We start from the raw sequence: 72,089 nt of genomic DNA on the forward strand, positions 1-72,089 counted from the left end.
GTCTTTTGAAACTTGACTTTTCAGTTGTTTGCCAAATTTCTTCTTCCCATAAATAAGATTGAACCAGTCAATCTTCATTTTGCATTATGACAAAATAAATTTCTGTATAGCTTATAAAATGGCATACCGTTTCAGCTACATTTGCCAATTCAGCATTTTTTTTAATTCAATTATTTCACATCCCCTAAGATGAAAGTTTAGCAAAATGTGTAAATTGAGACTCATAGCAATTCACACTCACTAAAGCTATATGGTCATTACCTTTCTAGTCTAGCTTATTATATCAATGTTACTATACATTTGCACTAAAATGCAAAATTATACTTAACATGAAAATGTTTTCTAGTAGTGATCGGGAGAGTGTAGTTTGTAGGGGGCATGTGTGTAGCGGAGTATGGCACCTGAGATGATACTTTTCTACATTATTATTTTAGAATTCTATTTCAGAAATGAGGCTTCAGGAATTAATAAATAACAGAAAGGCAATACAGGTAAAGTAGTGTTATTGGCTTGATTCCTGTTTATTAGTATCTAACTCAAGAACAGGATTTACTGTGTGGAAAATATGCAAGTGAAATATGCAGGAAATGCTTAGCTGTCAACACATTTGCTTTCATGTACTTCTAGTCCATTCTAAAAATTCCCATAAAAGGTATTAGCACCAAAGTATGTTCACCTTTGATTATGTATATCACATATATTAAAAGTGCAGACTGCATCGATGTGCAACTTCCTCAATTATAGCTTCTTTTAGACAAAATGGGATGCTCTGACAGTCAAACAATAACATATGCTGTCAAAGTGACATAAAATAAAATCACTTGGTCTTCTACTATTTTTTCACAAAATCAGTTACAGAATATTTATAGACTGGAGCTGACATTGATCTGTGCAACCCAAATATTCTAGAATCAGAAAGAACATTTCATGTCATTTGTCTTAACAAATGGCACAATAAATGTTTTAGCTGAAGCATGAGTAAACATTTAAAATAGTTGTTTTTCTATAATTCTTTGATAGATTTTTCAAAATGATGGCCAAAGATGGTAAGTTATGTAGATGCCTCCTTAAATAAGTAGGGTCAGAAAAGATGTGCCCTCTAAATGCTATAGCATGTGAGTACAGAAATAATAGAGCTTGCTACTTACAGTAGCTTAGGACTTACTTTGCATATTAGTTTTGCTTAATTAAATAAGCACTAAACCCATTCTTCTCAGCTCCTTTGTTCAACAAGAATTCTGAACAAAGCAAAAAAATAACGGAATGGAGGAGGGCAAAGACCCCAAATCAGGAACAATTTTAAATATTACTCTAACTAAAACAAAGTTAATATAATGGCAGGCTTTGTATCAAAATAAAAACAAGCTTCCAACAAAATAAAAACAAGCTTCTGGTCATTTTATTATTTTATTGATTTAGGCTTTGGATCAACATGTATTTTCTGTAAAATAACAAGAATGAACCTCTAATGTCTGGCATTATTCATACAATGTAATCCTATAAGACATCAGAAAATCCAAAAATTGTACATGGCAGATGGCAATTAAATGACACAAAATCAGGGACAGTGTGCAAAATTCATTTTTCTCTAAGGATATATTCATTCAATTGCCTGTGTTCTTGCCTATGGTTATGTTGTTGAGTGTCATACTGTAGGTGATTGCTTATAGCTGTTTTTTTTTTTCCTAGCTTTCATCTGGACTTTTAGTAACTTGCTACAAGATATATTTTAATACCAGGTGTTTTGTAAGATAAGTTTCTTACTTAGACATACCCAAAGGGTTAGATACTGGGCTGTCTTACCATGGACATATTCTTTAGGCTTCTGTTTCCATCAGACACTAAGAAGTTTACATATATGCTTGAACTGATACAGCAATGACATTTCAACTATCTGACTGTGCATCATCTGTTTTCTTCAGCTAGATGTCCTTTTTCATCTAATTCCTGCATTAACAGACAGGAGCCCAAGATAATTTTACTGTCTTTGCTTTGTTCTAATTACCCATACAGGTTGTTGCAATCTACTATAGTTGAAGTCAGAGGAATAAGGTTTATGATTATGTCCAAAAAGTGACAGACTAGGAGGCTACTGGATTGTTTGTTATCCAAACTTTTCTGTCTGTGTTAAATTTTGGCAGGCGTTTTCTTTCCCCTAAAGCCTGCTTGAACTTTCTTAGTGCTTATAAATACATTTAAAAATATTAATTAACATACTTCAGAGTGCTGTAATAATGTCTCATACCTGGCAATATACTGTTATTTATACCCTATATTTTGTTTAGTCATTTTTTTATTAATCTTGTTATCCAGGGAGATCTGAGGTGGTATTTATTCTACAAGGTAAAATTTAGCCAGGGTATCAGGAAACTTCCCTTACTCAAACGAGCAGGGAAAGTATTGCACAATTGCATGTCCTGCTTCCGGTCTGGGTACGGTAGTGGCCCAGAAAAGCAGTAGGAATCATGTAGGAGGTGCAAGAAAGCAGCAATAATTCAGCAGAGTTGTTTCTGTTTTTGCAAAATAATGATGTAGTGATTTATAAGGGCAAAATGGTGAATGAGGAGACTGTATATAGTACAAATGCCAAAGAGGTGTGTATGAAGGAGAGTGAACATTTAGACAATTAGAATGGAGATGTGATGGTACTTGCAGAAATGAAGGTGGTCAAACTTTCACAAGACACAGAAGTGCTGTTTCAGCAAGTTATTTGAAAGTGGAACTGAGAGTCAGACTGGATGTGTTATAACAACCCTCCAGTTGGAAGGCTTGAAAAAGGTTTTATTACAATATTTATCGTTGTAGAGTGAACCAGAAAGTGAGAAAGCAACATCATGAGGAGACATCATGGACAGACTCTAGGAAGAATGAGCAAAAGCAATAGGAAAACAGAAGTTGTATGCAGATAAAGTGTAAGCAGGAGAGAAGAAAGAAGTAAAGAAAATGGAAACAAGAAAAAAAATATCTAGTCAGAATAAGGAGCAAAGAAGAGAAAGAACCATATAAGTATGTTATTTGGGACAACGTAATAACACCATTGGGTGCTTCCCCACAAGAGGTAAGAACTTTTATACATATTAATAAAGACTCTTTCTGTGACATTAAACAGGACAGTACATAGAAACATTTTTAGGACAATATGAATTAAAGAAAAACAACCAATGGAATTCATATGTTTTTCAATTATTCAGTAGAGAAATGAAAAAAGTATTCAATCAATTTAGAACTGAAGAGGAGAAAGAGACATTAAAAAATATAGACTGTGTGCTAAGATGTGACAGACATTATTAAAATTGATGATAGTAGAGGTTTATAGACTGAGGGATGGGAATGCAATGTGGTATTAAAGATGGTAAATTAAATGATTGTGCACATTCCAAGTACGATAATTGTGGATGGTAATAGGGTTACATTAAAATATTGAGGGCAACAAGAAACATGTTTTTTTGTGGAAAGTGTAATCATTTCATTAATAACTGTGAGAAAAGAAAATGTTACATTTGTGGTAAAGTGGGTCATGATGCAAAAAATGTGAACTGAAATATTTTATATGTGAGAAGACTTGGCAAATATGGATGGATAGTAAAGAAATGATAGAACTAAGAAAAGAAAAAGCAAATGAGGAAGAAGATATTGAGCAAGAAATAGAACAAGAAGAAAATATGGTACAAGAGCAAGAAAAAAGTAGGATAAGCAAACAATAATAAATATTGAGAAAAAAGGGAAAATTAAGTTAAAGAAAAAGAAGAAATAATGAGGAATGAAGGAATATCAGAAATTAATAAAGAAGAAGAGACAAATTGGAGAGTAGTGAAATGAAGAAATAAATCCATTGGAAAAAGGGTGAAAGATAGGAAAAAAATAAAGGTGTAGGAATAAAAGAGAACAAGAAAGGAAAAGGTTATATAAGAAAAGGCATTAGAGGCAGTGATATAGGAAGAAAAAATAGAGAAAAAGCTGAGAATTTTATCAATTAATGTGAGTAGTTTAAAAAATGTAAAATGAAGAATAGGAGTATTAGAATGGTGTGCAACACTGGATCTGGATTTGGTCATTTTAGAGGGCATAAAAATATTAATAGAAATAGAGAAACTACAAACAGAAGGTTTATGGGGGAATAAAATGTTTTGCAAAATAGGAGCAGAAGCACATTAAGGTATAGGAATACTTTGCAAGCAATCAGTAAAAATCTTATACTTGATTATCATGGTTAGAATAACAATAGTAGTATGAGGTGGAAAGAACAAGTCTATAGAGTTATAGCAATGTATGAATATGTTATAAAGAAAGGAAGACAGGGTATGTTTAAAAAGATACTACATTCGTTTAAATATCAGCATAATACTAGTTGGTGATTTAAATTGTGATTAATAAAAAGGAGTGAGGATATAAAAGTAATGTACAAAATCATTAAAAGCAGTAAGTAAAACATTTGGAATAATAAACAATGGGTGTATAAAAGAAAAAAATTAAGGACAAAAATAGACTATTTTATTATTTCTGAAAGTTTAGGAATGTACTAGAAGAAATTAAGTGTACAGTTTTTTCAGACAATTTGGCTATTTGGATAGAAGTTTAAGAAATAAATGGTTATATAAAAATAGGTAAAGGAATTAAGAGAAGAAATGGAAAACAGATAAAAAAGAAAACCCCAGGATTCAATAAAGTCAATGTAGGCTCCATGTAGAGCCTACATAGAATGTATCCATATACATGGCCACGATTCGCCCTCAGCAGTGCACTATGCATATTTACTGTGTGGCATGCCTAAGGAAGGTCAGAACAATATGGATACTGAATCCGTGTAAGAATGACGACACACCCACATACCTTTCAGCCTGTTAAACTTGACCAGGAGGTGTACAAGACATTTTATTTCACTAAGTTAGATTAATTTAATTTTTTTTTTTACATTTATGTGCTTGTTTGAGTGATGCACCCATTATTTAGCCATGTTTAGCTTTGCACAGCCATACATCAGACATGTGCTAGACATCTAAAAATAGAAATCGGATGCATTCAATTTGTATTTTTTTTATGTGTTTGCTCGATGCACAACATTATTTAACTATGCTCAGTGCTGGGTACTTATGCATTAGACATATGCTAGATAGCTAAAAATAGAAATTGGATGCATTTAATTGGCAGAGTTCTGTGGTACTTAATAATGCACAAACCTTTGCAGTATATCTGAAGATATATAAGCTCCCTTCTCTATCCTCATGGCTAGATAGTTTGAGTCATGACCTACAGTATAGTAGGTCCTGGGCAGTAATACCTTTACATATACTAGTGTGAAACTGTGTCAGGTGACTGAAACATTGGTTGCCTTTAAATTAAGTGATTTTTACATTTAGAAAAGGTGCAGAATACTAAGCATCACTTAAACATGGGTTGTGCAAGTTTGTGTGATGCTAAGCAATACGACATGTTTTGGAAAGTTACAGAATGATGTGCAATGGCATTAATGTAGTCTATTTACAGGGCAGTAGGCAGGAATCTCACATTATTCCCTGGAGCCTGACCCTGACTGTGGGTATGGCTGCTGCTGTGCGGGAAGGTGTGCACTTTAGGGCACAATGGTTGAGTGTGCTATAGTCCATGGTTTCTATTGGACTCCTGGTAGACCACTGGCAACCCCTGCTGCTGCAGGGAGACCATCAGGGCTCAGAGTGTAAGTCTGAGATCTGGGATAGTTTGGCCAGGGTCCTGACCAGTGCAACTGGTATCCCCCACTCTGGAGAGCAGTGTCATCACCACTATTATGACATGTGTCAAAGGAAGAGGGGGAACCTTGGATACCTGGATCCAAGAAGCACAGGATGGGCACACCCCACAGATATGTAAGTATGTTTTCTAGTGATTTATAAATATGCAGGCTGAATCTGTGCAAAACTGGTATGGATAATGGTTTCCTTCTCTTGCCACAGCTGCAGAAGGCTTGCAATGTCCAGTCCCATGCAAGGTGTTGGCCATGATGAGGCAAGCATGTGGTATGTACGAAAATCAATAAAATAATAAGTTAATGCATAACTTAATAATAAAATAAAATAAATACAGATATTGCAGTCTTAACAGTTATTTATGAAATACCTAGGATGTCATAAATGTTTATTAATGTGTCAGTGCATATCTGAACTGTTAAAGCAAGTTAAAGCAAGTAAGCATGTAGTACTGTGTAGCATAGTTTCCAACCATTAGTTAATGTTGTGGTTTACCCAGATTAAGGGTCAATGTTGCAATCTGCCCATTGTCTGAAATATGCTGTAGATTGCACTCAATAAATGAATAGGGTAAACATGTAAGTTAACAGAAGGCCTAAACAGCTATCCATGAGTGTAAATGCAAGATTTGAAACAGCATGAATCAATAAAGTGTAAAAGGAGACAGTGCTCTGATAATTTATTGTTTCAAATAAAATGTTTAGCATTACTGTAGTCACTGTTTGTGAGTTCTAATCCCACACCAGCCAACTGAGAAATTTTTCAGTATTAAATACTGTATTGGCATGTCATAAATGAAACATAAACATGCTTGCATGTGAAGTGTACACCCATAGATCTGTGCCATGACTGTCCAGCTAAGTGTAATCAGTGTACATGAACATACCTCTCAGCTGTCTCAATTTTTGTAGAATGTACTGAATATTGCCCCATATGTCTGGTCTGCTTGGTATATGATCTGGTTTTACTGGCCAGCTTCTGCCACATCGCTGGGGCTCAATGTCAGACAAAAAATGTCAGTTGTAACTTAATGGATTTCCAAAGCTTGAAAACGCATTTACAACTCCAAAATATATGTACTAGGTCTGCAATCTGGTCTTTACAGTGTGGACAGTATGGCAAAAACTGGGGTACCAAGCATCAACACTAACCTGGGAATTTACTCTTTTACACATCCTCCCAGCCAACATCTCAGGAAAACAAGCTAAGCCACTTATAATGATTTTCTTATTAATGAAGCTATATATAGCTTGCAGATGGTTAGATCCTGTAAATATCTCTTGGGAGGAATTCAAGAAATCTGCTATTAAACATCTATTAGCACATAAAATAGTATTGGACAAAAGAAACAAAAATATGAAAGCCTGAGCAATCTGGAAACAGTCCTATAACATCTTATTAGCATAAAGCATCAGGTACACCATATCTTAAGTGAACTGGAAGTATTCCCACGAGTACACAGCTTAACTATGGACGTAGAATCATTTTTGTATGTGCTGTTTTTAGAATAACAAAATTAATTGGGAAAGCATCTTTGTATATATTGCAATTAGGTATGTTGTATGACCTACATGTTTCTACTTTATCCTCAATGTATAACATGCAAATATGGTCATTTTGTAAATAAGGAATGGTTATGGTTTTTGCAAATGTAAAACGAAAATAAAAATTATTGAAAAAAAAAGAGAAAAAATTGTCAGTACTTTGATTTGCAGATATATGACATCACTTGAAATGCAATTTAAAGGCAAATCTGTTCTCAAAACACCCTCTTACTATTGTATGAGCACACTATATAAGAATGTTCCCTATCGCTCTGCCTGTGTACCACTATTATGTATGGCTTGGCCCATAATGTCCCATGCTAAGAGGTTGAGAGGCATGTATGTGGAACATCATATATACAATATAAGCAACATTAAATGATTTCTGGATGCATTATGATCTGTACTCTAGTGTGTGTGTAATGAACAGGGTAGTATTTCAAATAATGAACAGATGGCATAGCAGTCAGTGGTCTCACAAGTAAACTGTAACATATCTAGAAGCATGCAGTTGTAGTCTGTTTAGTTATATTATCTGCGAAGCTACTAATGTTCTTTTTTTCTCTCACCCCACTCATTCTCTTCCTTTATTTATTTAATCAAATATATTTATTATTATCATTTTATATTATCATATTATTTGTTATTACCCCTTATGTTGGCCTTATGTATAATTTATTATTGCTTTGCTGTTAAAAAACTTTCATTTCCATTATTTATTGCTGCGTTCATTATATTATTTTCAATTTGTTTCCATTACTCGTTACTATTTTATCTTATGTTATTAATTACATTTTTTGGATTATATTTATTTTTCCATTAGGTTTATATTTTATTTACCATAGTACGAGAAGGTAGTCCAGTTCCTGGTGATCCACCTACCTTAGCTCCCCCAGCCAAGGCACCAAGGCCCAGCCCATCTGGGCTGCAGCATGGTGGCACCCCCTCTTCTACCCCTGCAATACCTGCTCCATCATGTAGTTCCACCCCACAGGCTGGGGCTGTGGTCCCCTCTGGGATTGGAGGTGGAGGGGATGCTTTTGTCACAAAAGAGCAACTGCCAGGCATGGTACATAGGCTTGTGCTCCAAATCGCTGGTGCATACCTATACCAGATGGAGAGCATGCTGTACATTCTGGTGGGGCAGTCTGTCTCCAGGCACCGGTGTTGACCACTGGGCAATCTGTCCCTAGGTACCGATGTTGACCACTGCCTCCACAGGAGCAGTGAAGGTGCAGTGCTGACAGTCCCATGGTTGAGGAGTTGAGTTACACTGCTACCATGTCTGACGTCCATGGGACTGAGATCCCACAACACCCTGCCCAAAGTGTTCACCCCCTCTTGTGTCCCACACCATCCCTGTCTGCTGTCTTGTCTGTCTGAAAATGCTTCCTCACCTTCCCAACTTACCTTCCCCACACATACCTATATCCCTTCCCCAGCATTCCACTCTCACCTTAAAAACAGGGGGGGTACCTATCCTACAAAAAGAATATTGTCCCATCCCTAGCTCTCCATTTCAAACACATGTTCATGGGACACACATAATTTGGTCCGATTGGCTTGACAATGCACTTATGTTGTCATCACCCCTCCCCCTGGGGTGACAGTCCAAATTCAGCTAAAAATGTTTTCAAGTGCACAGTTGTTGCTATTGAAGAATTGGATAACTATACTTCTTTCCTACACCCTACTGCACATACTTACCTGCCTTTCACTATGTTTTCCCCCTGCTTCCACCTCATTTCACCACTGTCCTATCTCCCCAATTTTCTTTTCTTTAAAGAATTATTGTGCGATGCTGCACATCATGCAGCATCGTTCAGCTATGCTAAATGGTGGTATTTTACTACATATATTTGAATGCATAATAATCACATTCAAGAAGTACACCTGCTCCCTATTTTGAAGCCAGTACCATTTTACTTGAACAACAGTACATCAACCCATCAAGCCATACAGCCAGTTAATTAGCATAGGTGTTTTAAGCAAAACAATAGTAATTGTCATTTTCTTGTTATTAAGCCTCATTATGCAATGCTGCATATTGCGCCACATTGCACAGCCATCTGCTAAAATATTAATGAAAAAATAGAAATTTAACTGGGACTCTGGTAGAGAAATATATTGCTATAAAGCCACACATAATAATAGATGTACGTGAGGTATGTAACAGCAGGTAACTGTGTAATTATATGTACAACATGTAAAAACACACCTACTATAATGGTGACTCTGCAGCTCAATCTGTTAAATGCTGTGAAAACATTAATTTTTGGTCCACATGATCCTGGGTTAAAATACAGCAGTGTCTAGCATTTAAGATACATATATGTGTACATCACCATTATAAACTGTGATATGTATGACTGTCTCATCACCTGTTTATCCACCAAAAGCAGTACAGATGGAATGTCTGCTTCTAAACAATGAAAATGAGAGGCCTACAGATAGGACCACATTTTAACTATTCCTATTACACCCCTAGAAATTGCATGTAATGTCAGGTTATGCATTAGCATGAATCCCCAGAAGATTTTGAAGTATGCAATTCAGATGTAGTAGAGTAATATCAGACTGCAGCCCACAATGATATGCTAGTGATATTACAGTCTACCACAGCTGCACAAGTAACATACATATATGGAGGTCATGCTAGAAGCAAGGGTTGCCAGCACAGACACTCCAGATGACTACAATGACATAACACATGACATTGCAGTTGTCTACCAGGCAAGATTGCTCTTCCATGTGGATCTTCTTTTAGTCCTATGAGGTATGGCCGAGGCACTTCAGTTAAACAGGTGTTTGTATAAAGCACTGATGTAGAACTCGGCATAATTGCCAGTTCCATCTGAGGGGGATGCAGTACACCTGTTTATACCATCCCATAGCAGGTAATAATGTGCTTTGGAAAAGTGTTTTAGTTTCCTTGCTATTGGGGAGATGGTGTAATAGTTACTTCGAATGAGACTGATTTGTGGTCAGATATCACTAGGGAAGACCTCACAGTGGGCATGCTAGAGTGGCCCCCGTATTGGTAGGCACCAGATCCAGGATGTTAATGCCCCTTGTGGGGTGCCAACTAGCAGTTCCAGCGCATTGGAAAGTGGGCTACAGCACGAGTAATTTACCCGATCAATAGGTGGCTAGTTAAAGTCACCTAAAGAAAAGGTCTTCGCATATATCTTGATAAACTCAAGTAGATCCAAATAGGCAGAGTGGGTGTCCTGATTCACAGATGGGGTCCTGTATCTGACAATGACTTGAATTGATGCCTTAACAACAATTAATTGCACCTGAAGTATCTCGAGGGAATCCTACTGTGTAACCAATCTGGGGGTGTATTTATCTGTAATGAATATCGATGCACTGCTTCCTTTAGTTTTTCATGCCTTCAGTTTGAGGTATGAACATATGGAAGGAGGTGTTACCCAGTATGACTTGGGTGCTGTCCACAGCTTTGAACCAGATCTCTGCGACTGCACAAATGTTTGCATCTTCCAAGGCGAGGACAGCTTTCAGTGAGTGAAGTTTCATGTTGAGACTCCTAGCATTTAGCAGCATAACCTTGAGGTTGTTTTTAGATGTGGTTTATAAATTGGTTATTTTATCCTTGGGACACTGCTTAAAAAGGGTACTATGGGAAGTGGCAAGAGCCTTGGCCAGTAGCCAAAATCCCACGGGTGACAGATGAAGACCATTTCTGGCAAAGCATCGAGGTCTGTTGATCATGTCATGCCAGGCTAACAAATACTGTGCCCCCTTAGAATGACACCAGAAACTAAGGTAATTATGGAGGTTAATAATTTTCTGTTTGTACTGAGACATCATCCTAGGTGAAGGTGAAATGCTGCTTAAGGCTAGGGACATGCCTGCCTGAGACACACAGTCCAAGAGTTCAGTTATGTCTATCTGCATATAGTCCAGAGAGATACATTTCAAGTAATTCACGCCAACATGGGCTATGTCAGAGACATAACAGTACGTGCTGTTGAGAGACTTCAGTGCATATATGATATGGCGTATCCTGGCACCTGACAGACAGATGACTGTGACCTTTTCCTTATCCAGTCTGGTGAGAAGGACATTACTGTGTCTCACGATGGAATCACTTATGTCTAATATGTTTGATTTTGTGTTTTGCATTAGGAGTTTGACCGGGGAGACACTGGTGTGTGAGCTATTATGTGTAATGCATTGTGCAAATGAAGTGTTAGGTGTAGTGTGCTAGCATTTGTGTTTTGGAGGTCTCTGGTGTTTAGGTATTTTTCTGGTAATGACCTCTGCATATGATATGGGTTTGGGTGGAGTAGGAGGTGAGGTCTGCATGTTAGCAACCAGCTCATTGTCATATGTACTGACTGGTGTGTGAGAGAGCATGGATTCTAGGCTTTTAATATAGTTGCATCTCTCTGTGTTTGTGTGGAGCAGGAGTAGAGGGATGGGGAGGCTGTCAACATCTATTTAACAGACACTGCTAATGCTATTAGCAATAGATTATTCCTTGTGCATATGTCACAACAGGCCATGGTTAGGCAGTGGCCTATCAGATTCTTACATGTAAGATGTTATTACCTTTATACTGTCATTCTAAAGTAAAACAGAAACTGATAGTGTAGGATAACATGGTGGATTGTGTATGCTGCTTCGCCAGGCATATAGCACTTTCCTGAACTCTAATCCTGTTATTAGGCAGGGTCACAATAGCATACTTAGAAATGTGACAATGCACAACTCCAGCAAAGTAAGGGTCATGATACTACATCATTGAGGTTCACAGCCTCAGACACATTCTCTGTAGGCACTCTTTGCAGTGAAGATGTGGATGTCTGTGTATGCACAGAAAACTTGTTCAACTTTGCAGTAAATACTTTGGCCTTGCAGTCTCAAAACACTTTACTGTACTCAGTTTGTATTTGTCAAAGGGAGAGCATGCCTGTTAAACCTAGTGGACTTCTTCAAGTCAGTCATAATGTCTGTGTATGAGGGATAATCTGTGCATACAGCCTACCTGGACTTAGCCAAGGAGTTTGACACTATCCCCCACTCAGACATCATTGAAAAACTCAACCAACTACGCATCAACCATTATATCATTAGATGGGCCACTAACTGTCTCATTGATATAACTCATATAGTCAAAATAGAGGAATCAACCTCCAACAGCAGACCTGTAACCAGTAGTGTTCCAAAGGGTTCAGTCCTGGGACATGTACTGTTTATAATCTATTTCTCTGAAGTAGAAGCAAAAATTAAAGGTCTGTGGATGACAAAGTTTGCTGATGACTGCGAACTGTGAGCATAGAATCTCCAAATGATATCAACATCCTAGAAGAGGGTCCTACACAAACAAATGACTGCTACCAAAGTCATGCTCTTAAACTCAATGCAAAAAAGTATTATCTTTCCTTTCAGTAAAAGTGAAGTTCCTGCTAATTACCACATCAGTAGCAACACATTCAGTACACACTCAGTGGTGAGAGATCTTTGCCACAGGTTGACAGTTACCTTAGCTTTGATCACCATGTCTCCACAATGGTAAGATGGCCATTCTATATTTCTCCTCTCATATGTTAGGGCATTGCCTCCAGAAAATAAGAAATTATAACCTCTCTGTACTCTTCCCTCATCGGGCCAATACTAAAGTGCAACACTCCTTTTGGTATGTACCTTCCAAAGCACTTGCAGCAATTGGAGAGATCACAAAGGTTCCTCACAAGGGAAATTCAAGGTCTTTAGCATCTGTCCTGTGGGTATCATCTGAAATCATTGTTACTTTATACTGTCTCATACAGACCACTCAGAGGTGATCTCTGCCTTGCATACAAAGCAATCTTTGACCCTGTTTTATTGGAAATGCTGTAACTCAAATGGTACATGGCTACTCACTCTAAATGCCTTAACCTGGTATGTGACATTAATAACACCTGCTGGAGGGACAGATTTGTCTCCCAGAGGTTACCACACCTTTGGAACAGACTCCTACTTCATGTCAAACAGAGCACCTCATTGGCCATCTTCAAACACAATGTGGATGACTGAATAGGTAACTATAAATTCATCTCAGGAGTTCCATCTGTGCCCTTCATGCACAGGTGCAATAGGTGCTGATTGTTGAAATAAGGGTAAGGACTTGGCTAGGCTTGTAAGGGTCCAAGGGCCATTAGCTGAGTGACTTCATATGATCCTATGATCACATAGGCTGATTTAAAATGCTCAGACAAATATCCACACACACCAAGTTGGCTACAGTGAGAATAGTACCACTACCTATCTATATTTCAGAACACTGCACAGCACAACACACATCACATTACTTGCACTCTGAATGGAACCCCTATCTATTTGTTTACCGGCTACAAAACACACACCTTTTCAGATTTGCCACTACTCAAGTCTGACATTAACTTGGCATTAGGTAAAGTTATAGTAGATGACATCAGCAGGCCTTGTGGAGGAGAAGAGTTTGGAGGCCTGCATCACCTACAAGGCCTAAAACAATGCAAACCCATGCCAGTTTGAAAGTCAGTGTGGGATTGACACTTGCTCTTTGGGGAGATACATACACCAACATGCACACACATGCACACATGCACACAAGAGCATGCACACACACACACACACACACACACACACACACACACACACACACACACACACACACACACACACACACACCTCAAGTGGGCTGGATTGAGATTAGAACCCCTACCTATAACACACATGCCACAGCTCAAGTCTGCTTTAAAAATTACTGCAGGTGAATTAATGGTAGAAGACATAACCCCTGTGTTGAAACCTTTGGAACAGACTCCTACTTCATGTCAAACAGAGCACCTCATTGACCATCTTCAAACACAATGTGGATGATTGAATAGGTAACGATAAATTCACCTCAGGAGTTCCATCTGTGTCCCTCATGGACAGGGGCAACAGGTGCTAATTGCGGAAATAAGGGTAAGGACTTGGCTAGGCTTGTAAGGGTCCAAGGGCCATTAGCTGAGTGACTTCATATGATCCTATGATCACATAGGCTGATTTAAAATGCTCAGACTAATATCCACACACACCAAGTTGGCTACAGTGAGAATAGTACCACTACCTATCTACATTTCAGAACACTGCACAGCACAACACACACCACATTACCTGCACTCTGAATGGAACCCCAACCTATTTAAGTTTAACAACTACAAAACACACAACTTATCAGATGTGCCACTACTCAAGTCTAACTTGGCTTTAGGTAAAGTTATAGTAGATGACATCAGCAGGCCTTGTGGAGGACAAGAGTTTGGAGGCCTGCATCACCTACAAGGCCTAAAACAGTGCAAACCCATGCCAGTTTGAAAGTCAGTGTGGAATTGACACTTGCTCTTTGGGGAGATACACACACACACACACACACACACACACACACACACACACACACACACACACACACACACACACAAACACACATTGAGGACTATGGCTCACCAAGTTCGCAGATGACTGCAAACTGGGCGCCATAATCGACTCTCCAGTTGACACAAACATCCTTCAAAAAGGTCTCACAGAGATGGATAACTGGTGCCAGAGCCATGGTCTAAAGCTAAATGCCAAAAAGTGTATAGTCATACCCTTTGGCAAAAACAATGTGCCCACAACTACCACATAGGCGGTAAACCATTAAGTACAGAGAAAATAATTAGGGATCTGGGGACTCAAGTTGATAGCAATCTCTCCTTTGACAGCCACATTGCCAAAGTGGTAAGAAAGACCTTCTATATGGCCCACCTCATTATGAAAGGATTCACATCTAGATCAAGAGAGGTAATCGTGCCCCTTTATTCATCCCTCATCAGGCCCATCATAGTATACAGTGCCCCTTTTGGGATGTACCTTACCCGACACCTGCAGCAATTAGAAAGACCCCAAAAGTACCTCACCAAGAGGATTAAGGGACTCAAACAGATGCCATATGCTGCTCAGTTAAAAAAACTCCAGCTCTACTCAGTTGCATACCGCCTACTTCGAGGCGATCTGTGCCTGACATATAAAGCTATGTCCAATCCAGAATTAATGGACATGCTCCAACTCAGTAAATCTAAATCCCTTAGAGCCACATGCTTGAGGGACTTGAACCTCAGCACAGAAATAAATAGGACTTTCTGGAGGGACAGATTCATAACCCAGAGGCTCCCTTCACTCTGGAATAGAATTCCAATTCATGTTAGGCAGAGCACCTCATTGAATCTCTTCAAGAAGAATCTTGATGAGTGGATGGGGGATCATAGGTTTGTTCCAGGGATTACTTCCATGTCACTATTAGACAGAGGCACAGTAAACTAAACTGTAAAAAGGACACAGTATACTCAAATCAAGGGGTGGCGTAAGCCAAACAAAATCGGGCTAGGCTTATAATTGCCCCAGGGCAGATAGCCTAGTATGAACATATGAACCTATGAACCTATGAACACACTGAGTGGGCAGGAGTGAGATTAGAAGCCCTACCTATCTAGTCTTATGCACTGCAGATCACAATAATTAACACATGTGCCACAGCTCAAGTCTGACATTAACATGGCTTTAGGTAATCTTATGGTAGATGACATCAGCAGGTCTTGTGGAGGACAACAGTTTTGGGGGCCTACATCAACTGCAAGGCCCAAAAAGTGCAAACCCATGTCAGTTTGAAAGTCAGTATGGGATTCACACTTCCTCTTTGGGGAGATACACACACACACACACACACACACACACACACACACACACACACACACACACACACACACACACACCAAGTGGGCTGGATTGAGATTAGAACCCCTACCTATAACACACATGCCACAGCTCAAGTCTGCTTTAAAAATTACTGCAGGTGAATTAATGGTAGAAGACATAAACAACCCCTGTGTTGTAAAGCTTGGAGGCCTGCAGAGTCACATTGTGTCTTGCTGTCATCTGCATCTAGTAGTCTAGCAGTCAGATCACTGTTTTGTAGCCTAGCTATATAACAACAGTACCCGTTTTGGGCATATGTGTCTGTTTGCATTAGTATGGGCATGCCTGTGGCCAAAATCAGTTTCCCTGTCAATGAGTGAGCACACAACATTATACATTACAGAACTTGTTCAGCTGTTGATGTATGTGTGGTGAAATCCAACAAACACAGGGGGCTGTAGTGAATGTGGGTGTTATTGCTGGCATAGATACAAACATATGGCTTCACAATACATGTACATATTCATATAGTGTGCCATACATTTTCTAGGTTTCCACATGCTGTCTTAGGGAGATGTGGTATGACTATACACTGTCCAGATATTTGCAGCAAGTACACAGGTTTGACTCATATTTATGTGTGTATTCACACTAAATTTTGGTTTGCTGTCAAATGTGGCATCATTTACATGTGAAGTGAGAGATGACTGCCATAAACCTGAACTTCAGATGTCCCAATAGTTCTCCAAATGCAACAGATGTTATTTTATGCACTTCCATATTTTATAAGTACATTAACTAATGCTGAGCCCTTACTTTTGGTCCTTTGTCCAACATTATATATGTGGTAGTGCACCTTTACTCTCCATGATCTGGGTATGTAGGGCAATACAGACACACACACACACACACACACACACACACACACACACACACACACACACACACACACACACATATATATGTCTGTGTGTGTGTGTGTGTGTGTGTGTGTGTGTGTGTGTGTGTGTATATGTATATATGGGTCCATATGACTACATCGACAAGTCATAACATCGACATTCAGTACACCGACACGAAATCACCGACAGATTAAATAACCGAAATCCCACTTCACCGACATTCACAAGTTCGACAACAAAGCAGTCAGGTAGGTGAAGTGTGCGTTAGTGTCGGAACTTGGGCTAGGGGTGGGTAAGTGAGTTAGGGTTAGGGTGCAGGTAGGTGAAGTGTGCGTTAGTGTCGGAGCTTGGGCTAGGGGTGGGTAAGTGAGTTAGGGTTAGGGTGCAGGTAGGTGAAGTGTGCGTTAGTGTCGGAGCTTGGGCTAGGGGTGGGTAAGTGAGTTAGGGTTAGGGTGCAGGTAGGTGACGTGTGCGTTAGTGTCGGAGCTTGGGCTAGGGGTGGGTAGATGGGTTAGGGTGCAGGTAGGTGAAGTGCGCGACAGTGTCGGACCTTAGGGTTAGGGTTTGGGTCAGGGCTAGTGTGTATGCTATGTAGTGTAGTGTGTTGAAGTAGACCCGGTTTAGTACGTGTAGGAGTTTTGTGCAGTGGTTAGGGGCATTTACTTAGTGACTGCTTCGTTGTCGAACTTGTGAATGTCGGTGAAGTGGGATTTCGGTTATTTAATCGGTCGGTGATTTCGTGTCGGTGTACTGACTGTCGATGTTATGACTTGTCGATGTAGTCATATGGATCCGTATGTATATATGTATATATATATATATATATATATATATATATATATATATATGTGATATATACATATATATGTGTGTGTGTGTGTGTGTGTCTATGTATATGATATGAAATGATTTTTATGGAAAAAAATGATCCACTTATGCTATATGTATGTGTATCTATATATATTAGGAGAGACAAAGATGTATATGTATAAATAGGCAGCAGAAATTCAGGTGGCTAAAATAAACACATTCAAATATAAAAAGCCATCCTGGGATAATGCAGAAAGAACACAGGCAAAATAAAGAATAAAAAGTCTCCAATGTTCATCCAGCTACACCACCACTTTATTAAATTAAGTACTTTTGTCCCAGTAAAAACAGAAAATGAGACTTCATCAGAACAAATACATAAAATAAATACCATCCTTATATAAGGGCTGTAATCAAGTAATTAATCAAACACCCTCAAATAAGGTACCAACACTGATTTCTTAAACAAACATGTATAAAAATGTATATGTGTATACATAAAAAACATTTGTATAAACTTGTAATTTCCTCAATGTCAATTAAAAACCTATTGTAAATTACCAGCTCTTTTCTTCAAAATTGGAGCAATAGACAGATTATCATTGAACCCTGAGGGGGCTTGTGGCATTTAACCTAAATTGCCACTGTAATTCTCTAATTTCTAGATCTAGTTCCCACCACCCTCCCCCCCTGATTTAACCTGTACTATATCCAATATACTGAATTTATATTTACTAAATCTTGCACATTCCACACTATGTCTATAAAGAGCATTGTTAGAATTAGCTTTAGAAATAGAGTATGTGTTCATATATTCTCTTTTTGAATTGTCTCTCTGTTTTTCCTACATAAAAACACCACAAGCATCACAAATCTCAATGTATATCATACCTTTGGTATTGCAGTTTCCCTTTTTTAAAATGAACCTGAAGGGTACACTTTGCAAATTCACAGATTGTTCTTCTAAAATGTATGGACACTGTTTACAACCTCTGCACCTTGTCGCACCTTTTAATGAAATCTGGGGATTCAACACCATGTGTTGAAATAACCATTTTAAGTTCTTCCCAACTTTATAAACAAACAGAGGAGACAAACAAAGGAGCTTGTCCTAAAGTTTCTCTTATATCCAGTTTCCCTTTAAGAATTGCCTGGTTCTTACTAATAATATTCTTAATTTCACTGGCACCAGAGCCAAATGGTACAACCATACTCTGATTGAAAATGTTCGTCTCCCTGAAGCTATTTTATGTACTGTTAGGGGGACAATTGTCCCCCAAGAGTGGTTTGTATATAGCTCCCCATCCTGTAGTAACTTCATCTGTAATTTTAGTTAAATAGGAAAAGGGATAGCCTCTCTCCAGGAACATGTTAAAAATATTGATAGCTTCTCCCCTAAGATTTTCTAAACTTGAGCACATTCTTGCTGCTCGAACTAGTTGTCTCTTAAATATATTCTGTTTGTTGTAATGCAGATGGTTACTCCGATAGTCCAAGTAACTGTTAGAGAATGTGTCTTTCCTAAAAATCCAAATCTACAGTTCACTCTATCTTTGTAAATAGTTACATCCAAGTAATTGATACTTGTATCTGACTCAGTACCTGTGAATTTAAAATAAGAACTAGACCCATTCAAATAGTCGATAAACCTTTCAGAATATTTTGAGGAAGACTTCCGCAAAATAAAAATGTCATCCAGGTGTCTAAAATAAACAATCCAGTATTTTGTAAACTCTGAATTAAACACAAATTTAGATTCCCAGGCATATAAGACTAAATTGGCATAAATGGGTATGCAACTCATACCCATTGCCACTCCTTTAGTCTGTTTAAAAAATTCTCCTTCGAATGTGAAATAGTTATTCGTCAAAATAAATTCCATTATATTCATCGCAAAATTAACCATTGTATCACTTATTGATGTCAATTTACGAAGGGCTTCAAAACATAAATTCAGTCCTTCATAATGGGGAATAGATGTAAAAAGATCCACAATATCTATTGTAGAAAAACTACAGTTCTCAGTATAAAAGTTATTATCAATTTTAGTTAGAAAATCCCAAGAGTCCTTTAGCAAGTAGTCAATGGATTTAACAAAATCTTTTAAAAGTCTGTCTAAAAATGTACTAAGTGTGTACGTTGGGCTATTGTGTGCTGCAATAATAACTCTAAAGGGAGGGTGGTAAATATCTTTGTGAACTTTTGGAACCACAAAAGCCGCAGAAATTACTGAATTATCTCATTTAAAAAATTCAAAACGTTTTTTGTTAATGGCCCCCTGACATAAAGAGTCTTCCAAAAATTATTGAATCTTCCTACGCATTACAAAAATTTCATTTCTTGAAATCACTTGATAATTGTCAGTGTTGTAAAATATCTCCAATAACTGGTTAATATAGTTTATCTTGTCAAATAAACTACCCCTCCACCTTTATCTGGTTTCAATATTCTGATATTTTGGTTACCTCTAAGGTCCTACATTAAATCAAATTCTTCCTTACTCAAATTGTACATTTTTTTCCTTTTGTTATTAAGTGTAGAATGTATCACTTATGTACAGGCCTTTTCAAAGGCTGAAAGCAAAGGGTGAAGAGTGAAATTAAAGACACTCTTTTCACTAAAGAAGTATTTGTTTCTACATTTGCCTGTGCCCCCTGACTTCTAAAAAATATTTGTAAACTAAGTTTCCTTTTAAAAAGACAAAACTCAGTAAGGACATCAACCACTCTGAACTTGAAGGATGGTATGAATTTAAGCCCTTTTTTAAAAAAAGAGCAAAATACATGTCACTAACGTTAATGTCTGTGTAATTAAAAATATTAAAACCATGCAGTGTATTTAATATCCCCCCATACATTGTCTTAATCTCAGTAGAGGTGAAGTAACTTAGCATCATGCAGCATAGCTTATGCAAAACTATATATTATTAATTGAATATATCCAGTTTCTATTCATAGTTGGCTATGTAATGACTGTGACATGGGTGGTCTGCTTGTGAAAACATGCTAAGCTATGCCCAAACCATTTGCAGCAAGCACCTCACTGCTCAAACACGAGCACTGAGCATGAAATTTCCTGAAAGTTACATGACACACCCCACTGATGTCATCCACATCCAGTGGGAAATTAACAACCATGTAGGAGCATACACAAAGTGTATATGCGGACACGGTTGCTCCTTTCAGCGATTCACCAAATCCGGGCCATTTACCTATCATTTGCATAATATTCATGGTGACAGCCTGGAAACTACACAGTTCAAAACCAAGTAAGCTGGGTAACAGCACAAATGCACCATTGTACAGACCCGACACAAGGTCTTTCAGTACATTTCTCTGATGTACATTATAAGTGTTATTTTACAATTTTTTTTTATTTTTATGTTAAGCATGTTTGCACAATGCGGCACATAACACAAATGTGGAAATTATTAAAAAAAATAATTTCACATAATCCTTACCATTTTCAGACATCAACAATGTATGTTTTGCACATTAATGCATAAAATCATGTTCATATTTGTGGACTTTTACATCCCCTTCTTTCAGTGTAGACTCCTGTATTTCCATGTACACTACTGACATAGAGACGGAGTTTACAGCTACTTAAGCCAAAATTTGCATTTTACAGAAGTTTCCCTGTTTGCCCTTGCTTGCTCACCACTAAATGGGGTTTACTGAATCTAAAACAATTCACGACCATGTACGTATTGCAGCATGATGCACACAAGGTGAAATAATTCATGTTAGTTTTACAGAATTCCCCTCGAAGAAATGATTATGCAATCATGGATAGATCATGTAGAAATGAAAGATTTTTATAAGGACTGGATGGTATGGTGGACATGCTTTAAAAACATTAAGAATGGTGAACTTAGAATTGGCAACTGGACTAGATGGAATAGAATATCACATGTACAGAGATATGTCAGACTGGCAGTAGCAGTATTTTCTTCTGGTGTCTTATTGGTTAAGCCATCTCTTACTTATATACAGGACAGAAACGTGAAAGATATGTAATGGGATTTTTAACATATTTCTCTAAAAAGGCAAAAAGAGTTAAACTGGAAAGGGTAAGCTAAGGGTAAGGAGGTAGTATCTGTGCTGGTGTAGGTCAGATTTTAAGAGATATGCCTCACCCGTTAACCTGGTACAGAGACTTTGGGGAATAGAGGATGTGTATTTACATTGGGTATATTGTGAAATTAGGCAAGCAAGAGGTTAAAGCTCAGATTATACAGACTGAGAAATAAATGGGTCCAGAATGTTGATCATTTTTGGAGGATGAAGTGATATTAATGGAGTCTGAGAAGACCTTAGATGTAAAGTAATGATGGAGGGTGTGAGTAAAACGTGGCTAGTGAAAATGCAGCGATAGGAAAGGAAGATCTTCAGATTAGCAGACGATTTGTTCAGGTCATGTAGCATAGGTAAAGTTGTGGATTTTAGGGAGGTGAAATACAAGTTTGCATTAAGGATTTCAATTGATTAATCTATAAGTCAGTAATTTTGAGACGTTTTAGGTATGTGCTAGATAGGGAACATGTGGATACCGTGGGAAAAGGATTTGATAGACAAACCATCCTAATTTATAGTACAAAAATGTTTAATTGGGGGTATTTATTGTGATCTGGGTGAGAAAGAAAGGAATCTTTGAATGGGTGACTTATGGAATGTATGAATTAGGGAAAGCATCTTATAGAATGGGGATGAATATTGGGAAGATGTATGGATTATTGCAAGAGGTTGGAGGCAGTCAGCCACTCTGGTGGCATAGAGACATAAAACCCTTACTACTGCCCAGCCAACCTTAATTTCATTAGCAGTTCAGGTGACTGATGGAGTGACAGGGAGGGATAGGCATGCCCATGCTGGGAGGGTAGGCACTCATCAATGAAGCTCCCTAAAGGGAGGCATGGTCCATACAGGGAAGTTGCTGTCAGACATAGTTGAAGAGTGTGGGGAGGTAGAAAAGGGAAAGTGGGTTGTGCATATAAAAAGAGCCACTTCCAATGGAAGCACAGATGGCTGAGCACCAAGGACTTCCTTAGGATCCACAACCAACCTCAGCAATTACTGAAATAGTCAAGTGGGTTAGGTGGATGGCTGGTAAACCCAGTGTGGATGTCAGATACTGGCAGCTGGGCCAATACCATGAGGTCTGAGGGGAACAAAACAGAAGTTGAAGGCAGTGGGACTTCTTTTTTTATGCACAATTTTAACTTCTATATCAGTGTTATGATCCCTTGGCAGCTTCATTTGGAATGTTGAAAGGAGAAGGTGATTTTCCTGAAATGATGTGGTGATATTGTGATATCATGAGAGGAATTTATGGAGAGTTATGGAAAGCATATGAATGTAAATGAATGGGAAGGAGATGGAGGTATTGTGGTTGTTTTGTTTATTTGTGGTGGCAACAGATAGTCTTGGCAGAGCTGACACAAAAGGGTAGAAGTACAGTTTTTTGGCAGGTTGTGGGAAGAAGCTAAATGTACAACGATGAAAGACCCTGGTTTCTCACAGAGTCTAAGAAGGATTTTCATAGTTGAGCTACAAAGGTAACTAAGGTTATAGAGACAGGTGAATCTCATAGAAGGTTAGAAGATAAATGGTGCATTCAGCAGTATGGGAGATTATTGGGGTAGTGATTGAGGTGACTGGTTGGAAGTTAGTTATAACAACACTGTGATCTTAAGAGGTATAGCTGGGTATTAAGCATTTTTTATTTGTGAATTATAGAGATTGTAACAAGCCATTCCTAATTTTGAGGGATGTGGATTTTTGTTGGAAAAAGAATAGGAAGTGGATAAATGTTGGACTCCATCTAAGAGGCTATAGCCTGTACATATGTATTTGACTTTATCAGCAGAGGCTATTATGACATGCTAATTGATACAATCGCTTTATATATGCAACTGGAATATTAGATGCTGCTCAATAAAACAAAAACAAGTCTTACCATGATATGTTGAAAAGCTGCTTTATTGTGTTAACATTATCAAACCAATGCATTCTTCTTCAAACATTTAAACCTTTGTTTCTGAATATATCATGTGATTCATATCCACCAATCAAAACACTTACATATAAACAAATTTGACAAACATTAAAATGTTAAACATCAAAGCTTATCAAAATAATTTGTAAAAACAACTTTAATAAAAGTTTCAAAGATAACAACAGTGAATACTTCATTGATTGAAATCCAGCTTATGAAGTAGCTTTAATCTGGAGTTTATGCATACTTTTCCATTGAGACCCATACCTTTAACACCATATAAACACAGCTGCAATTTACTTTGTAACTGCAATAATGTATTTGTACATTCCTTTTCCGTATTATAATGTTAAGCATGCCAGTAACCTGAAATTGCAAACTTTCATGCCCCACAGTTCCCATTTACATTCCAGGGGTAATAACTTAGTTTTACATCTCCTTTCCACATTATATTGTTAAGCATGCATAACCAGATGCTGCAAACTTTCATACTTCAGTAATTTTTTATAATGTAAAGCCAATGTGTTTCAGTCATCCTTCTTTTTAATACATAATAAATGTTCTCTTATATGTTCTTAGAGAATTTGTTCAGTCTTTCCGGCATAAAATCTCTGACATGCTCAGGTTGCTGTATAGATCACAAATTAGTTTCTCTAATCCACCACATAATTGAAATAATACTTACAGCCAGTTTCACCAGTTTGGGGGTGCACAAACACATTTCTAATTTTATATATCTACAAAAATTACAATTATTTCATGTAAATGTACCATTTACATTCATTTTTTTTTCTTTTAATCACCCTTCAGATGATATTGTAAACCAAGGATCTATCTGCTTGAGTTGGTGGTAGATCCTACAGCACCCATCAAAAAGAGTGTGGAAAGTTCCCTGATGTCCTCACCAAATTTACCCTAGTAGTATATGTACCACCTTGGTCTCCCCTGAAAAGAGGCCTAACCTGGTCAATAAATGATAATCAGTCTTATTAATTCTATATTTCTAATAATGTTACCCACCTGTATGTACAGTGTAAGAAATCACCAATTATATCTTATTATATCTATCTTCAAATTTCTATTAACTATATTTTTGATTTTCTGACAAATAGATGTAATGTAGTTAACAAGTAGTAGAGTGTTCCTTCCTGATTTACCATTGCCTATTTCCTGATCCTGATACTTCTATCTCTAACTCTTAAAGTCAAGGCCACTTCCATATTTTTCAGTTCTTCTATTTATTTTTCATCATCTTTATTTCTCAATAAAGAACTCCAAATAATATAGACCATCAAAGCACTGTAACCTCTGATAAAACATCTAAAACAATCAATATAATATTACAATTGCACACCATAAATATGGCAACTCAGCATACACTGGAAAACATTCACTAATAACAGCTAGCCAAGTTGAAAGTTCTTTTATTCTAGCCAATTCGTTATCATTACATTATACTCTGTCATCATGTTGTTTTCCATCAGCTTTTTTCACTAATAGTCTTGACCAGTTTTAAAAGCATAGCTCTGGGAACATTTGTCTTAATCTTGATATGGGTGACAACTTTCAAACAGCTTATTATTATCTCCTGATTTTCTAGCAGCTATTTATTTTTCCATCAACATCTTTTATAAAAAAGAATATGCAGACCCACTGTGTTGGATCCTCTGCCACTGGAACCTGTGAAAATATGAATGTAACATACCTGTGTCAATGCAGGAAAATATGTGTCACTTTTGGGAAAACAGATATGTGTTTGTGGTCTGATGACTGATACATTCACACTATTGGGTCACCATACAACAGTGATGGAACATGCTAACAATAACCTTCTGCACCCCTCCCTACAGGCCCTGGCTAGTTGTTACCAACCTGGCTTCCACATCCAAGTCACTTCCAGATATAAGGGTTTGCTCATCTACCTCAGACGGGGTCACCAGCAGTTCTTCCATCTTTGTGAAGCACCTCTGTGGTGTGGTCCACCTCCTGTGTTTAATCTCTTTCTGACAGTACCTTGTCCCCTGGACTTGATATGCTGACTCATAGCAGTGACAAACCTTTAATTGTCTCTTAATGTTGCCACCCAGAGCACGGATGTCCTGAAAAACTCTATCCCACACCTGAACCCAGGTAGCCTTGTCTGCTATAGCCTTTTCAAGGTATACACACTATGTATGTTTAGGGTATATAGTTACACCACTGTCTTAGGTGTGTTGAACTTTTCCAGCCATTGCTGCACTCTGTCAGATGCATGGCAAGATTTGTAGACATGTGGGCTACATATGTGGATCAGTATGCATGTGTGCATATGTATGTGTGTCTGTGTATGGGTCTGTATCTGTGTGTGTATGTGTGTGTGTGTCTGTGCATGCATGTGTGTGTTTGTGTATGCGTGTGTGTGTGTGTGTGTGTGTGTGTGTGTGTGTGTGTGTGTGTGTGTGTGTGTGTGTGTGTGTGTGTATGTGCGTATGTGTGTGTATGTGTGTGTCTGTGCATGTGTGTGTGTGTGTCTGTGTGTTTGTGTATGCGTGTGTGTGTGTGTGTGTGTGTGTGTGTGTGTGTGTGTGTGTGTGTGTGTGTGTGTGTGTGTGTGTGTGTGTAAGAGACAGTTCCCGCTAGTCAGCTATGTCTCAGCACTATCACCCTACCCCCAGCTGCTGGCCATAAAACTGCTTGCTGATATGCAATTATCATTCAAACCTTGTGCCATTCTAACAGCAGCAATGGGCATGTTAGCAGTGCCAGCCAGCTAGAAACCATGTACTAAAAGCACATGATTTATGTATTTAGCATTAGTTAACTGAGAAAGTCTGACTGTGATGGCAAGAGTACCTCTTTTGAGCAGAGACTCAGATAGAAAAGCTCCACTGTTTACTTTTACAAATTGCAGTAGTTTACAAATTACAGCAGTTTACAAGTTGTAGAGGTTACACACAGCAAATTGTAGGCTGGATTGTGTGTACACTTGAAACATAAAATATTTTGCAATGTTTTTCATTTATTGTTAGATAAGAGGTTGTTAATTTGAATAGAGGATGGGCAGTGAAGGTGGCAGACGTATGTATGGGACGAGGAGAAAGACGGTCTAGGGCAGGTGAGGAAGTATAAGAGACAGAGGTAGTTTGAAAGGTGAATAGTGAAGAATAGCTAATATATGTAGATGAATGATGGAAGATAAAATAAAAGAAGGTAGATACAAGTACTAGTTTGTGATATGTCAGGAGCAAAGCCAGGAATTGAATAGACATGCTGTGACCTACTGTGACCTATATGCAGGCGGCACATATCCCCTATTACGTGTGTCATGGTCTATTTGCCTATGATACACTACTTCATCCCCTATAAAGCAGGGCAGTAACCTCTCTTGACATTGTTCTCTGTTTCTGTCCTGACCCTGTACACTGTTCCCTATCAGGATAAGCACCCTCCAACCCAAGAAAAGTAGGACTATAACCTTACTTGACTTGGGCTTTTGTTGTTGTTTTCTGTTCCTTGACAGCCCCCCCCCCCCCCACACACACACACACAGCAGGACTGTAATCTCTCCTGCTATGTTATCTGTTTCCTGTAAAAGTGATCTTCTCTCCCCCACAGCAGGACTATAAGCTGTCCTGCCCATGTTCTCTATTCCATGTCATGGGATTCCTCACAGTATGTCGGTCCCATGTCATGCCTTGTCCTAAGTTGCCCATACATTCCTCGGCTGATTTTTTGTTTCTTTTGTCTCTTTGCAATATTGTTCTTACACTACATCAGTCCAGATGTCCATTACCAGTTGCTCTCTCTGCTGTCAGTATGGTAATCTGGCAATACACCCTTAAATGCATTATATTTTGGTTCATATGTTGCTCCCTATAATGTATCTCCCACAATGTGAAGACAGCTCCTTTAACTTATTAAAACCATCCTTCTAGTGCAGTGATTATGCTAATGGTGTGGTTTACCATGACTGTTTCTGAATCAGCACTTCTAGGCTCATCTCTGTCTATGCCACGTCTGAGAGGTTATTTGCAGAGTGCATGCATGAATGCTTGCTGTAAAGTTTGTAGTCCTACCTGAGAGGTGACACTTTGCATCATGCAACTATGCTACCTGATGATGCACATCATGTGGTGCCCTTTACCAGCAGCACTGCATGCTGGGCCACCATTTTCCTCCCTTTTCTGACCTGCTAAGTTGATATGACCTTCTGCAGGTAGTAACTTCAGTAGGTTACCAAGTAAACTAAAATTGTCTTCCTCCTGCTGCACAAGAACTACAGAAAGCATTTGATGGTCCCTTTTATAAAGCTGATGCTTGGCATCAGTTTGCCAGAGCATGTAGTAATACCATTCACATCATTCCTTCTGATGAGAAGGACAGGCACAAATATAGTGAGCTGCATAGATGTCACTCAGACCTGAACCACTGCTGGGAAGCAGAGGTTAGGGATAGGGTGTCAGCCTTTTACTGTAAGCATTCTGTACATGGTTTGGCACTGTACATTCTGAATATTACCTATTGCTATAATCATCTTCTGATGTTAGGAATATGTAGTATGGATTAATGTCTCAAGTTTTACAGTGGTACGGTACAGAATTCAATTGGGTGGTCTGTTCAAAAAGATATGACAGGATATTCAGGTATTAGGGTAATTGTAGTTTGCTGCTTCTACAGCAATATTTGAATAAATTGTCCTAAACACATAGTAAACTGCTGTACTTGTTTTCCTTTTCTTTGTTTTTCTATTTATACAGGGTCAGCTGAGGTGCAGGTCGAGATGAGCAATGGCCATTTAGGTCTGCATTGTCCACCTTGTGCGTTGCTGATTCAGCAGTTGTCCCCAGCCTGCCACAGTGCAGAGTTCTGATGATCATAATACAGAAAGTGGCCTGGAGGCTCACTGGTGGCTTCCATGGCATACTCTCATGAAGGGGTGAAGGCTCCTCTTCTGAAAGTGGTTGGGGGTCTGTCCACTGTTGCCCATTTGTGTCAATACCTTCTCTTTTAGTCTGCCTGCAATATATCATCGTTTGTCTCCCTCATCTTCCTTTCTTCACAATACCCTCTTTTCTCCCTGCACTTGCTGCTTTCAACCTACCCCATCAACCCTTCTTAATAAAGGAAAATGGGTAGGTGCCCCACTAACAAAATGACAGTCTGATACCTTACCACATTTCTTCCTTTCACATTGTCCTTCTGTGTGTTCCTCTGCTTGCACTTCCCCATTTCTATCTTTACTATCTTCCCCTTTCCCTCCCAATTTGTATCATATTATAACATGAATTGGCACTTTGGTGTGAGAACCTTGTATGAGCTACTCTAAGTGTGCATATTGCTGCAATGAGGCCCTCTCTTGAATGAGTGAACAAATATAGTGTCATGCATACCAACTCCTCGAGGCTTTCAGTTTGATCTTGTGACCAGCCATATAGTGGCCACTCTGGCAGCATGATTACTGCCATTATTGCAATCACTGTGTTTATTTCCCCAGCATAACAGTGTTATGTAGCAATTCATGTATATCAGGTCAGTATCAGGCCACATTAGCTCGTCTGCACTATGTAGTGAAGTGAGTGGCATTATTCATTTTTCTGAATACACCCATATATGTTAGCAAGTTCATTAGCAATAATACTTATTATATGACTCATATTTGTGAAATGAGTATTTAATGTTTTCTCATACCATGGTTCTCTGATTATCACCTTCAGACCTATTTTGGGGTCATATGATATATATTTTCACTGACATCTGCTGCAGCAGATGCACTACACCATAGAACTGAATAATTATGCAATAAATTATCATTACTATTCAAAAAAAAAGCATGCTGATTGACAGCCCAATCAGTATGCCCATTGTAAATTGAGCATATACCAAGAGAAAAAAGTCAGGTCACTGAAGTACCATTATGCACTCTGACTTTCTATTGGCATATGCTGAGGGACATAGCAAAACATAAGAAATATCAGGTACATTCTTCAAAACTAAACAAACAGAAACCTACCTGATGTCACTCATATATTTGCTCTGTCCCTCATAAATCTCTATTTTTTAATAGTTAAAAACCAGCAATGGAAATTCTGTTTTCTCCATCACTTCTCTTGCACTGATGTACTGTGCAAGCACGGGAATGTAAGTCCCATACACATGTACAGTACACCAGTATAAGGAATGGGAACATAAGTCCCATATACATGTGCAGTACATCAGTATAAGGCATGGGAACGTAAGTTCCATACACATGTGCAGTACATCAGTATAAGGCATGGAAACATAAGTCTCATACACATGTGCGTACATCAATATAAGGATGCGAACATAAGTCCCATTCATACATACAGAACAGCAGTATAAGGCATAGGAATGTAAGTCATCCCATACACATGTACAGTGCATTAGTATAAGGATGGCAACATGGAAGAAGAGTGAAGTGCCCTTATACAAATACATTATTTAAGAAAGGTAATCAATTTTTTCTTAAATAATTTAATTGTATAATAACAATAATCCACTCCTGTTTGTGAGTATATCAAAATTTACAGACGGTTGACATTGTTTTTCACTTGGGCTTCACCCTCATGATCAAACCATAATAGCCATGGGTAAATCCTGCTATACCAAACTTGTAACCAAAACACACATTATTAAAACAAACAATTCCAAACCAAGGAAACCAAATCAGGAGGAACCCGAAACAACTACACAGTATTTGTGACTGAACATTTTCATCTTTATTGCTGAGACTTCTTCAGATTCTCAGCCACAAATATTGTGCAGTTGTTTTGGGTGCCTCCTGTTTTGGTTTCCTTGGTTGAAATCCTGCTATACCCATGTATAGCCATGGATTATTAATTGACTATATATCTCCCATGAATAATATCTTATTGCTTCCTTCAGGGCTCACATGTAAATTCCAAGTCTGGCCATGCAAAGACCAGTATGACAAAACTGTTCAAACCCAAAACTCTGATCTTCCTTCCTTGGTGTTGTGGTGATTTTGACATGTGGTGATTTTGAGTTAGTATAGTAAATGTAGGGTGGTGTAGGGGCAATAACCCCTGCATGGGGAGCGGTTTGCCTCCTGCAAAAAACATTGATTTTTTTTTTTCTTATCACTGTTTTGTCTGTTGGTTCTGATGGTCTACTCTTCAGTTAGCAGTGTTCTTCTGTTATTATGTGTTTACACACAGTCACACAGACACATATCTATAAAAAATATATATATATATATATGGTTCTATATATATATATATATATATATATATATATATATATATATATATATATGAGTTTTTATTGCATTACTGAATTTTCAGAAACTCAAAATTCATATGTCTGGGACCATATGTTTGAATTTCCAAAAAGCATACAAAAACCCCCCAGCAAAAATCTATGTTTTTGCAGGGGAGCAACCCCTTGCACCCCCTACACCCCCCTGCAAATTATATATGCCAACTCTGAGTTCGCACTACAAGGGGAAAAGGATACATTCCCCAATGAACTATTTGTATGGAGATTGCTTTACAGTGGAGTTTGGGGAATTTATCTTTTTCCCCACTGTAGTGTGATCTCACTGATCTCTTTTGATGAATTTTGTTTTTTTTCCCATAAAGTGCAACATATAATAAGTTTCTTTTCTATGCTGTATTGTTATGGGGTATCAGTGATTTGGTAGTTTTGTATGGGGAGTTAATGGTACCTTTTTGGGGCTGCAGTTTTGAAGCATTGCATCAGGTAGTGGTGCTTAACATATAGAACTGCAAAACAGTACAGGTGGTGTAGTTTTCTTTATCGGCATTGTTATGTAGTCTCAGAGTTGGTATATTTAATGCCACAGGGGCTGATGAGTGGTATGATGAGGGGGTGAAAGAGGGATTGCCTTCCAGCAAAAAAAAAAAGAATGAATCAAGGTAACTTGAAAGTATCAGAAGGTGACTGCCTCCCGATGTATTGACAGCTGGAAGAACTGTCATACCCTTGACTGTGTGTGTGTGTGTGTGTGTGTGTGTGTGTGTGTGTGTGTGTGTGTGTGTGTGTGTGTGTGTGTGTGTGTGTGTGTGTGTGTGTGTGTGTGTATGTGTGTGTCTGTGTGTGTATGGGTATATTTAATTTAGTATGAGCTGTGGGCTAACAATCCAGAGCACACTGAAAGGTATACATTGGATCCCAACCTAGCAAATGCCTGGTTGCTGCAGAGAAGATGACTTGCCCCCTGTAGGACCTAAGTTAAAGCCCATTTCAGAGATGGAATGAGAAAATGGAAAACATCCTCTCTGCAGGACCTATGTTTAAGTCCATTCTCAGCTTTCACTGGGACAGGACTTGGATTTGGGAGGGTGGCCTAATGATTAAGATGTTTGCCTTGCATCCACAAGGTACAGGGTTTGAGTCTCACAAGGGATAATTGGCTAGGCTTAAAATGGCTCGCAGGGGCAGTTAGCCTAGTACTAATCTATGAATATATATATATATATATATATATATATATATATATATATATATATACAGTTCCTCTTTAGAATCTTGAATTGCTAAAAGCTTGAAATTCATAAGCTTGAGCCCAGAATCTCGAGTTTTCAGCAACTCGAAATTCTAAAGTGGACGTAAAAGACATGCAAACATGTCTTTACAATGTTTTTGCAGGGGTTCAAGCCCCCCTGCACCCCCCACACCCCCCTACTTAAATATACCAACTCTGAGATCGCACTACAACGGGGATGAGGGAAATCTCCCATTTCGCGCTGTGTACAGAAGCGCACAATGGGAGAATTTCCGTTCCTCCGCTATAGTGTGGTCATGGAGCTGGTATATTTCAGCAGGGAGAGTGCAGGGGGACTTGGTCCCCTGCATACATGTCAGTAAACTTCCTTTATTTTTTTTTTTTGTTGTCTCCCCTTCACAAGTTCGAGTTACTGAAACTCGAGATTCTGTGCTTGAGCTTCTGAATTTCGAGCTTTCAGTAACTCAAGCTTGTGAAGGGGAACCATATATATGCGCACACACACTCACACACGCACACACACACACACACACACACACACACACACACACACACACACACACACACACACACACACACACACACAAACACACACATAGTGATACTAAAATGGAATGGGTTCCTTCATTTGATCAATGAACCAGTTTGCTAAAATCCATATGGTCAACAATTTACTTTGACAAACCATTCTGAGAATGCTGTACAATGAGGATCAGGGAATTTGCCCTTTTCCCCACTGAAATGTGCTCTTCAAGTTGGTGCATATAACTAGCAGGATTATGAGGGCTCAGCCCCCAGGTAGGTGGATGCTTGGGGGCTTGTTCTCCCTACAAAACATTGTTTGTGTCTGTGTTTGTTGTTTCACTTCTTTTAGTTGATCAATGAAAAAAGTTGTCAACCATACAGGTTTCAACAATCTGGTCTATCAATCAAATGAATTTGATCCGATAGAATAAAATCATTTGATCAAAAATTCAATGCACTGAAAAGCTGAAAATGTTGAAAATCAAAATACTAAAAATGGGAATTGCCATATACCCACTGTTGTGCAATCCTGGAGTTGTTATATATAATTAGCTGTGGGTGTTAGGGGCACAACCTCCAACATGGGGGGGGGGGCTGGGATTGGACCCTGCATTAAATATGTTTTCAGCATTTTGAGTTTCAACATTTTGAGCTTTTCAGAGCTTTGAGTTTTTTGAAGAAATGTATGTATTCCTTTACAAAGACAATCACAAAAAATTGCCAACTTTGCTAATATTGACACGCTACTATGCATGCAATTGTCAACAATTTCAGCACATGCAAATTTTACATTGTAAAATCTAATAAAACATCTTTTTTTTGCAAGGGTCTTTTCCCTCTATACCTGCCATACCTACTGCTAATTATATATACTAACTCTGAGATTGCACAATGTCAGGAAAATATTTCCCTATTCTGACATTTAGTCAACTAAATTTTGTCAAAAAGATGTCAACTATTCAACTATAAAGTCAAGAATATTAAGTGAACCCATATAATATATATATATATATATATATATATATATATATATATATATATATAATCTGTACTGAGAGTAGGGAGGAATCCCTGGAAAGATGGAGATATGCTCTACAGAGAAGAGGAATGAAGGTCAGCAGGACTAAGACAGAATATATGTGTGTGAATGAGAGGGAGGATAGAGGAATGGTGAGGATGCAGGGAGTAGACGTGGCAAAGGTGGATGAGTTTAAATACGCGGGATCAACAGTTCAGAGTAATGGTGAGTGTGGAAGAGAGGTGAAGAAGAGAGTACAGGCAGGATGGAGTGGGTGGAGAAGAGTGTCAGGAGTGATTTGTGACAGACGAGTACCAGTAAGAGTGAAAGGGAAGGTCTTCAAGAGGATAGTGAGACCGGCTATGTTATATGGGTTGGAGACAGTGGCATTGACAAAAAGGCAGGAGTCAGAGCTGGAAGTGGCAGAGTTAAAGATGTTAAGATTTGTACTGAGTGTGACGAGTGTGGACAGGATTAGGAATAAGTATATTAGAGGGTCAGCCCAGGTTGGACGGTTTGGAGACAAAGCCAGAGAGGCAAGAGTTGTTCAGTTTTGTAAATGTTTACTCTTGTGTGATTTCATTCTTTTCGTCTCATTTATTTAACTTTCGTGTTGTATATATATATATATATATATATATATATATATATATATATATATATATATAGATTATATGTGTGTGTGTGTGTGTGTGTGTGTGTGTGGGGGGGGGTCAGATGATTGACTTTTCAGAAACTCGAAAAAAAACCATCAAAGAGACTGTAAGATCAAGTTTCCGAAAACTCGAACATCAAGAAAAAAAAAAAAACCCACAAAAATCTCTTTTTTTACATTTTTGCAGGGGGGCAAGTGCCCCCTGCAAATTATATATACCAACTCCAAGATCGCACTACAGTGAAGAAAAGGGTACATTTCCCAATTCTCACTGTACCATGATCTCCATTCAAAAGCTTCAAGTTTTCAAAAACTCAATCATATGGTCTTGACCATATGGAGTTCAAGTTTCTGAAAACTTGATCAACTGATAGGGACCCATAAGAGCAATATTTAAAAATTGTGTTTATTTTTTTGGACTATGTTCTCACATTATGTATGGTTTTGTCCAGATTTCTTGCTCTAAGAGGGTTACAGGTATGGATAGGATGATTATAGGAGGTGGCAAAGTATATATAATTAGCAGGGGTATGTGTGTGTGTGCGTGTGTGTGGGTGGTGGGGGCTTGCCTCCATGCAAAAAAATAATGCTTGTTTTGTTTTTTGTTTAAAAGCTTTTGCATGCGCCACGATTCATTCTCAGCACATGCATAGTAAAGTGTCAACTTGTATAATTTCAGTCATTTGCTGTCAACACTATGAACATAGACAATAGCACCATTTGATGAATTTAAATGTATATATATATATATATATATATATATATATATATATATGTGTGTGTGTGTGTGTGTGTGTGTGTGTAGAGAGAGAGAAAGAGACAGATATAGTTAGAAACCACTTCATCTATAGTTTGTATGCAACTTATCCACATAATTATCTTTCAGAATTTTATGTGCCTTTATAATTTTATTCCATGAAACATTCACATGTAAATTATGTTTGCTGATCCTTTTAAGTGAGTTATTCACAGGAATTTTGGTTAGAATGATATATTCACAGACAGAAATTGCAAACTTTAATGGCTTCTTTTTGTACGAATACATAATAAATACAGAGTATCATAAATGTGTACCCCATCCAGATATTTCCTGAGGCAACACATTCTCACTGCACATCTTCTAATAATAGCCACCTTATATCAACAGTACCAGCATGAGTTAAAGCATATTCTTCCCAGCTGGTTCTTTCTATTACTTTTTTATGGTTTACTTAAATCTGCTATCTTTGATCTTTCTAGTTATCTGAGTGTTAATGTTCCCTGGACAGTCTAGATAACTTTTTACCTAAAAATCTAATAAAATAAACATATTGTTTTATCACATTTCAGGTCGTTAGATTTCTCTCATATGCTTTAATCTTAATCCTGTGACAACATGACTTACTTTCTGAGTCCCACATGCTCTTTGAGCAATCATGCACTGCAAAAAATCATGAAAGCTGACAAATGTCCAGGGGTTTCAGAATGAAACTTATTTCTTGTGTTTCCATTAATAGTTGCATAATATACTTATTTTGCATTTAAAATACCTTATTACTATATGAAGCAACAGAAACAGTTCAAATTCTACAAGGGTGCAATTTCATTTTGATAAAAAAGTCTAGTCGGTTGTAATGGAAGTGGGAACAGTTTGACACACAAAATGTCACATTTCTATAAAAAAATTGTCCTTCATTTGACATTTGATGAAGTGAATATCCTAACCAAAACTTTAGACATCCTTCATAATTTAATATTAAATGTGTTAGTCTTAATTCATTTTTATATGCCTTCATATTTTTGCCTCATCCAAATTTAATCTATTCACTTTCTTTCTAACTGCTTTCTTGTTACTAAGAAAAACTAACTACAGCGAGTAGTGTATATAATAATCAGCAGTTACATGGTAACAATAAGCAAGCAATAATGCCCAACAGGGTGAATGTTACAAGGAAACATCAGACTGTGACACTGAGTAAGCACACTCCTTGAAGGTCCATAATTTTATTTATTAATTTATTTGAACTTTATTAACTGATCTAGTAGAACTGAGCCTAAAAAAGCCCATTTTCAGTGGACACCCAATGAGAAAAGCTCCAGTACAATGACATAATTATAAACAAAAAATAAAAAAAATCTAAAAATAATAATGATAAAAGTCTTATACATAGAAAAAAAATGAGACTGATATTTCCCTGTGATGCCCACCATGAAGGGCATTACTGTAATTTGAAAATGGGATGTTATTTTTTTATTTGTTTTATTATAAGTATATAAATATTTTAATATTTTTGATGTAAAATAATCCCTCCACCTAATGTTTCAAGGTTGCTGTAGAATACATAATTGCTGTTGGAGGATATATTTTACACCCACAGTATACATTATGCTAGCATTTAAGAACTGCACACACACACACACACACACACACACACACACACACACACACACACACACATGCAAATATGTCCAGCAATTACAATATACATTGACTGTGTATGTCCCAGATGTCTTGTTGTGATTAAGTTAATGGGTATACTGTATACAGTGCAAGGCATTGCAATTACCCCTTTACCTCTCAGCTATCCCTGGTTTTGCATAATGTTCACCCTGGCCCTTGTCAAATGTTTGATTTTTTGGTGAAATGCTGAGGATTATGGTCAGCCAATAAAGCCAGACATTATTGTTTCATGCTTCCTGTTTTTCATAAAATGCATGGAAAACATCTTTCTCTATTAATTTTTTAAAGTTATATTTAAAAATTGTCTCTGACTTTGGGTCTTTGTTCCACTTAATATTGTTGGATTTGTCTAGAATTCCTGAGTGTAGAAGCTGAGAAGTACTAGTACTCTGGCAATCACCATGTTTCTCACACAGACATACAGTCAGACACATACAACTAACCGCATTATTTTTTCTTTATTTTTTCCCACTTTTGCTCCTACTGCAGTTACTTTTTTACTTGAGTTTTTTAAATTTTTTTTAGCTCACCAAGCAGCTGCATTTAGCCTATGCAAACAAGATGGTGGCTTTAGATTAATGTGTGTGTGTATGTACCTTTAAGAAGCTATACAATAGCATGCACAAGTGTATAAATACTGAGCACGTGCAAGCCTGACTGCCATTTTTAGTAAGCTGTTGAGATGTAAGCGTGTATGTATGTATGTATGTAAGGTCTGTCTGTTAACCAGTTTGTTTATATTTTATGAAGCTGCATTCCATCCTGATGTATTTCTATGTATAGAAGCATCTAAACGAAATACTCTACCTGCTTGTCATTTATGATAGGGAAGGACAAGTGACATGGTGTCAGAGGTGATGTCTAAAACAACTTAAAGCCAGAATGGAATGCAAATCCTTCAGTTTGAGTTCGAGAGGCACTTGGTTGGACCTGGAGGAATACAGAGGAGTGACTCGTCCCTACTGTACATATACTTCGCAAAACAGATCAGAAACAAATTTCAGATGTTAAAACTTGCTCAGCACTATTTCTTATTCACAAAATATGAAATGAGGCATACAGAACATTCTGGATGATATTCGCATAAACCGATATGACTGATATTGATAAAAATATTCAAATTGCTATGGAAAATGTTTGAAATAAAGTCAGAATTGCATAAAACAAATAAAAAAAGAGGGCACAACCACATTTTTTAATATCTGCTTAGTGAATCTGCATTTTCCATATTAATCAAAGATATCCAAGTTATCAGAAATGTATAAAGTGTTTGTATGTTTGTGCGGTATAACAGTAAAGTTATTTCACAAGATACAGCCATTTCAGAGCATATTTCGCAAAGTATAGTATTTCAAATAGTCTGTTGTGCATTTGAATGCTGTTACAAGCTACAGAACAGTTTGTACATAATTATAGGGGCCATATTTTCTGTATGTTTGTGCATACTTTGTGGGCATGGCAGATGAATTTTAAATATCCAGTGCACTTGTGTTTGACAATAATATTGCTGAAAACTGGAGAGTGTTTGAGTAAGAGTACGACATTTTCATACTGGCTGCATCTTCTGATAAAGATGACCGTACAAAGGCATTTATTCTGCCTAATTTAGCTGGGTCAGAAGCCACAGAAAGGGAACATTCATTTGCGTATGCACCTGCTATCTATACAGGAGAGGAGGAAAAAAATCATATTGTTGTACCAGCTGAGTCAAGGGAGGACACTGAGTGCTTAAAACATAAATTTAAAGAAATGTGTAGCCCCAGACAAATGTTACAATGGAAAGGCACCTATTGTACACAAGGGATCAAAAGCCCAGTGAAACATTTGCAGCATATATAACTGACTTGAGGAATAAGGCTAAAATGTGCAGATATGGTGACTTAAGGGATGAGTTGATAAAGGACAGACTTGTGTGTGGTATTAAAGATGATGTTGTTTGAAAGATTTTGCTTTGTGACAGTGATTTAACTTTGAATAAGGCCATTGAGATTTGTCAGATATATGAGTTCACAGAAAAGCACACAAATATGCTTACAAATAAGAATAGCTCTAGAAGGCACAGTGATAAAGCTCATGTTGATAGTGTGCAGCATGTTGTTAAAAGAAACAAGCCCAAGCACATGGCAGCAACTGTAGCCCCTTCAGCACTCACTGGTAAACCTCAGAACTTTCCAGGAAATTCCAGAGTTTGCATAGTCTCAGTGAAGCATAAGAGTGAGTCAGCAAACTCAAAGCATGGGCCCTCACCTACTTTCATTGCCATCTGTTGTAATTGTGGTGGAAATCATGAATCTAAAAGGGAAAATGTTTAGCTTTTGGTCAGCAATGCCACAAATGCAATAAGTGGAATCATTTTAAAAGGTTTTGTAAATCAAAAGGCCCACATTCTTTTCTTAAGAAATGAGTCGATCAGTTAGACAGTGGCACCCCTACTCTTTATGTTGATGGTGAGTCAGTGCTTCATGAAACATTCAGTGCAGTAGATTTAAGGACAAAGAATGAAGTATTTTCCACTGTTTGGATAAATGGCCAACCCACAGACTCAAAGTAGACACAGGTTTCAAGTGCAATGTTATATCAGCAGAAAGATTTGTTAGAGTGTGTCATGTTGAAAGGCTTGATTTGGTGAGGTGTGTGAAGCTTGTTGCTTATGGAGGCAAAGAAATTCAAACCGAAGGCTCAGTAGTGCTTTCATGTTATTCTGCTACAAGTTATGACTTGTTATTCTATGTGGTCAAGAGGCACATCCAGTCATTATTAGGGTTTAGAGACAGTTTGAAAATGGGACTGTTTCCATTTAATAAGGAAGTCCACCAAGTTAGTTTGAAAGACCATTGCTTTAGTTTAACAACCAAGAAGGAGTACGGCTGGTATAGAAACAACAAAAAACAACACAAAACCAGTCACCAAGTGAAGCAGAACACAGCTGTATTCAAGATATAAGCCAAGAAACTGCCACAACACGTTTCCTGTGAACAATGAACTGGGAACAAAACCTCCAGTTGAAATCAGATTTTAATGTAGAAAACTGCCACAACACGTTTTCACAATTGTACATTAACATTGCTAAATATCACCACACGTTTTCATAAGAGTAACACTTAAACTTCATCAGATGCAAAAAATCTTCCAAACATACATTTCCTTTTTATAGCTTTTCAATTAAACAATTAAATCAACAATTCAATTAGTATTTAAAGAAACGTTGTCTTACAGTTGTAAAAGATGTAAATCATCCCTTTCATAGTAAAAAATCTTAAAACCAAATAGTCTATTACTAATAAATACCATATCATTTCATAGTTTAAATATAAACTCACAAATAAGTAGAACTATGTTATCATATGAACTACCCTTAAAATACAGACAAAGGGAAACACAAAATTAAAAAATAATATAAAAAATATACTTTTACTTAATGCCTGTTTCACAATTTCACTTTTCTAAGCTTGAACAAGGGAACAATAGAAATATATTCATTCATACCCGGGTATTTGTTACCATTGCTTTAGTTTCACCCAGTACATTTTTTCTACCTATGCTGATCTTTTCGAGGACAAATTAAGGAAGCTTCCAGTTGTGTACTCCATGAAGTTAGACCCAGATGTCAGTCCAGTTATCAGACCAGCTTGAAAAGTTCCAATAGCCATGCAGGACAGAGTCAAAGCCGTGTTAGATAAAAGGGTGCAACAAGATGTGATTTGTCCACTTGCAACACCAACTGAATGGGTATCTTCCATGGTGGTAACTCATAAGAAAAGCTCAGATGACATCAGAATATGTACTGATTCATGAGATTTGAACAAAGCACTAAAAAGACCTCATCATCCAATGAGCACAGTCAAAGATGTCACAGCCTTGATGTCAAATGCAACTGTGATGGAAAGAGTTCATTTTGGCAAATTTAGCTTGACAAAAACTCCTCATTGCTCACTACTTTCAGTACTCCATTTGGCAGGTACAGATTTCTGAGAATGCCATTTAGGATAAATTTGGCAAGTGAAGGCTTTCAAAGTGCAATGGAGCAATTTTTTTTTGGGTATCCTTGTGCTATTATGGTAGATGACATACCAGTAGGAGGTTGTGGTGAAGCAGAGCATGACATAAATCTCACAAACATTCTGGAAAGGGCATGTCAAGTGAATCTTAAACTCAATCCACACAAATGGAAATTCAGGCTACAAGAAGTTACTTATGCTGGCCATTTATTTACTAGTTCAGGCATACAACCAGACCCTTCAAAGCAAGCAGCCATTCTTCATATACCAGCCCCAGACAAGGTTCAAGCACTGCAATGTTTTCTTGGCATGGTTAACTATCTAGGCAAGTTCATTCCAGACTTGAGCCAACTTTCATACTGTTTAGAGAGCTGACACGTAAAGATGTATCGTGGTCTTGGTTAGAGCAACACCAAGAGCATTTGATGTCCTGAAACAGTGAATTGCTAGTCCACCAACTCTCAGATACTATGATGTTCACAAGCTATTTACACTTTCCTGTGATGTTTTGAAATTTGGTCTTTATGCAATCATTCTTCAAGAGGATCAACCTGTTGCCTATTCATCAAGTACTCTTACCCAAACTGAGATGCAATATGCCCAGATCAAGAAAGAACTTTTGGCAATTGTGTTTACTTGTTCGAAGTTCTATGATTATGTTTATGGTAGACCTATCTAGATCGAAATAGACCACCAACCTCTAGTCACTATCTTGAGAAAGCCTATGCATTCATCTCCAGCCAGACTGCAATGTATGATGCAGAGATTGCAAAAGTATAATTTTAATCTTGTCTACAAGAAAGGCAAACTTCTTTATCTTGCTGATTCATTATCCAGATCACCCAGAAACATCACAGAACAGCATGAGAATGAGAACCTTGATTTTGAAGTCATGGAAGAGAGAAATTTTTCTTCCACACGTCTTGACAAGCTGAGAGATCACACAGCTACAGATCTGGTTTTACAAAGGCTCAACCACTTTATCAATCAAGGATGGCCATCAAAGCAATCTAGTTAACCTCAAGAAGTGTAATCTTATTTTCCATACAGAGATGAGATTTTGTCTGACAAAGGTATCATTATGAAAGCTCTGAAAGAAGTTGTTCCAAAGTCCTTACAATAAGAGTACATTACTATCGTGCATTGTGGTCACGTAGTAACTGACTCTACCTAAAGAAAGGTGAGAGGACTAGTATTTTGGCCTTCAATGTCACAAGACATTGAGAGAGCAATTTCATCTTGTTCCATGTGTAATAGTACAAAGCCACATCAACAGAAGGAACCACTTCATCTAAACCAGATTCCTGAACTACCTTGGTCGACAGTAGCCACTGACATTTTCGAATGGAATGGTCAACATTATTTGGTGTTAGTAGACTCTTACTTCAATTGGTTTGAGATTGACCAACTTCCCAACCTAGCATCCAGTACTATCATTACTAAGATGAGGTGTCATTTTGCAGTACATGGTAGTCTACACAAAGTTATTTCTGACAATGGCACGCAAGTTACAAGCCAACACTTCGAAAGATTTGCTGAAGAATGGGACTTTACTCATGTCACAGGTAGCCCTGAATACCCGCAGTCAAATGGTTTGGCAGAATGTGCTGTTCAAAGTGCAAGACAGTTACTAGAGAAATCAAAATGAGATAATAGTGATGTTTTTCTGAATCTCTTGAATCTCAGAAATGTTTGTTGTGATAAACATCTTGGTTCACTTGCTCAGAGACTTCTGTCGATACAAACCAGAACCACATTACCAATCAGTAGTCAATTGTTGGCTCCGTGTGTCAAGTACAACAAGTCAGTGAAAACCAATCTGATGAAGAAGCATTTAACCCAGAAGTCCTACTATGATAAGACCAGCAAACCACTCAATCCATTACAGGAAGGAGAAGTAGTAAGGGTGCAAACATCCAGAGGTTATGATTGGATTGGTGTCATGAAAAGTATTTGCCCAGAGCCGAGATCATACATTGCGGAATGACAAGGAACAGACTTTAGGTAGAATTGAAAGCATTTAATACTGGTGTCCGAGCCTATACCACAGCACATAGCCTGTGAGAAAGACTCTTTATCACAGAGTGAGTTGTCCGGTGTCCAATTCCAGAGGAAGTTCCAGAGGACATTCCCATTCTTGTGACAAATCCAGAAGTTCCTTATAAGAGTTGTTCACCAAAGACTGCTCCTGTTGCTACATTTAGTCCAGATTGTTATGTTACGAGATATGGTCGTATCTCTAAACCATGTAACAGATACAAGGCAACTTAGACATGAACATTGTGTTTTGTTTCTAATGTTTATAGTAATGTATGTATGACTCTAATATTGTTTTTCAAAGGGCAATTTTTTTAAGAGGGAGGATGTAGATCAATGTGTGTGTATGTACCTTTAAGACGCTATCTAAGGGCTTGCACAAGTGGATAAATACTGAGCATGTGCGAGCCTGACTGCCATTTTGTGGTAGGCTGTTGAGATGTAAGCATGTATGCATGTAAGGTCTGTCTGTTAACCAGTTCATTTATATTTTATAAAGCGGATATCCATCCTGATATGTTTCTATGTATTGAAACATCTAAAATACTCCACCTGCTTGTCATCTGTGATAGAAAAGGACAAGCGACAGTGGCTATCTGCTTTTTTTCATTCTATGTTTAATGGTGGCTTAAAATGTTGCCATAATCAACTGATTTGTTTTTATTGGGCTTGACCTGTACATTAATAGCCTGTTGGAGAAGCTTATTCTTCAACAGAGTATCATTTGTAGATTCATGTCATTTTCTAAGAAAGGATATTTACTGACTATGCCTGTAATAGTGTACAGCATAATAGACTACAGATTTCCACTACAGAAAGTGAAACTATAAAGGACTTTAGCAGCAAAAAGACAGCAAAAACAAGATAACCTAGGGGGTTAATGTGTTAAGCAGGCATTTTCTCTCTCTCTCTCTCTTAATAACAAACACACCACACACACACACACACACACACACACACACACACACACACACACACACACACACACACACACACACACACACACACGCACACACACACACACACACACACACACACACACACACACACACACACACACACACACACACACACACACACACACACACACACTCATGCCCACCTCTGAGTCTCTGGGTTCTTAGTATTGTCAGAGTGCAATTCATTTGTTCTTACCATCTGCATTTCAGATCCTAGGATTCTTTGCAATATCCAAAGACAAATTGTATATGTTGACTGATTGCTGTGCTCTGAAAACTCATCTGTACATGTATGATGCAGTGCTTTTATCCTTGAGAGTCCCATATGAATGAGATTTATATTTACTGAATCAAAAATGGTTTAAGTTGTTATGGTTACAGAGAAACAATTCCTAAAATTATGACAAAAGAACACTGGCAATTTAGTATTAGACTTGACTCAGTATGGGTTCATTAAGGTGCAATGCACCTATTAAATATCGCCCCCTTCTTCAGCGAATTTACAGCTGCCCTTATTAATCAATTGTTGGTACATGCAACCTAGCTGGAACTTGACAAAGCGTTTACTACCATCGTATACAAAGGGATCTCGAAAAATCTCATCAACATCATAGTTAATGTTTATGTGATCCAGTGGTTTTGACAGTTAACTCTGTGGAGGAAAAAAGGTAATGTAGATGTTTTTGCTAATAAGAAGCTTGGTACAACACATTTTGGATGGCAAGTTTGTTGATGTGTTTTTTAATTTGGATGATTATTCTGTTTCCCAGAAATATAACAGTACTTCATCGGGATTCAGAGGTAGCCCACTCCTGGTGTGGAAGCAATAGTCAGATCCTCAACATTAAAAAATAAAACAAGATCATACATGGGAAACAAATAATTCATCTAACATTTTATTACAAGAGAAAACAATCCAAGCTATACAGTGTTATGTCATACCTCTGGACACTTCAGAGGCCTTTTCTTTAGTCAGTAAGTCACCATATTAATAAAGAATGGTTTCAGCATTACTTAATTATTTTTAGGGAGGTATCCTAATCTATCTGGAGAGGTCATTTTCCCCTTTACACATCACTTATTTCACAAGTCTTTAAGTATCCCTTATATTCATGATCTTAATGAAGTACTGAGGCTAAAAAGGGTCATCTGGCCAGCGTACTCACCTAGTAATCAAACAGTAATAAATAAATAAATAAATAAACATGTTTTCCAGCCTTAAATGATTTGTGACCAAAATAATTGATGGACTTGGACTTACAAACTCTCCTGAGTGACAGTTTCATGGAGTGGTGGGACAGAGGTATGACTATTACCGAAATGGCCCAGGATCAAAGAATTGCCCCAGCACTGGAGGTGTTTACTGTAAGGAAAGGGGGAATAAATGGGTTAAAACTACTTACTGCTCTGAGGGTGGGGGTGAAGAAAAGCATGTCCAGGAATTTGTGTTCCATTTTTGTTGTTTGAAAGAGTCTGGATAGCTAGTGCAAGCATTTATTCCCAGAAGCACGCCAGGCTGATCTCAGAATCAGAAGTGATTGACAGCCCTACATGATGTCCTTTGAACACTTAACTCCAAAAGCATGCACTCGTTGTATATGAGAAAATGATAGGATATAAAGCAAAAAATGTCCTACCCCCTCTGGATGACATAATCTTTCCCAGCTCTTAAGTGTCACATCATGGGGAACAAATGACCATAAGGCTTTTGTCCTAAGGGAAAGAAATATGCTAATAGATTGGTTGAAGGGTTGCTGGTCAACGTTGGGGGTGAGAGCAAAAATAATGTTACCTTGAAATGCTTACAGAACTCTTTTTATTCTTAGCCCTGTATTTCCATTAAGAGAAGATCACTGCCTTAAGTTCTAGTTGAGTAAATGCCCTTTTTAATCACTCTGCCTGGCATGTATAGTAGAGAAGATCAGAACACATACAAAAGAAAAAACCTTAAAACCTCTAGTAGTAGACAAGATTAATTAATTACTTAGAATCCCCATCATCTTTTGAATCAGCTCCTTCTTTCTGAAAAAAAGTTTGTCACCCTCAACAGTTAAGAATAACTAAATGAATGCATGGGTATGCATAAATGCTGACATGGTATTCCAGTCATCTAGGTTTTAGAGATACAACAGGTTTTACATTTAGTACGGACGTATAAAGCTTAAATGCAATAGAAAATATAATACTAATAGTAATACTACTACTAATAGATATGGTGATGATGATGTCTCCAGTAATTCAAGGCCTGCTCTACTCAGTTTGATTTAATATTCCTTGTTCTCCCTCTTCTGATCTATAAATTATAAAAATAACCTCATTTTAAAAAGTATGAACTTCACCGGCTTGCTCCAAGAAAGAAGAGAATGTTTTAGTACCTAATCCATTCTTCTCAAACATCTAAATGTTTATTACAATATTCTATTATAAGCAGCAGTTTAATTATCCAAAAATATTTTCTTACAAACATGGTAAAAACAAGCCCACTAATCTTGCCTCACACTTATAACAATCTGTGCAGCTGTATGCTTTTATAGAATTGTTTCCATTTATATACTTCTGATATTGTTACTTGCCTTTTTAGTTCAGACTTCATCAAAGCATGAAAAGCAACAGCTCAATTGCAGATGTTTATCAAATGCTGCTGACAGCATATTATAAAGCACTGAAAGACCAGATGCACAATGCAGGTACCATCTGTATTTTCAGGGTTTTTTTAATTACTTTGCTTCTTTCTTTAAAAAAGAAAGAAAGAAAACCATTGTAGGCATAGTGATAATATCCATGCTTAAACAGATAATGAACAGTGGATAATCCAGCATAACATATTCATTATGTAACTTAATATTTTATTTGTATTTTATACATATATAATGCATATCCATGTTTACAAATATGTGCCCAGGGATTCAGAAAGCCATATTTTCCATGCAGGAACAGTGTAGGAGCTCCTGCACAGAAAATGGCCGCCGAGCGATTCAGGATAGTGCCATTTTCACGTGCACGAGCAGTCGCACACTGCTCTAGCATGGAAAACTGGTAAATATGCAAATCACCTTATTTGCTGGTGAAAACCATGCAAATAAGGTGATTTAGCGATTCACTAAGCTATCAGCTCTGCGTGCTAGAACAATGTCAGTGCAGAAATGTACTCAGAAAATAACTGAATACATTTCTGCAACTGACTAAACAGAGGCATGAATGCTTGTGGAAAAGCATGTATTATGTACATTAGGACATTCCAATGGCCAAATATAAGGCCACTGGCATTAAAAAGTGCTTAATTATTTTGAAAATTAAACTTTTTTTTTGGCCGATCTCGCCCATTTAAGCATAGGGCAGCAGTGCACAAACGGGATCATGCCAAAAATAAAAAAAAATGTGAAAACTCATATTTAAGTTAATTCTGCATTTTGCCATTATAGTCAATGGCATTCAGAATGTAAACAATACCGGGGAGCATTGGTTGTTGAGGGGAAAGGGTCCATTTTAGTGCAGTAACTAAGGACCTACACACTGGGATATGCAAATGAGTGGAGTTATACTGAATCACATATTTCTTCAAAGTGTTAGCTTGTACCTAACCATGTAGGTGCAGCAATGCAACAGTGCAAGTGTAAGAGCTGAATGACTTCATAAGGAGGTGTGTTGTTTTCTATAAGCTCATTGGAGCTCTGTGGCCCATGTTTGCCCTTAGCTAAGCACAGCTAAAGATGGGGGTTGTCAGATGTGCCTGTGCAGTGTGTACATAGCCTAAATGGGAGTGCGTGCCACACACCAGATTTAATCAAAACTAAAAAAAAAAAAAAGAAAGAAAAAAAAGAGGAAATGGCAGCATTGTTTACATTAGGGCACTGGGTATGCATGCATGCCTCAGGGCTTAAATAGGGAGTAACTGGGAAAGGGAAACAGCAGTAGGAAGCAATCAAGTAGAACTAGCATAGTTGGCAGGTGGAATGTGTCAGAGTCAACCAATTACACATGCAGCAGCCCAGCACACTACTATAAACTATGCAAGGGTCTATATTAGAACATTGAAGTTTCAAAACTTCGAATGTTCTAATATCGAACCCTATTCAGAAAAGCTGAAAACATCAAACATATAGAATAGCAAATTTTTTCCTAGGGAAAAAATTTGCTGTTCCAAAACACATACACACAACACAAGCACACCAAACAAACAGCAATCCACACACATACAGCTAAAATATTACACCTAACCCTACACTAAACTATACACACACACACCACAAACTATCCACTTACCTTAACCCAAACCTAACCCTAAGGTCCGTCACTAATGCACACTCACCTCACCCGTGCCCTAACCCTAACTCGCCTACCCCGCCCTATCCCTCACGTCCACACAATCGCACACTTACCTGACCCGTGCCCTAACCCTAATTCACCTAACCCGCCCTAACCCTCACGTCCACACAATTGCACACATACCTAACCCGCACCCTAACCTAACTAACCTAACCCGCACTCAATCGCACACTTACCTGAACCCAACCCATAACTTTCCACCACACAGCTGAAAATACCGAAGTAACAGAAACGGACAACCAAATTCTTTCTCTAGGAAAAAAATGTGGTTTTCTGTTGCTTCAATATTTTCAGCTTTCGCTGAATAGGGTTCGATATTAGAACATTCGAAGTTTTGAAACTTCGATGTTCTAATATTGACCCACTATGCAAACACCTTTCACACTGTTTTTTGGGGAAACAGCAGTAGGAAGGCAGTCCTGGAGAACTAGCATAGCTGGCAGGTTGAATGTATCAGAATCAGCCAATTACACATGCAGCAGCCCAGCACACTACTATAAGCTATGCAAACACCTTTCAGACTGGTTTTCCCACAAACTGTACACCACCAGTGTACACAGATGGGGGATTTTTAACTGGCAAAACCAACTAGAAATGTTAGAGGCTACTGCTACTTTACTCCCTCAATATGTGCTAGAGACTGAGGGTGTTGAGGAGGAGAATGCTGACAACCGACCCACAGTGAGGAAGAGGAGGAGAAGAGTGTACAGATCCAGGGTAACCTACCAGGGTCTACATGAGCTGCAGATAGTGGAGTGCTATAGGGTGGACAGGGAAATTCTACAGCAAATCATCGAGCTGTGCCGGCCACACCTCACACACATATCAAATAATTTATTCTACATCAAGATTTTAACTTGACATGAAGATTTTAACTTTTCCTACAATAAAAGGATTTTAACTGCCATTAAAGCTAGAAGCTTCTATTATTTTATTTGATCTGTTAGACTGGTTAAGTTGTTATCACAGTTCATCACAGTCACATAGCAGCTACTACATCTTCAGTGTGGATACTTTGTATATCAGACCAAAAAGATTGGATACTTTGAAGCCATCATGAGACTGGAAACTTTGGAGCCATCATTTCGCTATGGTATAACTGCATTCACAGTGTGAATATCTTGTAAGTGCATTTAATTTAAGTACTGGAAATGTATGCGAGTTTTTTGCTATATATGTTGCACTTTTAAGTTTTGTATCATTTAACCACACTACCTATTCTCCAAGAGAACTTTACTTCATTGGCCATTGTTGTACAGCGTTTAATTTTGAATACTGTTTTTACTTGTTACTGATAGCTGTACTTTAGCATTAGGAGGTACCTTTTCTTTATTGTATGACATACTACAACAGGTCTGGCAGGTGCATTTTAGTTCTGAAGGGCAAGAAGTCTGAAACTGAAATTTATGCCATTAAAATCTAACATGTGTACTCTACTGATATGCCTCCTTTCTGCATGATAGGTCACAATACAATATGAAATGGAAGCCAAAGGAGTAACCGAAATACCAGTACAGTCATTGCAAATGTTTAAAGTGCTCAGGTGTGCACCCCACCCCCCACAATCCCATGTAGAAATGCAGTAACATGTAAGTCTGAGGAGTAATAACACTGGAGCACAGATTGCCAAAGCTGTCCCAATCTATATTGTTGCATGTGTGCGATATGCAAGGGTCAATGTGGTAAGTTTGTTGTGTGTTTAATATTACCTGGAAGTGGTCAGCATGTGGGCCTTGATGGTTGTGTCTCAGTGGTCTAGGTACAGTACAGTGGTCGACAGGGCCATGTTCCAGCAACTGCAGTGCCAACCACACTGGTTCTTAGCTACACCCATGTCAGCAATTGTACATACTCACTGCCCAGATGTCAATATCTGTCACTGTTGGAAAGCTGGACACACCATGAATGGTGGCCTATACATAGAAACAGTACACAGGTGGAACTTACATACAAAGAGTGCATATAAAATAACTGTCAACTGCACATAACTTTGGAATTATACATAGAGGTTAGTATCACATTAGTTGTCCCTCTAGTATAGAATACTGGTAGTCTGGCCAATCACTGTCAGACCACAAAAGGCACAGTTATAAAGTAATGACAGGCTGCCCATGTTCACACACAAGGCAGCATAAGGGGAATGTCCCAGGTATATCTGTGAGTCGGTGCCAGTAGCTTCCATATCACACATGCACTCAGCTCACCCCACCATCAGCCACAGGTTTATCACAGGTCATAGCCTTGCTGTAGGGAATGAGTACAGCATGAACCCATCTCTGTATGGGAATACATACATGATGCTGCATGCTGGATAGGCATCCCATGCAGGTGTTACCCTAGCTGTAAGCAGCAACCTGTTCACATCCAGACTCGTGGATCAGTATGAACAGGAAGGATTGAGAGGAACACATCAACCACTTACCACATTCACCCCAGGGTAATCCACTGGCTTGCAGCATGAGAACACATGAGTGACAGAATGCACTGGCCTGCTACAGATGGCCTGCAGCACTCGCAAATGGCCTACAGTCCTCTGGCAAAAGCCCATGCCTCACCCATAGTGCCAATGTACAGAATTTCAGGGGGTCCTAACTAACAACCTAACACAGGGAACAGAAAACAAATGCAAGGCCATGCTGACAAATGCCAGTAGCATGCCTCCCCATGTCCTACTGCAAGAACTGTGGACCAGGTTATAGCTACTACTGGGATAAAGGCCCAACTATAAGCATACCTCGGAGATATTAAATTCATAATGTTAGGAAGAGGAGAGAATAACAGATTGGGTGTAGAAGCATGGATGTCATGGAGTGTGTGAAGTCTGAAACTCTAATTTCTGCCCATACTACCCCCTGACTGCAAACCCATGAATCAATAGCCACAAAACTGCTTGTAAACCACAATGTGAAGGTAAACTGACCAGTTTAACTATACAGCTGAGAGGTATGGCCACAGCAGGATATGGCCATTATGTTAAGTGGAGAAAAGCACAAGAAGGGGATCCCCAGCCAGCATACCACCAAGGTGCTGGAATATTAACACAGAATCAGCAGTCTATTGTCTGTTGCTACCCCTCCACAATGACAGGAGTGTGCCAGAATGTGTAGTCTATATGCCTCAGAATATTGGTCTCAGCTTCATTCATCTGGCATTTCCCTGGCAAATACCTATGAGCAAAGAATGATATCTGTCAGTAGTTGATGACATGATACATCACAGTGTAAAAGAGTACATATGTCAGAAAATCTATGCTACAATCAACCATGTTACACAAGCAGCACAGACAGCAATAGTGACAGTATACCCAGTATGTTACGCCCATTGTGTCTCCATATTAGCAACCTATCTACAGATATCCTGCAGAAACAGGTTGCTAGGTGTAGCTGTAGCAGACAAAACTCTGAAATGGAGTCCAACTCTCACTGGAATGGATGCACATGGGAAATATAGAAGGTCATACTGGGCATGCTCCTGCACTTAGAGAAATGAAGCCCATATCTGACAACACAGTGGATTATAGTTATCTATTATTCACAGATGTCTGTGCACACACACCAAATTGTACACCATTCATACTTCACACACACACACACACACACACACACACACACACACACACACACACACACACACACACACTGGATTAGAATACTCACACATATCTAAGGCCATCATAATATAATATGCCAAACATACACACACAGAGATGTGGGGAAGAGAGAGACAGACAGCGACAGAGAGAATCCCATTATGAGGCCTTTCCCACCCAGTACACATCCCATTGGCCTATATCACATGATGTGCTGATGTCATTCACTGTAGAAATTCTTTTTGTTAGCCCTCAGCCCTATAGTCTCAGGGTGCTTCTGATAACTGTGTAACACTATAGTACAAATAAGTATTCATGTAGTATTTGTAATCTCAGTCCTGTCAAATGTAAAGTTGTGTGTGAGTGTGTGTGTTTCTAGATGAATGAGTTTGAGGTCATTCACACTCATTACACTCCCCATTGTCCTACTTTAGCACTCCTGCTGATGTCAGTCACCCTGAAATAACCATTTGGCCAACTTGCAGTCCTATAAGCTCTGTGGTGCTTGTGAAAACTGCGTAATATTGTAGTGTAGCAAACTAGTTAGGTAGGAGTTTTAATCCCGAACTTGGCACCTCTGAAAATGTGTGTGTTTGTGTGAGAGAGAGCATGCCTCTTTGTAGAGACATGATTTTGAGACCATTCACACTCACTACACTTCCCTTACCTCTCCTTTAGCACTGCTGCTGATATCACACACCTTCAAAGATACCTTTGGACAGCTCTCCAACACGTAAGCTCCATGACACTTGCAATAACCGCATAATGCTATAGTGTAGCAAACTAATTAGGCAGGAGTTCTAATTCCAGTCCTGGCAACTATGAGAATGTGTGTGTTTGTGTGAGAGAGAGTGTGTGTGTCTTTGTAAAGACATGATTTTGGGGCCATTCACAGTCACTACACTTCCCTTACCCCTCCTTTAGCACTGCTGCTGTCACCCACCTTCAAAGATACCTTTGGAGAGCTCTCCCCCATGTGAGCTCTGTGGCACTTTTGATAACTGTGTAATACTGTAGTGCAAAACCCTACTTATGTAAGAGTTCTAATCTCAGTACCAGCAATTGTAAGAGTGTGTGTGGATATTTGTAGGTTGAAGTATTTTCTGTCCATACACAGCCAGTACATTTCAAAATGTAATACTTTACAACGGCTGCTGACGTCACTAACCTTAGAGGTATGTTTGGACAGTGCTCTACCTATAAGCTCTGTGGTGCATGTGATAAATGTGCAACAATATAGTAGCAATAACTACATAGGTAGCAGTTTGAATCTCATTCCTGGCAAGTTAGTGTGTGTATATATGTATGTGTTCGTACCTTAAGATTTTGGCCCCATTTACACCCAGTACACTTTTCAGTGCCCTACTTTAGCAGTCCTACAGATATCATTCATCTTAGAAGTACCTGCTGGAAACCCTAAACCATGTAAGGTCAGTGGTGCATGTGGTAAATGTATAACATAAAGTTCTGAAAACATATTTAGATAGAGGTTTGAACCTCACTCCTGGTAAATGTGTATGTAGGGTAAAGTGTTTTATGAAATCCCTCAACCACTACATCACTCAATGCCAGTATTTACAAGGGCTGGTGAGGTTACTCACCTTAGAAGTACCTTGGGACAACATCCATTCTATAAGCTCCGTGACACGTACGATGAATGCGTAACACTGAAGTAGCAATACCATGGATAGGCAGGGGTTTAAAACTCAGTACTGGCAAGTGTGTGTGTGTTTGTGTGTGTCTCTGTCTGTCATTAGTATCCTGTGGGTGTGTTGATGTGATTGTGTAGTAACAAGATTCATTGGGGGTGGGTTTTGATAACTTATTATATTGATGACCTAGTATATGTCTCAATGTCGACATTACAAGGCCAACAGTTGTCAAACACCATAGAGCTTGGTGTAGACAATCCAAAGCCCTAAATGTGTAATGCCATGTGCAATGATTATGTGAGAGTATGGAACAGTTAACAATATAGGCAACCCTTATAATATTCAGAGACCACAGTCCACCCAGGAATCATATGCAAGCACACTTGGCTAGGTATCAACCACTATATCAGAAGTTCTCCTGCAAACTGCCTCACAGATAGTACCCATGGTGCGATTGCAGTGGACTCCATGTCAAATCTATGACCAGACATGACTGGTGTCACACAGGTTACAGACCCATGTCCTCTCATGTTTGGGATCTATGATTCTGAGGTGCAGGAGAACACAAAGGCACCATGGCTGAAAATGTTTGCATATAACAGTAAGGTGAGTGGTAGCATTCCCAATCAATGTGATGTTGGCATCATGCACAGAGGCCACTTGACACCTATGACTGTTGTCAGAACCCTGGACATAACCTCAATGCCAATAGATGTACTGCCATTACCTTTGGGAACACCATGGCTCACATGAAGTAATACATTGGTGGTAGTCCACTGAACAGTGATGTTCTTATAACAGAATGGGGAACACAGGTTGACAGTCAGCTGCCTGTTGACCACAACAGTGCCACATACATCAGAAAGTACTTTGATGTGTAACATCTCCTGACTTAGTGTGTGTTATCCAGCAAGTAAAAGGACATGATCACCCTGTACCATCCCCTCAGTAGCCCAATCAATGTGTACATTGGCTCTTTTGTCATTTTCTCCACTGGATACCTGCAACAACTGTAAAGTCTGTAAACATACCCCACGAAGAGAATACCATGTCTTATACACATGCCCTGTATGGACAGACTCCAATAGCTCCACTGAACCCCGCATCATACTGTCTATGTAGGTGCAATCACTACCTCAGTTATACAGCCATGTCTCACCAAACTAGGACAGGAATGCTGCATCTGAAGATACCAATCAGTCCACACAACATGCCCCAGAGACCTCAAACACACTTCCACACTTCAAAGGACATGCATGTGGGACAGGTGCACAACCCAGACACTGTCCGTGTTATGGAATATAAATCACATACATGTGAAGCAGTGCACATCACTGGCACCCACAATAGATGTCTGGATGAGTGGATGGGGAATATAATACCCACCCCTGGGGACCACTACAGTGACTATACTCCTGAACCACAATGGGGACTATTGTCATGTGGCCTGATGCCAGGGTATTCCCTTGGGCTAGCCTTGTAGAGCCTTCAGGCCCATTCAGCTACTACACATCTATGAAGCAATGAACCTATAGATCTCAGTTCTGGCAAATGTGTGTGTGTGTGTGTGTGTGTGTGTGTGTGTGTGTGTGTGTGTGTGTGTGTGTGTGTGTGTGTGTGTGTGTGTATATACCCTGTGGCAGTGGTTATTAACAATCGGAGGTGTGTCCAAACCATAAGATGTACCATTCTCCACTCTACAACAGATGTTGTAAATCAACATATATATATGTACAACCCTCAGCCCTATAATCTGCGAGGCATATGCAATCACTGTGTTACAGACCTGGAAAATCATTGCAAATACAGATGTACCCTGCCTAAGACATGGTGGATTTTATTTTATTTATTTATTTAACATTTGTTTGCTAGGATAGTCCAACTTGACAACAAGTGTCCATTTTCAGTGGAGTCCTGGGGAGAAAAACTCCATAAGTTTACAGAGAGAAGAAAAAATTACAAAAGAGACATTACAGAGTAGTAGCATACAGACTGTAGACTTTACAGCCATTAGTATAAAATAAGAGGATATTCCCCCTTTTGGCTGAAATTGCAAGTGTACAGAATATACAATGAGAGTAGATAAGAACCTGGTAGAGCATTGCAAGATATTTCACAATTGAATAAGAGTATATAAATGTTTAGGTTTTCCATATATACATTCAATCAAATATACATGTAAGAGTATACATATATATGCATACACATACATACACATATATACATACATGCATATAGACTATATATATATATATATATATATATATATATATATATATATATACGCACACACACACACACACACACACACATATATATATATATATATATATATATATATATATATATATATATATATATATATATATATCTATATACGGATTAACTTTATAAGCTCGAAATTCTGAAATCTCGAATTTCAGAATCTCAAGTCCATAAAGTGGAAAATCCAAAAACCCGAAACCACAAAACCGTGAAAGCCTAAGTCCCAAAACCACAAAACCACGAAATTCAAACTCCCAACACTTTCAAACACCAATACAACACACATGCACACAACTAAACAAGCACACACCTACCCTGATGATATGCAGGGGGGCAAGCCCCCCTGCACCCCCTCCACTTAAATATTCTAACTCTAAGGGAGCACTACATACACACACACAAAACATCACCACACAAACTACATTCCTCTCGCACACACACATCACTGTAACAACACACACTAACACACACTACAGCCCCTACCCAACACCCCTAAACATAATCACTTACTTGAATCCATGAACTCAGCGCAACACCAGAACTGCTAATTCAAAATCTCCGGCATTCGAGATTTTGAATTTCGCACTTCTGGGGTTGTGATCTTCTAATCCTTCCACTTTATGAGCTCGAGATTCTGAAATTTGACATTTCAGTACTTTGAGCTTATAAAGTGCTCCTATATATATATATATATATATATATATATATATATATATATATATATATATATATATATATATATATATATATATATATATATATATATATATATATATATATATATATATATATATAGACACACACACACTCAGACACACACATACATACATATACACACATGCACACACACACACACACACACACACACACACACACACACACACACACACACACACACACACACACGTACATACACTCATATATAGGTTATTGCTCACTTGGTCTTGCTGCAGGGCCACATCCTGGTGACACACAGATGCCTAGAAAAGGAACAGGATACAGCATCTGAAAACACATTCACTCAACACTCCACTTGTGGGGGGGGGGGTAAAGCTGGCACTGAATGTGTTTCCAAGACTGTGGCCAATATCTGTTGTCTCAGGATAGGTATTAGCATTGTGCAGTAACTCACAGCACTTGTGTTTAATGCTGTAAAGGTTGTTGATGTACCTATCAAAGGCTGTTGTGGTTATCATCTGTGTCTGATGCATGACTGCCTTCATAGATGCCTGTAGGGAATTCCATGAGGGATCCCACATTGTGTTTAAGGCTAATAAGGGAGTTCAACAATCATGGGACACCACCTTTCTCTGCAACAATGTCCTCCTTCTGTTGTATACTTTAGTAAGGCATGAAACCATCACATGTCTCCCAGTGTTTGGAGGACAGTGTCTGGGTTCTGTTGGCTCTGGCTAGTACCATGCATTCATGTACATGTTTGTACAGTGCATATGTGTATGATTCCACAGTCATGCAGCTATTTTCCATTGCCATGGGTGCAGTGAAGTCATCCACCCCTGTTTTCATGGCTGCAAAATCAGGCATTGGACAGGTTTTGCAAGGTGATTACCCTTGTTGGGGGTGTGGCTGACATGTTGAGTTCCATGTTGATTACAGCCTGTGTGGATCTCACCATGCAGGGATTGACAACTGTGGATGAGCAACAGTCCCATATTTAAGTGGTCAACACAAGTCAAAGTTGTTGCATCCTCTACTGGGGGTCAGTATGAGCTGGAACAGCACATTGGAAATGATGAATCCCAGGAAGTGCTGGGCCATTGTACTGGTGCTTGGCTACTTTTCCCTGGTGGTGTAGTGGTAGCTGAAGTCTCATACTATGTCAGTGTTGCGTTGGACCATCATAGACGGCAGAGTGTTGAGGAATGTGCATTGACAATCTAGGGACATAGATGCTGACCCATAGCAGGCTATAGCCTGGATTGCACTATTACCCCAGGCAGTTGTACTGGAAGTATGTCCAATGCATTATGCTTGGATAGTAGTCTGGTGGTGTTCCCATCCATAATGAATATGGAGACAACACCACCTGTGGAGGTGTGGTGTGGTCCATGCTTGTGGGGCTGACAGCTGTGGAATGTGTTATACCCTGATACTACAGGGCTGCTGTCTGCTGCTATGAACCACCTCTCCATTACAGAAGACATGTTAATGTTCTCCACTCCAGTGAGTGCTTTCAGTGACTGCTTCCTGACTGTTAGATGTCCACTGTTGAGCACCATGACCCTCAGATTGCATACATGTCTAGTTGTTATGGTGGTAATTACATTAGGAACACTGCCTAATAATGCATCATAGGGGTGGCAAGACACTTAGCCACTACCTGGAAACACAGCACTGACAGATATAGGACATCTATGGCAAGTCATTGGGCTTTGTCAATCATGTCATCCCAAGCAGACAGGCACTGGATTCTCTGAGAATGACACAAAACACGTAAGCCAATGTTACAGTCAATCTGTTGATAGTACTGCAGCATCATTCTGGGTGATGGCGGTACACTGTTCAGGGCTACTGTCACACCTGCCTGGACCATGTAATCAGAGAGTTCAACCATATCTCTTGTCACGTATTCCAGGGAGGTGTGTCCCAGGTCATTCACACCCACATGGATACAGAGTGATAACCATAGTTGTTGTGGAGTGCCATGACTAGCTATGTCATGTGTTGGATGCTGGCATGTGATAGATATTTGGATGTTACCTGCTCCATATTCAACTTAATGAGTGGGATATATGTGTGCCTCAGTATTGAGTTACCCATGATCACTGTATTGTGCAAAGTGGTTAGCCTTAGGAGCTTAGGTTGATGGGCACACTGTGTAGGTTAAATTGTGTCCCTTGGCATGTGCCATGTTATGGTGTCTCAGTGAGTGTATGTCTTGCTGGTCTGTGCTGTTTGGGTAAATGTCTATTGAGTGTCTCTAGAAGGTGGGTGTGTGGCTTTTCACTGTATGTCATGGCTGTCAAAGTGGGTGTCATGGGTGAGCTATGTGTTCCACATGGTGTGGTGCAGGTGTTGATCTTGTCCTCTTAACCTGCTAGTCCAGTCTTTGCTGGAGAGTGCATATGTCCACATTGGGTGATATACGGGTAACTCTCACATGTCTGAGTGTTTGGAGTTTAGAGGAGAGGGTGTCTGTGTACATGAGGCAGTTGCAGCAGTGCCTCAAAATGGACAAGTGCACCAGGTTAAGGGGTGAAACCACAGAAAACTGCCCTTCAATCATACCAGGAGGGGTGGACATAACTAGTAAGTATTGGGGCTACTTCTGTGATGAACGAGTACTGCTGATGGCTCCCAGGTGGGCCACAGGTGGGCCACACTTCTTAATACAATAACCTGGTGATGTGCCAAGCCATAATGCTATTTGAAGTGCAAGACAGAAAGAATTAGCACAATGTAAGGGTGGAACTGAAGGCAGACTTTCTGCCACCTGTAATACTTTACCTCAGCTGTGCAGTTAGCAATTTTGGCCATGTAAAAAGTTCAGTAAGCTCTGTAGCACATGCAGTAACTGCATAACACTATAGCAGACATAACTAGATAGGCAGGAGTTCTAATATCAATGTGTGTGTGTTTGTGTGTATCATGTACTGTCTGGCTTGTGCTATTTTTGACTTCTGTACTACCCTTCACACTTCTCCTCACCCCAATCTAGTAGTTCTGTTGATGTCATCCACCTTAGAAGTATCTTTGGAGTAGGTGAAAATGTATAAGGTCTGTGGCATGTCTGATAACTGCGTAGCCCTATAGTAGAAATAACTAGATAGGTAGGAGTTCTAATCTCCTTACTGGCAACTGTTTGGATGTGTTTGTGTGGGAAACATGTAGTGTGTGGGTTACACCATTTTTGACCTGTGTACTACCCTTTACACTTCCCCTCACTCCAAACTAGTAGTTTGTTTATGTCATCCAACTTAGAAGTACCTTTGGAGTAGAAGAAAATTTATAAGCTCTGTGGCGTGTCTGATATCTGTGTAGTACTATTGTCGAAATACCTGGATCAGTGGCATCTCATGCTATTGCACTGCAGGACACCAGCCCCCCCCCCCCAGCTAAAAAACAAAATAAAAAAATCCCACAGCTAATTAAAACCAAAATAAAAAAAATCCCAGAACTCCGCAGAGCTAATTAAAACCAAAATAAAAATTCCAACTCCACACATGCATGCTCATAAACTCGAATCCAGACTGCTGTTTAACCAGTCCAGATTTGGAAAGAAGGCAGCAGTCTACAGATGCCCCAGAAGTCTATGTGGTTACAACCTCATAAACTGTAATGGGATCAGACTGCAAGGTCTCCAGTCTGTGCATCAGAAAAACCTAGAGGCAGTGCATGCATGCATGCTGTCATTCCGGTACCAAGTGCTGGGGAATGCATCAAAACTGGCTTGGGACATGAATGGATTATTTTTTACTGTGCTACTTAAATAGATTATGTGCTGCTTGCTTTCAATGGGGACTCAGAGCTTGGGGAATGCATCGGAATGGATTATGTTTTAATGTGCTTCTTGCTTGATCAGAATTGGAATGGATTATTTTTACTGGTACTCAGAGCTTGGGGGAACTGTTTGAATGGAGAACAACAGGACTCTGCATCTGGCTTCACTCAGGTAGTGTGTGTGTGTGTGTGTGTGTGTGTGTGTGTGTGTGTGTGTGTGTGTGTGTGTGTGTGTGTGTGAAATGCCCCATTTAACTATAACTGGTGGCTAGAACGAGTAAAGACAGTAACCCCAGTTCAAACCCTCAACCCTGGGGTCAAGTAGCAAAAGCCTGAATTCCTACCCACCACCACTTGTGAAAAGCATTCAGATTTTTGCCTCATATTTTTGTTCTGTTCTGTTCTGTTCCTCATAAAATATGTGGTTTTCTGGATTCACTAAATAATGACAGACTTCATATTCTTCAGAAAGTACATGGTAACACATTTTATTCTAACAATTTTCTAAGTTTATAAGATCAATATTTGAAATTTGTCCCTATTTGTGTGTCTGTATTCCCCCATTATTAGCTTTGTGCATGTTTTTTGTGCTAAGAGGTTGAGAACTATGGTGAAAACTGAATTCACTGAATATGTTTGGGGGCTGTATTCCCCCATTATTGGCTTTGTCAAGGTGTTTTGTGCTAAGAGGTTGAGAGCTATGGTGAGAACTGAATTCACTAAATGATGATAGCCATTTAAGTTTCAGTCTTCCTGTTTTTTAAGAAGCAGCTGATTTGGCATAGTGGTGTGTTGCCCTGACTGTAGTGCACAGGGTCCTGGATTCAAGACTTGGCAGTGAAATGCATAGCGGTAGCACATCATTTTATTCTAGTAATTTTCCAAGATTATACAAGCAATGTTTAAAATGTGTCCCTTTTTTGGGGCTTTTGCCCCCCCCCCCAATAAATGTTGGCTTTTTCCAGATTTCTTGTGCTCATGTGCTGAAGAGTTGAGAGATACATTTGAGTGTTGAGTGGCTTTTACAAGGAGCTAAGAACTTCAGGGAAGAGAAGTTTAGTGCTGCTTATGCCGAATCTGCTTGCATTGCTAATAGCACAACAGGTAGTGTACTTGCTTTCAATACAGGAGGCTGTGGGTTCTACTCCCACAGTATGTAGATGCATTGCTGATACTATACTGTGTTTTACTTTTAAAGGGGGTAGATGCTGCAGTCCTGAGAATGTCCTCTTTGGCAGAGATAGCTAGAAACTATCAACCTGTTATCAGTTTGCTATCCATTTCCTATTGCAATATTACTAGCTTATCATTTTTTAATGTAACATGGGTAATTTATTCCTCAAGGGCAACAGGCACTTTATTTGCAGATGAAACAATGACATATGAAGTTGTTTGCTAATAGCAACCTCTTCATTAGTTACAGATCTCTTTAATGTGGAATTATTTGGATGACTTTTCTGCAGAGATTGTGCATATTTACTGATACTGGTGGATTGTAGAACTTTGAGTAGACTTTTATGATGGAAATGTTCTGAACTGGGCAGTTTTGTCATCACTGGTGCATGCATTTTGTTTTGTTTACTGGAAAAATGTTCAAAACAATACATTTAAAATGCCCTATAACAACTGTACTGTATTATACAAGGAATATAATTTAATACAATCAGGAAGGTGTATCAAAGAACACGTATATGTTTCGTGTACAAGGGGCCCATGATTTGAAAACAGTCCATAGTTATTTTTTTTTGAATGTGGGTTTTAATGCTGTTTCAAGGAATGTGAGTTTCAAGGGCAGAGAAGTTTTAATGCTGGCCATCCTTTACATGTATTGAGGCTCTACCCTATGGTGAAATGCTACTTTTTTTTCCAATGTTATGTAATAGATCTGATGTATTTCATGAAGAAATGTGCCTTCTTTTATTTTTTACTTTTTACTATGGCACAAATATTTTGGATAAGAGCTTCTAAGATTGTGTACAGTGTAAAAATATAGAAATAACCTAATTATAGGTGTATACAACAACAAATACAACATATACAACATAAAACTTCACTTTCTAAAATATTTATTTGTTTTTTTGTTTGTAGTTTTTACAGTTGTTCTTGATTACAGCAGCCATTATTGTTCACTTTTTGGTTCACTGAAATGTTCAACAATGGCTTGAATGTAATGATAAGTTGATGTACCATAAAGGTTAGAATATAAAAGGCAAGAATATAAAAGATAGATCTAAGATGCCTGCATCACAAATATACCTGCAACCCAATGGAATGGGGACTTTTCCCTGTGGTTTTGTATGTTTGTGTAGTATTTTTGTAAAATTTTAATTTTTATTAATAATGTTAAATTGATAGTGTTAAATTTGGATAGTTGGGGTACATTTAGGTGCAATTTGAGGGTGTTATTGGTTCCTGTTGTTCAAGTTTTAATGCTAAGTCTAATTTCATTATGAGACTGCATTGTTTAGTTTAGCAGATGTCTATTAGTGTATTAGCTGTAAAAGGTAAAATAAAACTTTTAAATAAAATCCAAATCATCATAGAAGTAAAGCAGTATGCACATTACAGTGTTTGTGGTAAATGGGGTGAAATAGCCAAGGATTGGGACATTGGAATGGCTGCAGAGGGAGGTCCCATTCAACCATGATTTTGGGAGGGGTGGAAGGGAGGCAAACTAAAAGACAGCCCTGGCTGAACTATACCTCTCCCTGTCCAGATTTTCACAGAATTAATAGATTTTTGCTTCTTATTTTTGGTTTGTTCCTCATAAAATTTGTGGTTTTCTGGTAAATCATTAAGGAATGAAGTCACTAAATAATGACAGATATTGGGTTTCAGACTTCATACCCTTCAGAAAAATGCATGCTAAAGCAAGACCTGCTATTCTGTCAACTGTCTAAGTTTAGTACTGCCTGCATGTTCCCCAATATATTTGGCCTTGTCCACATTTCCTTCATTAAGCGGTTGAGAGGTCCGCACAAATAAATCACTTTATATAATTAGGTATATCCAAGCCTCTCAACTGTCCCCAACTTTGGCTCAAAATGTTGCTCTCCCCTTAATAATCCTTCCACAAAATGGAAATTTTGGAAGAAAATGTGGAGAGTTTACAACTGATAAATAATTGTAATGATTAGAGTTATAGATTACTGTTATTTCAGAAATGCATGAAGATTCTCTTTATTTTGTCAGCTGCTCAACTTGACAGTATTCATATTAAAAAGTGACCCTTCTTTGACAGGTTCACAGCTGTATCGTGTGGCTATTTTATATTTTTGCATCACATTTTTGGTCCATTTTTCATAAAATTGTGGTTTTCTGGCAAATTAGTGGCAAATCATTAAAGACTGAACTTAGAAAACAATAACAGACATTTGAGTTTCAGATTTCATACTCTTCAGAAAATTCATACTAATGCAAGACCTACTATTCTAGTATCTACTATTCTATTATCTTTCTAAGTTTATAAGAGCCATATTTAAAAATTGTTCTTATTTTTGGAGCTTTGGCCCACTTCTATTTATGGCTTTGTCCAGATTTCTTGATCTGAGGTTGAAAGGTATGACAAATATGCCAGGGCCATCACCATCAGCCAGAGACATTTCTAATTGTGACAAACTTGTTGCACCCCACTCCCCCATGTAGTGACTCTGGATGTGTCCAAACAAGGCAAGGAGCAGTTATGCAGTTTAAGTGTGCAGAGTATCCCCCCATCCAAGGTAGACACAAGTACTACAGTGGCTTTTCATCTGTCCTTGATTTTGCAGAATGTTCTGGTTTTCTGTCATACTTTTATACTGTTTATTTATGCTTATTATTCAGAAAGTGCCTTTTTCTCTGTGTTTAAGTAGCAATGCTTTAATGACCATCAGGTAAGCTTGTCTGAGATTATAAGATGCAAGTAAGCTTTAATAAGCATACTGTTAAAAAACTACCGACATCGAAAGCCTTTTTGTTGTTGCCATGCAGAGAATATTTACATAACTAGGACATTATTACAGTATTTTCAGAAGCTCATTACATTTGTTGGAGACTTGCAGTCATCTTTGCAGGCTTTACCCGTAAACTAAACAGAATGCCAATCAATCATGTGTGGTCCGTAGCCTGTGCAGTAATCCTTTAAGCAATTTATCTTGAGCTTGTTTCTTGTTTGCTGTTCATTTTTTTCTTTGATCATGTTTTCCCCATGAAACAAGTAGATGTCAGGCAGCAGGTCTTTTTTGGATAAAAAACATTTTTACAAGTGGGGATATCACAAAGATTGCTCCGTTCAGCATGTTACTTGCTACTTTTATAAAGCTGAATATAAATTAAAATTAGTACTGCAGTGGAAGGAGAAGTGGTTTGAGTTGAGTGCTGCTTGTTTTTTATACTTGATTTTGATTGGCATTCCAGTAATGTATTTAAAAAGGAATTTATTTTTTCATGCCTCACCTTTTTGTTTCCATCTAGATATTATAGCTGTCATGTAGCTAATATACTGAATTTTTTTTTCTTCTACACTTCATTTTGTCTCGATTTAACTCTCATAATGATGGTTTGGCACCCAGGCCAGTTTTTGTGGTTTTGAGCATAGCTCTGCCCCTTTCTAGCTGGTCACACCCCTTCATGTTGGCCCCACCGATTCAACTGTCTCCTGCACCCCCCCCCTTTGATTTGAAGTCACCAGCCGCCACTGACCTGGATAGGCAGGTGTTCTCATCCCAATGCTAGCAACTGTTTGTGTGTGAGGATCATATCGTGTGAGGCTTATACCATTTTGATGTGTGTACCATACATAATTGGTGACCACCTTTCGCTGCCATAACTTTATATAGTGTGGTAACAACATGTGCCTCACATGCAGCAGTTTAAACCATTGTACAGTCCTCTGTACAGATGTGTTTGTAATATCCAGATGTTTGCAACCTATATGTGGCAGGAAAAGATCTGTGTTTTCCTTAACAATGCCCATGTATGTGATACTGTAGCCAAATAGGCCACAGTGTGTGTGTACAGACACATATGGCAGCACGAGGTATCATACCTGACTGAAACATCATGCTGATACGACATCTGCCACCCTCACAAGTGACCAGCCTTGTAGGTGCAATACATGTGTCCATATGCTTGGTTTTACAAGTGAACTGTACATGTTATGGGTCACATTAAAGGTTGCAAGAGGTGTGGACTGACGTATTGTGGTACTAATTTGTATGTAATAGGAACACCTTGTATCTTAACAGGGGTGTATACACAATTTATATCCACTGTATACCACCAATGTGTCACACATGTCCCTACCTTAGGCCATTTGTCCAGCACATTTTGCTGGCCTCTGTCCAGACATCTTGGCACTGATAACTTGTGATGTATGCTACAGGAATGTTAAATTCACTTCAGATAGGCCCCAGTGGTGACCACTGTGATGTAATGCAGTTAACACCACCACAAGTGAACATACACATAAAGCAATATAGCTATTACATAAAGCAATATAGATATTACTGATAGTTGTCTGCATGGTAAATTACATGCCCTTCACATGCCTGGAGTATTGCCAGACAACAACAGAACAATGTCATACCCACCAGCTTCAGGCTGCTGTCCCATATGCAGACCAGAGAGTCCTAGGTAGTTATGAGAGGGAGGTATTGTCAACAGACTCACATGTGGCCTTGGTACAGGATGGGTGCAGCATGTCTGCACATTTACAGTACTAACCCCAATAATACACAATGTTCTGTCCTCACCATAGATGTGCACCTCTGTGCATTAGAAAACCCCATCCACAACTGCAATTGGCGGACCTAACACATGGATATAGATACAATACAGATACATGTATGTCTGATACATTAGTGTACTAATACAATACAGATACACATATGTCTGATACATTAGTGTGCTAATCCCCACTGGGTCCTGTGTGTGTGTGCAATCCGCATCCACAATGCTTCCTCAGCTTTATGGCTTGAGCATTGGGCAGGTGCCCCAAGGTTGGCGAGGAGCTCCTCAATGGATGCCAGTTTGGGCTGGATGGCTTGGCCCACACCTGTGGCTAGCCAGTCCCTCGCTACAGCAGCAGCCCATTGATGGGCATGGTGGATAAGGTCGGTGGTCCGATGCTGCACCTGCTCATAAGTTCTGCTGTGCATGCCGGCATCATTTACCCTGTGGGCCAGAGTGTTCCACAGGGTGGTCCTCTCTCACACATCTTCTGCTCTTCATCCAAATAACAGCGCATAATGTTCAATCACGTATTGGGTGATGATGTCAGTTTCCTCAACAGAGAATGCTGGTAGGCGATCCCTCTGCATGTTACCTGGAAGACATAAACAGGAAAAAGGTCACAGGACCTCATACGGTTGTCAAATTGCACATCAATAGTGGATATTACCTGCAAATAATCCAAACTACACCATAACCCTCCGATGTATCATGGCTATAGCAGCTTGCATTACACTCCTGGCCCTGAGCTATCTTATTCCCCCCAAAGTTGGACACTTGATTGCATAATTCTCTATTCTCCATTAATTTCTGTATAGAGGGTTGACAGTGGCCATCTTCCATGTGGATGGTGTGTGGATGGTGGCAGGTCTGTGTTTGACAGTGGTGTGTGATGGAGCTAGGAGCACATGTCTGGGTTCATGTAGGAGGTGGACAGTGGTGGTATTATGCCCCATGGAGATTTGCTGTTGTTGCCATCAGTAGGCAGTATGCACATGCTCACTATAGCTTAGAGGAGGAGTGTGGTTCATGTGCATATCCCCCTATACAACTGGGGTGGACAGGGTGGCGATGCGCCCACCTAACCTGTCTCATGCAGGTTGCCTATATCCATGGCATGTGTGTATGATGTGCTTTACCCCCAGTAAAGGGTGAATTGTGTTGTTTCCTCTGAAACTGATAACATATATGGAGACACTGTTGCAATTGTCTTTGGTGGTGTGGATATGTCTGATTTGTGGTCATAGTCAGGCTTACAGGAAGTCACCTGTGAACTTACATGCTTGCTCTGATAGAGGTGGACTTGCTTCCAAGTTGTTGCCTGCACCTATGTGTCCCTGTACAGCCAATATAGCAACCTATTATGTGGTTACTGTATTGTTGCTGTCCACCAAAGGGGATTACTCTATCTTGGTGGAGGCTGGTTATACAGGTCAGGTACAGCTGGGTCCATATAGCTGCAGTGGATGTAAAGGCTATACACCCCTGTTACAATGCCTGGTATTTGTGCAATTTAAACATGACACCACAATAACTCATTTCAAAATTATTCCCACCTTTAATGTGACCTATAGCCTATACTATTCAATTGTAAACATAACAATCTGGTCTGTGAAAATATATGGAAACAATAATCAGCACAATAAGCCAGTTGAATGAGTGTGCACACCCGTAAACTGATATGTTGTGTATTCACCTCTTGAGATGGTTACAGCATTCATTCGTCTTGGTTTGGACCCTAACATTATGGCACTTCTTTACTTGGCAATAGTTGCTCACCTTCCTAGAAACACCTTTGATTGTTTTTCCATGGAATTGTACAGGTTAGGGGTCACATTCAAGATGAGAAACATTATGAAATGATTGTCTGTGGTCTGATTGTCATACAGCACATACAGCACACAAACCTGGCATTCCAACAGGAGTGTGTACATTTGTGATATCCACCTTATATAGGTGTTGATATAGCTGGTAGTGGTAAGCATGGACAGTGGGTCATAACACAGTTGGACACTTCTCTGATTACTACCTGATAATCATGCCTACTCTAGTACCCATATCAGTGTCAGGGCAATGCAACAGCCAGTAGCTGTACACATTTATGCCTGTTTTATGCACTCACACTGATATTACACACATATGCAACATGCACAACCTATGTACCTGATTTCTTGAAACTCATGTGATTAGTTTTGTGCCTTCCAGCTGAACATATGCATACATAGATGTGCTCGGGGATACCTAGTATACATTTCTGTTCTGTGTTAGTATGGCACACTGTATTTACAGTCTTGCTGCTCAGTCATACTTCTCAACTTGTTATAACAGTACATCTGGACAATGGCACACATAAATGGGTGACAAAAGGGACATCAACATTGATACTGTATTAATATAGCTTCACCATACATTAGTAAGTTGATTGCACAGTAGGCTTTGACATCACTGTGATAACCTGGAAGATGTCCAACAGTCATACGTAGGCTATTATGTTGCATTGTCATTGCTCACAGACTTGCCAATGGTTTGGCTGACATAACACAGGTATATGTGTATGCGACTACAGAGATCAGTCACAAATGTGCTTATTGTCCAGCAGAACATTGTACAGTTGAATGTTATTAATTCAATATATCACATGCAGTTCAACACACGTGTCTGCAACAGTACTTTACTATGCACATGTCCTATATAGGTCTCTTAGCTTTACAAGACAAACATGTGTCATATTCATATTCACAGGTAACATATGGATTTGGACAACATCCCATTAACTGGCCTAGCAGAGGTACAGTCACAACTGTTTGACAGTGGATGTCATATGTGAGCTGTCCTTTCCCAGGGTGAGTCAGGCTCCTAAGCTGTGATCCTACCTCGCAACCTCTTAGAGCATCACATCTAGACAAAGCTTACAGTGATGGGGAGATTAATAGGGACAGACTTTAAATATTCTTGTTACAAACTTAGGAAGTGTGTAGCACGATACATTTTGCATTACTGTTAATATTCTTAAGGATGCGGGGGCTTAAACTCAAGTGTTTTTCATTACTTGATGACTTTAATCCTCCGCTATTTGCCAGAAAAGTACAGATTTCAAGAGGAACAGACAAAAAACTATGAAGGGAAAATCTGGACATTCTGTGAAGATCTGTATAGTTGAGAGGTATGGCTGTGATCTCAGAGGGCCAGCTCTTTAGCAGGACATTAGTACAGAAAGTCTTGTTGGGACATATAATCTTCCAAATCATATTTTCCATTATTATAGACCAAGTGCTACATTCAATTACATGCTTACATGTTCCACTTAACTTTTTTTAATTTTATTCTCTTTTCCATATTTGTTTCTTTCTCTCTCTCTCTCTCTCTCTCTACTACAGGGATAGAGCTGGTTTGAATAGGTGACAGCATGGCTTTTGTAGGTTATGCTCATGACCAGGTTGTCTTACTTTATCTAGTAGGTCCTGCAAGGCTGAGATTATGAACACTGCCCTATCATTACACTGGAGTCTGACTGCCATTAGTCTGTCATTAATTCTAACTATATCCCTTACTGCCTTCTGAAGGCCTCTCTCTCACCATAATTCCTCCACATGCCCTCCACCTGAGTAGTAGACTCTGGATCCCAAGCCAAGTGTCTTTGCTGCACTGTCCAGCCTGCTCAGTATCATCATGTCATCCACTTCCAAGCTGCATCCTGTCAGTGAACTATAGCAATTCTCAGTTCATGTTTGCAGGTTGGTTGATTTTATGTCCAGCTTTCAATTCCAGGTAACCCAGGCTGGGCAACTAGACACCAGCCAGCCAGCAGCTTATTCTCCCAGGACTGCTGGGCTTTATAGTGGGCACTGGCCAATAGGGGCACATATACCCCTCCCACCATTAGCACGGGTCCCTGGCACTGTGTGGGTCAGAGTAGGCCAGGTTCTCAACCCACTTATCACCTCTAACTACCCATGCCCATTTTTTGTGACATTAGTCAACATGACCAAATCACCTAGAGCCATACTTTACACCATCAAGTGGCTAGCCCTGCCATGGCATGCAGTCTGTGATCTGTGATCTCCTATCTTGAGGATACTGTGCACCACAGTAGATGCCACACCACAGTAGATGCCCAAAGCAGTTGGTCTGTACAACTCTTCCACTATAGGGAACCATGTAGAATATGTGCTGCTGCCCACAGCTCCATTCATTTGTGAGTTTGAGATGGAAACACTCAGCATGTTTTTCAGACATGGGAGAAACCCACAGAGACACAGGGAGACCATGCAAACTCCAAACAGACATTGGTCAGAGGTCAGGATCAAACCTTGTACCTTGTGCATGGGAGGCAAAGACCTTAACCACTAAGCTATCTAGTCTCTATGCATGGGAGGTGAAGACCTTAACCACTACAAAATAAAGCAGGAAAACATGAACTGGTGTTGATAAAGGGTGACTTGAATGCACATATCGGGACAGACAGAACAGACTATGAGGACTGCCTGGGTCCTCATGGGTGGGGCAACAGGAATAAAGAAGAAGCCATTCTATTCTTTTGTCTGGCAAATGGCTTGATAGTAGACAACACATGGTTCAGAAAGAGAGACAGTCACAAGATCACATACAAGAGTAGTCAACATGAAACTCAGGTAGACTTCCTCCTAGTAAGGAAAAGGCCAGGGCAGAATCCATGATTGCAAAGTCATCCCCAGTGAAACAGCCAACAGCATAAACCACTAGTTGCCACAATCAGCTGCAAGCAGTGGTCAGAGAAGTATCTAAGGTCAACAGAGACCAGGCTGATGACCTGGAAGTTGACAGGAGGGAAAGTACAACAGTTCAAGGAATTACTCAGGGCTCTACCACCCCAAGAAGAGGAGGAAATAGGTGGAGTTGAAGAAGAATGGCAGCACCTAAAAACAGCATGTGTTAGGACTACAGAAAAGATATGTGGCTGAGCCAGGTATGGAAATAAGGTACATAAGGAAAGCTGGTGGTGGAATGTAGAAGTCCAGAAAGTCATCAAAAGAAAGAAGGAGAACAGGAAGAAGTGTGAGACAGAAAAGACTGATCAGGCTAGAAAGGACTACTGGTTGGCTAACAAAGGAGCTACAAAAGAAGTTGCAGTAGCAAAGAATAGGGGATCAGAGGCACTGTACCAGTATCTGGAAAGTGACTCAGTAAAGGGCACAAAGAAACTATATCAGGTTGCAAGGCAAAGAAAGAAAGATAAAGAAGATAGTCAAACACCCGTCATAAGGGATGCCACAACAACCTGCTTAGCAGTCCAGAGGACATCAAAGGCAGATAGAAGCAGTATTTCCAGCAGCTTCTGAATGAAGAAAACCCCACAGATGCTGTACTACCCTAGAAGAAGCTTACAATGAGTGAAGAAGAGGAGCCCACCCTAGAAGAGTAAGAGCAGCACTAAGGAAGATGAAGTCAGGAAAAGCAGCAGGCTTAGATGAGGTCACAGCAGATATGATAAAGATGTTGGGTGAGATAAGGGTGAAATGGCTCCTGAGGGTACTAATAGCAGTGTGGAGAGAAAGGCATATCCCAGATGACTGAAGAATATGCATACTCATGCCAGTGTACAAGAACAAAGGGGACATTCACAACTGTGGGCAGTACAGAGGCATCAACGTCCTATCACACTGCATGAAAGTTCTGGAGATGGTGACTGATAAATGGATATGCAGAGTAGTAGAATGTAAGATGAAAGATGAGCAGTTTGGATTTATATCAGGATGCAGCACAATTGGCCCAAGGTTTGCATTGAGACAGATACTTGAGAAGAAGCTAGAGATGAGGAGAGAGTCCGACTGGGCATTCCTAGTCTTGGAAAAAGCATATGACATGGTCCCAAGAAAGCTGATCTGGGCAGTACTGCAGTGGTTTGAAGTCCCAGAAACATTGGTAGAATTAGTGCAGGCCATGTACAAGGACCCAATAACTCAAGTACGAAAAGCGTTCGGCCTCACAGAGGGGTTCCTATTGGGAGTGGGTGTACATCAGAGTTCAGCTCTGAGCCTACTGCTGTTCATACTGGTGATGGACTACAATAGCAAACAGGTTGGAGGGGATGTATCAACAAAGTTGCTGTATGCAGACGATGTGGCAGTACAGGCAAACTCTGAGCTAGAACTTCAGCAAAGGATAGGAGAATATAAATCAAATCTGAAGGCACACAGGATGGAACTAAGCACAGATAAGATGGTGGTCATAGCAGCAAATTGGGCAAATCAGAAGAAGCTGAGAATAGAGACAGAAAGGAAGATAGTGGAACAGGTAAACAGCTTC

The sequence above is a fragment of the Protopterus annectens genome, chromosome 8.part0 (assembly GCF_019279795.1).
Source record: "Protopterus annectens isolate FY-2018-M chromosome 8.part0, PAN1.0, whole genome shotgun sequence".
Classification (NCBI taxonomy): domain Eukaryota; kingdom Metazoa; phylum Chordata; order Ceratodontiformes; family Protopteridae; genus Protopterus; species Protopterus annectens.